Source organism: Ruditapes philippinarum, unplaced genomic scaffold (assembly GCF_026571515.1).
Source record: "Ruditapes philippinarum isolate M1 unplaced genomic scaffold, ASM2657151v2 ctg821_1_1_1_1, whole genome shotgun sequence".
Taxonomy (NCBI): domain Eukaryota; kingdom Metazoa; phylum Mollusca; class Bivalvia; order Venerida; family Veneridae; genus Ruditapes; species Ruditapes philippinarum.
In genome coordinates, this window is record NW_026852645.1 from 5333 (window position 1) to 77421 (window position 72089).

General features: G+C 31.4%; 4 protein-coding genes and 2 long non-coding RNA genes across 7 annotated transcripts in view; 4 read left to right on the forward strand and 2 right to left on the reverse strand.

The window, feature by feature from the left end:
* The first annotated feature begins 3259 nt into the window (after nt 1-3259).
* Nucleotides 3260-5946, forward strand: LOC132719694 (uncharacterized). Its single transcript, XR_009624264.1, has 3 exons — nt 3260-3402; nt 3638-3863; nt 5200-5946. It is a non-coding gene; the product is annotated as an uncharacterized LOC132719694 (long non-coding RNA).
* A 7002-nt stretch (nt 5947-12948) lies between these two features.
* On the forward strand, nt 12949-18455 carry LOC132719723 (uncharacterized). Its single transcript, XM_060703575.1, has 5 exons — nt 12949-12972; nt 13511-13636; nt 15468-15571; nt 15841-16060; nt 18290-18455. Exons 1-5 carry the CDS (start codon nt 12949-12951, stop codon nt 18419-18421), a joined length of 606 nt encoding a protein of 201 aa, XP_060559558.1. The 3' UTR covers nt 18422-18455.
* Nucleotides 18456-19041: 586 nt separating this feature from the next.
* Nucleotides 19042-42491, reverse strand: LOC132719705 (uncharacterized). Its single transcript, XR_009624267.1, has 2 exons — nt 42349-42491; nt 19042-19212 (listed from the first exon to the last, which is right to left on the reverse strand). It is a non-coding gene; the product is annotated as an uncharacterized LOC132719705 (long non-coding RNA).
* Nucleotides 42492-48546: 6055 nt separating this feature from the next.
* On the reverse strand, nt 48547-53908 carry LOC132719734 (uncharacterized). The gene is made up of 8 exons (XM_060703587.1): nt 53722-53908; nt 53199-53398; nt 52436-52513; nt 51170-51260; nt 50781-50862; nt 50375-50462; nt 49749-49835; nt 48547-48576 (listed from the first exon to the last, which is right to left on the reverse strand). The coding sequence occupies exons 1-8, from the start codon at nt 53801-53803 to the stop codon at nt 48547-48549; spliced, it is 738 nt and encodes a 245-aa protein (XP_060559570.1). The 5' UTR covers nt 53804-53908.
* Nucleotides 53909-56663: 2755 nt separating this feature from the next.
* LOC132719780 (uncharacterized) overlaps nt 56664-72089 on the forward strand; it is a 29893-nt gene continuing 14467 nt past the window's right edge. The window contains exons 1-2 of one of the 2 annotated variants that reach the window (XM_060703661.1): nt 56664-56865; nt 71028-71227. In XM_060703661.1, coding sequence (XP_060559644.1) covers nt 56763-56865; nt 71028-71227 — 303 coding nt within the window. In that variant the 5' untranslated portion in view covers nt 56664-56762. Of the gene's footprint in view, nt 56866-69382; nt 69600-71027; nt 71228-72089 lie in introns of those variants that run through there. The other variant, XM_060703671.1, reaches the window with a different exon arrangement.
* LOC132719790 (uncharacterized) lies at nt 61678-66715 on the forward strand. Its single transcript, XM_060703684.1, has 7 exons — nt 61678-61806; nt 62254-62370; nt 62799-62857; nt 63376-63480; nt 64095-64119; nt 64531-64607; nt 64999-66715. Exons 2-7 carry the CDS (start codon nt 62354-62356, stop codon nt 65082-65084), a joined length of 369 nt encoding a protein of 122 aa, XP_060559667.1. The 5' UTR covers nt 61678-61806; nt 62254-62353; the 3' UTR covers nt 65085-66715.

Below are 72089 nucleotides of genomic sequence, written 5' to 3' on the forward strand. Positions count from 1 at the left end.
GCGGCAAGATTCGTCATGAATAAACCATTCAATCGTAACAATCCATCTAGCGTAACATCAATGCTACACGACCTAAAATGGCCAACACTTGAACAACGTCGTCAGTGTGCGGACTTAATTCTTATGTATAAAGTGTTTAATAACCTAGTGGCTGTACCAGTTGAATACCACCCACAACTATCTACAAGATACACAAACTCGGTAAAGTTCGTCACTTATCACTGCAGACTTAATGCGTACAAACATTCATTCTTTCCAAGAACTGTACCTTATTGGAATAACTTACCAACTAACATCACAACTGTGGACAATCTGGACAGTTTTAAAACTGCTGTCCAGTCATACGTATATGTGTAAATTATTAAAATCGTGTATAGTGTACAAACATGTTGGATTTTACTTCACACTACGTTTTCACATTATTTTAACTCGAACGCCTGGTGCCGCACATGGGGGACAGGTGTTTAGCCCACGTTTTTAATGGAGCACATTTCACATCACCACTCGTCGCTGATGTCTGCACAGCGGATTTACAGACGAGATCAACATAGAAGTAGAAGTAGAAGACACTTCACCCCCCAGACACTTCATCCCTCAAATTTTGAAGACACTTCACTCCTTAAGACACTTCACCCCCCAAAATCAGTAAGACACTTCACCCCTCATCCAATTTTTTCTATAAAGTAAATAAGTCAAGTTAGTCAACAACATAATGCTTATAATTTTATATGTTTATATTAATTATTTTTAGTATTATTTGATAAAATATTTTGCTTAATACCTTTATTTTTACTAAGTTTATAAAGCTAATTTAGGTTAATTGGTTGTATTGCCAAATGATATATACAATGCACTTTCATCCATTAAGTGTTTATTGCATGTCACCTTGTTTATTCAACATTTTGATTGGTTGTTTGTTTATTCAACAGTTATCTCATAATTGATTAGATAATTGAATTAAAATGGTATTATTGTATGAAAATTAAATTTATTTATAATATTGAATAAATAAATAAATTAATAAAATGAATATTAATGAATATAAATGAATATGAATGAATGAATTGGTTGCTTTATAAAATATAGTAAAAATAAATTATTTATTAACATTATCAGACACAATTATCCTGCATTTCATACAAAGATCATTCATAATGTCATTTGTTAAACAAATAAATAGCACCAGTTATGTAAATTAAGCACTAAGTTAAAGTAGAAATTGTCTCCAAAACTTCAAGAATTAAATCAACTCAAATTTATAAGACAATGGGTTATACTTTAAATTACATGAAAGTCTTTGTACGAGTTTATATATATATATCAAAGGAAAATTCACACAAAGGTTCACACACTTCACTAGAAAGATTTTTCAATTAATTACATGTATATCACTTTTACTTGAATTGGAATTAGTATAAAATATGTAAAATATTTAATTTAATAATACCTTGTATTATTAACTAAATTGTGATATGAGCCTTTTTATAGGTATATCCATTGTCTTTGGTCAGTTACTTGATAAAATAATAATAAAATATGTTAAAACAATAAACATACTCAATCACTAATGAATGCATTTAACATTTTCTACATAAATAATTGTTAAACACAAAATGATAAAATGAGGGGTGAAGTGTCTCAATCAAATTTCTTAAAATGAGGGGTGAACTGTCTGAGGGGTGAAGTGTCTGCAAAAAAGGGCCTAGGGTGAAGTGTCTGGGAGGTGAAGTGTCTGTAAGCCGAATCAACATGGCTGACCTCAATGACCTGTCACGTGATTCAATCGCGCATTGATATTATTTCTGTACACAGCACAAATTTACTGTAATTTTCGATATCATGATACATTTTAAAATGTATGATAACCCTCCTGTAATGAATGAAGGTACGGATTTTCTAACTTGTTACCGACCATACGGAACTATTTACTACGTGCATGTATATATTTCAGCCGAAATTCGTTTGGCAATATGCCTCAGATGTAACTTATAACTTTGGGCCGCTTTGCGCAAGCGCAGCGACCCAAAAATACAGTAGGCAACATATCATTTAAAGTGACATTGTGCTACTTTTATCAAAATGCATATTTCTAAAGACTGACCATTATAATTGTGATCGACCAACAGTTTGATTTGGAAAATGTTAAAGATAAAATATAAAATTGCCTAAAATATGACAAATAGAACTTTACAGGATATTTACAGACATTTCCTTTGGTCTCGTGGTTTATTTATTGTTCGTGCAAAGAAATGATAAAGTTGAAAGGAATCGTGTGGCAAATTATAAACTTATTTTGACGTTCACCTGTTCAATCACTATAATATGTTCTGGAATGAGCAAAAATGTGACCCATTGATCAATTAACGTATTGCGCCGATGATTGTAGTGCTAGTTTGACACACATATTTCAGTCGGATTAGAATCCAGATCTTTATATCTTGTGACGACTATTTCTCCATTCCTGAACAAGTGCTTGCTCGAGTTCCTGTAAATTGTGGGATGATTTGAACAGGCGTGTGAGAAAAGCGACCAGTAGCCCTTCGCAATTTTCTGGAGCCGGGGAAATATTCCCCAAGTCTCCGTGTGAAACTACGTCATTTTCATGAGATATACATTATAGGTGTTTAAATGTTGTTTAAGGGGAGTGGTGGCATTGTGGTCAAGGTGTCTGACTCTCAACTTAGGAATCATGGCTTATAGGATCATGACCATGTTTCTTCATATGACTTCAGTTCTACTTGGTTACAGGAAGCGGACTCGAAAGTGATTAATATAATTGCAAGAACTTATTTGCAATCGAGCTTAAATAGACATGTTTAAACCAGAACACAGATTTAGTGCAATCCAGAGATTATTCATTTTGATACCATTTTAACAGCCATTCTGTGATTTTTTTATTTTACAGTAGCCTATTTGTATTGTTATTTTTTTCTTTTTTATTGTCAATGAATTGTGAATAAAATTAAAATATAAAAACTATAGTAAGTATGATATGTTGAATACTGTATGATCCAAATTTGAACAAAATCCGTCCATAAATAACCAGTTTTATAGATCTACTGAAAAATTAAAGTGTCGCGGTATAAGTGCCTCTGAGTGTATGCTCTCATCCAATACAGATATACTGCCGGCAACATAATCAAGTAAATTAATAATGCAATAAATACCATTACAAATTAGCGGTTTTAAACGAATATTATAAGTAATAATGATATAAATTAATCTTTATAATAAGATATACGTGTATCATTTTAGCTGCAATGACACTCATATAAAATTATAATGTTATATTTTGTAGAAAGATGTTTCAGATGTCTTTGATTGGTTGATTCCTGGAACATTTGGTGTTGGTGGAAGTTTAGAATTTTACATCACGACGCCAGAAGGTGGCACTTGGGAAGGGTAATATTGAATTTTCTTTTACATAATACACGTGCTTTACACGTAACAGTAATTATAAATACATCCGTGTCTACACTGTAAATGTTGGTCTTTTCACGTTTGGATGGATCATGGTATGGAGTTTACGCGGACTCAGTCATGTGGGATTTTGGGTATTAAAATATTCAGTTGGGTTGGGAAAGCTATTTTCGCCGTGATGAAAACCAAGTCAGTCATTTTGTATATATTAATATAGGTTCGCTATCAACTTACTGGATACTACAGATGTTAATTTCAACGTGTATGGGGGAGCCTCTGAGGCCGTTATGTTCCATATAATTGTTGTAAAACAAGATAACGAGCTAATGGTCAAAACATGGGCTCAAGCGTCTGGCTGGACGAACATATTAAGCATGGCAATTCCATTTCCTGAAGGAAGTGTTACCAAGTTTACTGTAGTACCATATACAGACGTCTTGCAAGTAAGATATGTTTCTAATGGTATTAATGTCATTTTTTTACCATATCCATGCATTAATGAGTTTGAAGATATGGTATGCTGAGTGAGCTTATCAGATTAATCCAATCTTAAAATATGTATAAGCCGGATATCCAAGGCGAAATTTGTAGCTATTAACCAATACATATATAAATGAAGAACAGAAACCAAGTACTGGATCTACAGTTATTTTACATAACTACTAAAGTATACTATGTACCGAATATTAAACAGTTTTTCCTAATTGCTATATTAAAGCTTGTTTTTTTTACTTTAGTCATGCAATTCAATGATGATACTGCGCGTAACCGTTACCATTAGCTCTTTCATTGTCATAACCATTATTAAGAAAGCTATTGTTTTCTGCAGAAAGCAGATTTTCTCCAGATTCAATAAACGAACTTAATACTTTAATGAACAATCAAGGAAAAATATTGTAATACATGTAGTTATGAAAAAAAAGTTTAATTAAATATAGATTGACGTGAAAAATTGTCTCTATAATTAATTCTAACGTAATTTCAAATTACTTATAGATAATTACAGAAGGTAAAATTAAGTTATATCAAGTATGATATATCCGCGTAGATGACATATTCGTCTGACGGTATATATAGGCCTAACAATTAATTTGATGTGTCGTAAAGTGTTTGGCTCAGTGTGGAACAATGCAAAGTAAGGGTTGTCTACATCGCCGTTTATGTCAGTTTTAGTTGAACACATGTTTTCATTTCAACCTACTTGGACCTATATTACAATTTTTCATACTTGCTTCTTGGAAAATCATTCATTCAGTTTTACATAACCACAAATAGAGTTAACATATGTAAAAAGTACTCATTTTTTAAACATTTCAATCTTTTCTTGTGACCAAAGTCATGGGTCCAAAGAGCAAAGATCATTGTACATGTTTACTTTGCTAAAGATAATGCATTTCTTTCACATCATTTGTAATCGTCTGTTCCTTCATTTCACTAGTAAGATGATAAAAAGCTGATGGTTAATACTGCAATAACGTACGGATGGAAAATAAGCTTATGACCAAAATAAAATAGGCTAATGGCTAAAAAGAATAGGCTTATGACCAAAACAGAATAGGCTTATGACCAAAAACAGAATAGGCTTATGACCAAAACAGAATAGGCTTATGACCAAAACAGAAAAGGCTTATGACCAAAACAGAATAGGCTTATGACCAAAACAGAATAGGCTTATGACAAGACAGAATCAAAGTGATTAAAACGTAGCGGTAAATTATAATCAATTGATGGAAGTATACAATTATGCAATAGTTATCGTTTATGTTGTTTCTTTTTCAGGTATTGATTGACGATGAACACTTAGTCCAGTACCCACACACTGTCGATCCTACCACTGCAAAATTGATCAACATTAATCCTTTTTCAAACACCTTAATTAAGCTTCACAATATTACCTTTATAGGTATATAGACCAAGATCGACTAATTGAAATTTGTCAAAGCTATTTTTTTCAAATTCTTACATATAATAAATTTCTATAAAAACAGTTCACCTGCCAGCGTTCGTAAGCGTCTAGGTAGACTTCCGCTGTTACCTCTGTGTCTGTGTTTTCCCATCCCCTCTTTTCCATTACTAATGTCCGTGGTCCTTGAACATAAGTCAGTTCACAGCCTGGAAATAGAATTTTATAACGTTTTAAAACACTGTCCAAATATGAATCACGCATATTGTTGATATATAATGAGAGAGACGTAATGATATTAAAAGCTTTCTAAACATATCGGTTTATGTTTGATAAATCAAGCTCAGTGATATAAGGACTATCCTGATGCTTGTGGTAATAATACATGATGACGTCATAAGAGCCTTGACCAATACAAACACGCGCAATTGCATGCGACTTTCTAACGTCATAGAGCATAGACCAAGATAAACACGCGCACTCGACTTGCTGACGTCATAGAGCATAGACCAAGACAAACACGCACACGCGTATAGTATGACCAATCTCTTTACGCAAGACACTCTTACTTTTCAAAGCATTCTAAGTAACCGAAAAAATAGTTCGTGCTAAATGATTTTATATCTTTGCATACTGGGCATTTGTTGTAAAACGAATCAAAGCAGCTGACCATGGCAACATCTAACTTCAGCATTTGCTTTCTGTTAGGTTTTATGCTTTGTTTTGTTGTTTTATTTTTGGAAGGAGGGGGTGATTTTTTTTCATAAAATGTTTAAACACACACATATATATATATGTGTGTGTTTAAATATTCTGCCTTTAATGTTTACCTGGTTGCATAAAAAAAGAAAAAATAATTTTGAGTACAGATTTGCTTAACAGAAAGTAAAACGATGCTTCTATTTTGATAGGAGATTAAATTTGTTATCCAAAAGGCCAGTCAAAATGTTTTATCTGATAATCTGAATATTAATTACACAAAATAAATCATTTTGATTATTGTGAAAATGATACTTTCAATGTTGTCATTTCAACTTTAGATCCAAAGTTATTGGCTTCTTTGGTGCATCTTTCACTTTGGTTATGTGCTGGAAGTCCAGGTTCACATTGTGAACACGTCTTTTTACAGCCACACCCTCCACAACAACCACAACCTTCAATAGTTAACTATCAGCGGCAATGAATGAAGGTAGTATAAAATTTCCTAGTACTAACTAGCAGCAATCAAAATTTCCAACTGAGATAGTTTGTTCGTTTAGTTAGGTTTTATTTAAACATAACTTTAAACGACACTGCTAAGTTCATATTGTGACTTTACAGCTTTGATGAAAGAAGTCTTCAACTTTCAAACCAGCTTCCTGTCATGGAAAATGCAACGTTACTCATGACATTCGAACAAACAACAATGAGGGACAAATGATTTGAATTAAGCAACCTTTACAACTCTGATAATAATGGAGGTCAATTCCGTCGGGATAGAGCTCATTGTTGTTTGTTCGAATGCCATGATGCATATCATTTTCTATATTTAGACTTAGTTTGTGGATTAGAATTAAAGATATATAATGCTCAAATTTGATGTTTAAGAGAACTGATAATTTTTGATCTGTAAAATAAATATACAGAGAAACCATGTTAAGTTTTAAACTGTACACACTACAGGTAATCACAGTATGAGAACATATATAGTGTCATTAAAAAAACTGGCAGTTTTTATAAGAACAGACCAGTAATAGAGAATGCAGGTTCCCAGATATATTTTATACACTCACTTATTCAAATTCAGGAGGAATTTACTAAATTTCAATAAATTTCTACAGAAAAAGTATCTTACCCAAAGAGAGCGTAGTTTATCTTTAAATAAAGCCATTTTGTATCGAACAATCTTGGTTATCATTTACTTACATCATTACTTTTATTACACGGTGTTTTTGGTTTGTTGTTGTTGTTTTTTTTTTGTTTTTTTTTTTTTTTTTGGGGGGGGGGTTCTTGTTGTGTTTTTTTGTTATTGTTGTTTTTTTTTTTGGGAGGGGGGGGGGGGACTTCAATGCTTTCACAAACACCAGACACATTACACACTTGGGAACCGCTGAAACAGTCGTTTGCACCAGTATCATAAAATACTTATACATGTATATCATTTTTCAGACTATTTTATTGTTTCTGATACTGATTTAACCAATTCCACTTGTACATTTCGGAATAAATAAATCTATATAAAAACAATACCTATGCATATTTTAGAATTACATAATCTCCATAGTCAGCTTTCAATATGATGAGTGTTTAAGTGTTTATAACATATTTAAACAACATACACATACAGTTGAGTTCCTCTGGAGGAGAAGTTGACAGACATCAGGCCAGTGATGGTTGGCGACACATTGCTGAATAAAACAATCATTTTTTACAATTAGCTTTGATTAGTTAAAGGTTTCCAATGGTTTTCAATGGTTGATACCTGGGACGTTTAGTGTTGGAGGACGGTTAGATATTTATATAGCTGTCCCGACAGGCAACGACTTGCAATGGTAATGTGTTTGTCTTTACTTTATAAATACAGCAAGTTCATATTATACTGGGCTCCTCTTAGTTCACGGTACTTAACGCTTTGAAACAAGAAAGAAAACAACAAATGAATCTAATGGTACAAAAATTGTCATAAGCTGTAACATATAGGTATTTTCTGCTGTATGACACAAGGAAACAAGAATATATTCTGTCAAAATTAGTTTTAATGGGCCAGACGTAGACCATATGTCGGCTATTTTGAATACAGTGTGTTATCATTAAAATCGCGGTAAATGGTGTTACACTTCAGTTTTTCATGTTCCATCTAAAATTTCTACATGTTATTTTGCTTATTTTTAAAAATTAAAACTTTTTTTACTTAGTTACTTAAAAATTATTTTTTCAACAGATAAAAACACTTAGAAAAATATGATTATTTCAGACATATGCACAAATTTTATGGACAATTGTTGCTTTTTGCAGAAATTTGTAAAATATTGTTCTGTTTTCGCAAAATTCAAGAGATTTTAAATATTTTGCACAAAATCTTTGTTGTTTATGTGTGTGAATAAAATATTTCATTTCTGACCAATTTTAGTACTGGTCACATAAAAATATGCCATTACCGTGAAATAAGTGATGACGCGGAATTAGTGATATTAAGTATAGTTACGTAGTATTTATGTTTTAATGCACCTCAGGTCCACATGATGATATTAATGGGGATTGTTCATGTTCCGATATGTCATTGAAACATGGCAATTACATTTAGTTTGGTGATATTAAAATCCGGGCAGATACATGCATTTTTATTCAAATGAAGTACTATAAAAATATCTGGTGTGGGTCAATTTCAAGCAAACGGATACATACATGTATAAGAATTGAAGTTATCGATCAGTGGCAGATTTGCCACTTCTTTATCTTTATGAAAAAGAATTTTGTATACAAACTTCATTCTTGAATAATAGTCAATAACTTATATATCTCAGCAAATATAAAAAAAATATATATACATATTTAAATAAACTTTTTTTACAACAAAATCAATATTATAGTTTTGTTATACCTTGATACAATTATCACTATTACATTTCTTCACAGTATTGAAATTAACGTCGCGAATACAACGGAGTACGGATCCGATGTTAATGATAACCAGCCCGAGACCATCATGCTTCACATTACAACAAATTATAATTCACTGACAGTCAAAACATATAGAGATTATACCTGGAACAACAAACATTCCATGCCAAATCCGTTTGTGGGAGGAATAGCTCATAAGATTTCAATTGTTCCAAGAGAGACCGCAATGGAGGTGAGGAATAATAATCATTCCTTCCCAGCAAACATTACATATAGGTCCGATGTCGGCCCGATATCATCTTCAATGTCGGCCCGATATCGGCATCCGAAGTCGGCTCGACATCGGATGTGCAACCCGGCTCAAAGTCGGGCCGATATAGGATGCCGATATCGGGTACCGACTTACAGCCGATTTTTTACCTTCATTCATAATAAGCTTTTTATTTCTTACAGCATATTGGTTTGCTTTCCTTAACATATAACAGAACATATATTTATTTTGCAATACCCTTTATTACATCAGCAAAATTAAAAATTCATATACATAATATATTTTATAATTTACACATACATATTTCAATGTTTAAAACCATGTATTTTTACCTTACGAATTTTTTCTTGCTAACACACATAAAAGTTTAAACATTAATCTTTACATGTTTCCTATATAGATCAGTCAAAATTTAACTGTTTTAACAAAAATACTTAAGTCATGTGACTGGCAAATACAACCTTGCTATATTCATACTACTTTTTGTTAAGATAAAATAAGCTCAATGGCTTGTGTCTTTGCTTTTTTATATCCTGTAGTCTTAAAATATGTCTAGAGAGTGTCAAGCTGTTATCTCTTATATATTTAGTAACTGTATTTTAGATTTTGCACATTGATTCATACTCCAGTTACGGTATTTCGAGTTTAAGTAAAACTTTAAAAGAATAGCTGACTTTTTTTACATTATCATGTTGAATAGTTAAACAGCATTTTGTAATTTGTACATGAGTTAATAATGTCAAGTGTCAATTGTGGTTCCTCCAGGAGTCCCAATATATATGAACTTCTTCAATTGTTTAGTTTTCTACAGTTCTTTATTGCCACCATAACTTGATCATTTGCAAGATGAGCTATTTCCTGCTATTGAATTTCAGCTCGATGACTGTTGCCCTCTTTTTCATCACTCATTCTGAAGCAAAAATTGAGAAGAAACCTTATAAGTATATGTGTGTGTGTATAGATACAAGTTACAAGCTACAAATATTGTCTTGATCTATATATATAAAAAGAATATATATTAATTAAACAGTTTTTTTAAACATTTATGTTAATAAATCAGTAAAAAAAAACAATGAAACTTTACATAATAACTCTAAAAGCTCAAGCTGAATAATTATTTTTTCGTTATCATAGAATTTTTTTGTCTACTTACTCATTCTAAGTGTTGCCTAGGACTCTGTATTGCATCAATTGGTCATCTTTAGCTTCTAAAATGACATTTTCTTTCTCCAAAACCAGCTATTTCAGTTGTCAGCACTCTGATTCAGATATGTTTGTCATGTCACAGACAGATGATTTACCTGCAATGAATCATTCATGTTTCAAACATTATACTATAAGAAAATATATCAACATAATAATATATTCACATTTTTATTACTAAAGGACTATGTTAAGAAAAGTGTCCTTTCAAAAGGCAAGCAGGCACTATCCATTTCTTTTAAAGTAATCAACATTTCATTATTTCTGATTAAAACTTTCATTTGACATCTCTATCATAATTATAACTTTAAATAAAAATAAATAGAAAATTATAATTTGATGTTTATTCTCTCTCAGCCGCTAAATTTCAGGCAACAATTTAAAAACAGTCGCGAAAATATATTACAAAATAATTTTCGGCGAGATAATTATGAAATTCCCAAACCTACGTTCAAAATATCAATGACGCCGAATACTACAACAATGAATTTATTCAAAATCATAAGTAATTTATAAATTTACCAGTAGTATTTGAGAAAAAATCCACTTTTCTTAGTTTTGGCGCAAACTCCTTCTGATGCCAGGTGTGCTAGAAAAATACCACGTTGTGCAAATCACTTATACACTAAATCGGCAACAGACATGGAGCCGATATAGCACCGAAGTATTTTTCATGAAAACGACTAAATTACTCTTTACAAAAGCATCGATTTCTTGCTGAAATGAATTTGAGAAGAATATGCTAAAAAACTCATTTAATTGAATAACAGGAAATAAATGTATATTGGACCTATATCGGACCGATATCATCCTGTCTTTAACAAGTTTGTCTATATCGGATATATATCGGTTCGATGGCGGAAAGCCGACTTCGATATTCCGACATTTAGCCGATATCGGCCCGATATAGGTATGTTTGCTGGGTTATAGTCATAGAATATTCTAAATACACACATAAACGTACACATGTAAATATCAACATTATGAAATCATAAGAATAATAATAAACTGTAAGGATTCTATAAACGTTATCATTAAAGTTCAAACAATAAGCGTAATGGTAGGAAATCTTCGTAAAGAAACCTTTTGTTTTCAAATTCGAAATTCGTCATATTCTTTAAAGACCTTTTTTATATTTGGGAGCTTCTTTTCTGTGAGAACTCAAGAACTCAACACCATAAAGGAAGAATTTGACAGGTAGAAGTTTACACATGCTTTATTATAACTATCAATATGTCTATAAATTCAATCATGTAGGTGGAAATATTTTCTTCATACTAGTAACTCAGAAACATTTATGATGTGTTCATGTATTATAGATACTTATGGGAAAACAAATAATTCAGAGTCAAACACTCTTTTGATAAAGCATACATATATTAAGTAACAACAACAACGTTTGTCTATCTTTTTCTGTATATTGTAATATTGATTGATATATTTCAGGTACTGTTTGATGATGAATTGGCTGTTCAGTATGAACATCTTGCTAACCCAAATACTGCAAAACAACTTGTGCTCTGGTCATATGGAAATACAATCATTGACGTTTATAATATAACTTACATAACCAATTAATTTTACAGCGTGTATATCATACGCAATATATTTGTATAGTATATGAACCTATACTGAGTGAACTCTTTAGACATTACCAAGTATTGGAAAAAGTATGTTGAAACTGTTTCGTCACAAACACGCTAAACGTTTTTTTTTTCATTACATGGCCTCTTCAATTTAAAAATCTTCTTTCAGTAAGTCTTTTCCTACTAAAAATTACTTTCATTACTTGCAACAAATAGATTAAAAATTCAATTTCATGATTCTTATTTTTTATTCTTTTGTTGTTGTTGTTTTTTGTTTTTTTTTGATAATTGGCTTACGCTAGAAAGTCATTTAGCAGTAATACAGATTTCAGTCTTCTGTTTGTTGGTAGTGGTGGTGGTGGTGGTGGTGGTGGTGGTGTCGGTGTGGAGGTTATAGTGACTGTTAATCCGTCGGTAATCTTAATTTAGCGCGGCAGTGAGATTACTTTGTTCAAACGGGACGGGATCGAAAGAAGAGAAAATGATGTCTGTTAACTTTCTAAAATTGGAAATGGAAATGAAACTTCGGCAATGAAACTCGAGCAAATATAAATTAAAATGACAATAATCTGAAGGTATTTGTCTGTATTCACTGTATTACTGTTATTTATTTTATTTTATTTATTTCTAAATCTATATTCTTCGGTGAACATTCAATTTATTATTCTTATAAAACTTTTTAATCTTTTTAGAAATAAAATCGTCTTTGGATTTGAATAAAGCAATCATTTTGATGTTGTTGTTTATTTTTCAGTTTAAATTTGTCATTTTTTTAGGTCATACACTGATCAATGTACCGTTCTTGTCCCCATGATAAGTAAACTATCTATATGTATTTCTATCTTCCCTTTTTATTTCATTTGTTTGAAATTATTTTACTCTGCATGTAACATGTAAGAGATAAAGTAAACTTGATAAGACTGAAAAAGGAAAGAATATGCAAAATAATTTAAATAACAATCAGAATGAATTTAAGGATGATCTGGACTGTAAACCACATCATTTAGACACAATTTCTAATCATTAAAACTTGGTATAAATTATAACTCTCGTGAAATGACCACTGACTAAATAGTCTAGGATCTTTTATTTGTCACTGCAATTTGTACTTAAACCAACTGAACTTCACTTTATGAATTTCCTTTCTCTATTATTTGCTATACAGACATTTCCTGTTGTAATGGACCAGCATGACAAACTATTTACCAATAACCATTGTAATTTAGATGATTTAAAAGTGTGTAAATCATAAGGTAAAGTAGGTGATGTATCTGCAATTACCAGTATTTATGTTTCACAATGAAAGCGGATGTCAGTGACTTAAAATGTTTCATGTCAAATATGTACAAAATGAGATTGACTGCAAAAATGTACCTGCGTACTGAACCCGAACAATAAAACAAACAAAAAGCAATTGGCATTATGCCTTAATATACCAATATCCATTCCCTTCGTTCCACTTATCCATTTCAAAAATGCGCTACCGTAATATCTTGTCAGTGTATATTATATTTTATTTTCGTGTAGTTTTTGTCGGATAGAAGGTTTGTTAACTACACGATACGTACAACAGACACAACCGCCCATTCAGGAAGACGGGCGTGTGCAGAAAAGTATGCCGACAATGAATACTTTGCCGCCAAAATCAATGACGTAAACTGGCGTTTGTAGTGGTTTAACATGGAGCTGGGGTAGTAACCAACAATATGACCCTGGATTTCCTATCTCATGAAAAAAACAATAGAAATTTACCAACCGGCGGGTAAGTCTATATCTCATTGCATCTTCATCGTTATGTTTGCTTGGCCCTTTTACCTTGTGTCAATTACAAGTTTAGATTATTACAAACACGGTACATTTTAATAGCTACCCTACAGAAATCGCAAAAAGTTGAGAAAATTGTTTCAGTTCACAATCGAATATATTTCAACGGATGAACAGCAAGTTTACATAATATTTTAATCAGTGGGGCGTAAACTAAGGTGAAATTGTTCACGGAGGATTTTTACCTTAACATTATAAAGAGAAGGCGAATATTAATAGTTTCATTTTTTAATTTGTTCGGAATATACCAGATGTATTAGCCTCGGATAAACATATCTCATTTCGAATACACACTCCTGGCCCATAATATACCATCGGCAACATTATCAAGTAACTTAATGATGCATCGAATACCATTACAAACAAGTAAAATGGTTCCCTGCGGTGGAACATTTTAAATATATAAAGATATTTCATTTAACTATTTTCAATATATTTGGGTAGGGGGATAAATAAACGTGTGTATCAAGGAATATAGTTGACAATTAAAAACGATCAATAATAGAAAAGAAGTCTTTGGAAACTGGTGACCGTTAAAGACCTGATAACCGGAGAAGGTCATCAAATTGTTTCTTTTAAGAAAATGATTAAATAGGCCTACCATTTTATTAATTATTCCGAGCAAAAAATAAATAAAGTAGACACAGAAGTTTACGCAGAAAATATCTCTATTTATTATGGCAGATGCCACTAAGATATTTTAATTTTGTAGATTTTTCAGTATAAAACAAATTATTTTGTAAAATTGAGATAGATAAATAAAACATTATAAATTTCAAAACACATCATTCAAGTTTTTTCCACCTTAAACGGTAAATAATTATAGAAAATTAGAAATATCCACACCAATAGTTTTTTTTCTTAATTAGGTGTAATTCGGACTAATATTAACCAATCATGTACGGTTTTAAGGCCTCAACAGACGGTAGGATTTAGTTGTACAGGCACTAATTAGAGATAGATGTACAATTTTTTCAAGCTTTACAACACTTGCATTCAGACGGTAATTCTACACTGTAAGAATCATCTGAGGTTTCCCCTAAAAAGGATCCCTTTACATTGATACTTTACATACTTTACTCACTAAATACTTTTTTCGCCATTAGTAATGATTGAAACACCTCCAGAAGAGTTTTTCAACATCATTTTTACCCCATCTTACTACTATGTTTACCTTTGAGCCCTAATTGTTCTGGAATTTCATTCATTACACCCATTATCAGGAGATAATTTGGTTATCTGTTACTTGTCATTGTTGGAGGTCTATAAAAATCGGTACGACAAGATTTTCAAAATAGAACATGTCCTATCCCTTACATCTAGACATAAGGTTTCCGAAATCAAGAAATAGTAGCCTTCACACATTAAGATTTGTCTGTACATCTAAGTTTTAATTGGTGTTGTACTTTAAAATCCTACCGTCTGTTGAGGCCTTTACAGATCACATGCTCCTCCATGTACCGAAAACAGGTCACGTGCTCCTCCATGCCTCAAAAGTTAAACGCATACCAATACCCTGCGGTCTCCAGACCGCAGGGAATAAGCAGTTTTAAGCGAATATTATAAATAAGTAATCATACGAAGTCATCTTAGAATAATGATATATACACATGTAAATTTTAGTTGCAATAACACTGATATATAATTTTATATTTTGTAGAAAGATGTTTCAGATGTCTTTAATTGGTTGATTCCTGGATCATTTGGTGCAGGTGGAAGCTTAGAATTTTACATCACAACGCCAGATGGTGGCGCTTGGGATGGGTAATGATGAATTTTCTTTTACATAATGCACGTGCTGTGCACACGTAACGGTACTTATACATCCGTTCCCTACACTGTGAATTTTAGTCTTCTCTAACATATGGTTTTGATATACTAGTATCACGTTCCTAGCAAACTCGTGGATTGACCATGATATGGGATTTACCCAGGTCCAGTCTGGTACGATGTTTGGTATAAGAGTATTCAGTTGGTTTTTGGAAAGCCATTGTCGCCGTTCTAAATTACTCATTTTGTATTTATTTATACAGGTTCGAAATCAACTTATTGGATACTACAGATGTTAATTACAACGTGTATGGGGGAGCCTCTGAGACCGTTATGCTACATATGATGGTTGTGAGACAGCATAACGAGCTCGTTTTCAAAACATGGGTAGGTGGCTGGACCAACATATTAAGCATGGCAATTCCGTTTTCTGAAGGAAGTGTTACTAAGTTTACTATAGTACCATATGCAGACGTCTTGCAAGTAAGATATGGTTTTATCGGTAGTAATGTCAATTTCTTTACTTTATCCATGTATTGTTTAAGCTGTAAGCCATGATAAGCTAACTGAGCTTATCAGTTTTATCCAATCAAAATTTGTACAAGCTGGATATCCAAGAGGGTAAATGGTGAAATTCGTGGCTATTAATAAACTAAAACATGTCTAATAAATTACAATCGCTAAGTACTGGATCTCAAGCTATTTTACATAACTACTAAACTAGTCTTTATACCAAAATTTGAATCAAGAAATTCTTACTGTTGCTCTTTATTGCTATATTATAGCCTGTGTTTTCACTTGAGTCAAGGAATTCGAGGATGATACTACCTGCAACCTTTACCGTTAGCTCTTTCATTGTCATAAGCATTGTCCAGAAATTTATTGTGCTGACCCTTAGATTTCTGCAGAAAGCAGATTATGTGCATATTAAATAAACGAACCTTATACCCAAATGAGCATTTAAGAAGATTATTATTGTAATACATGTAGTTATAAAAAAAGTTTAAAATTATAGATTGACTTGAAAACTTGTCTGTATATACTTAATTCTAACGTAAGTTCCAATTACTTATAGATTATTACAGAAGGTAACATTAAGTTTTATTACCCCTTACTTTTTTCGTAATGCTAATTTCCCATAGGCCTCCGGGAGTTATTCTTACTGTTAATGCAACTGTACCACGTGACTACGAATTTTGTACTGTTACATAGGTAACAGAATTTTTTAACAGTATAAAATCTGGTCACGTCGTCTATTTTCTAAATAAAATGAAATAAAATGGCCGCCATTTTTCTCTCGATTCATTCTTATTTTCGACGATAGGGCATCCCCGAAGTAACTATTACTCTGATAAAATTTAGTTCTTTGCAACCTAGAGTCCCTTTCGCGTATTAAATATCTTTTTGTTGAATAGTCAATAGGAAACATCCGTTTACAACGGAAGTAGTTGTAATGTAAATAATTTTTGTGTCAAACTGGAACATGCAGACAATTAAAGCAAGCAACAAAGGATAATTAAACAATTTTAACCAGTGAAACGTTACAGATATAGTTGGTGGACAGACATCTGTAGGATATCATCGTTATTTTCTAAATGCACTTTGTCAAAAACCATGAGAAGAATATTCTGGATGCAGAGGAATCCGATTTCACAGATCATAACCTTATAAATGGGTTAGTGTTTTGTTTTCTAAATAAAACACAGCTGATTTTATGTTTATGACTGGTAGATAACATCACTTAAAAAGAAAAACAGCTTCTCAAGTAGGCCTACGTATACAGTGCACTTAAAACTTGCAAGGTTAGGACAGTTTAGCAGTTTAGTTATTGCTTCTTTTGGCTTATTTTTGTTACAGTTAGATGTAGTTACCAAATTCAGATCATCACAGTATTTGTTCGGGGTAATAAAATAAATAACACATGGGTTTGTCGGTAACAGTAAAAATATCACCCCTCGTATAAATGCTACGCCTCGGGTAACAGTATTTTCCTCGGAATGATATTTTTACTGTTACCCACAAACCCATGTGTTATTTATATAATGTCAAGTATGATATATCCGCGTTGATGACGTATTCGTCTGACAGTGTATAAAGGCTTAACAATTACTTTGATGTGTCGCGTAATGTTTTTGGCAATTAAATGTCCCCCAGTGTGCAACAGTGCAAAGTTTGGGTTGTCTACATCGTCGTTTATATCAATTTTAGTTGAACACATGTTTTCATTTCAACCTACTTGGACCTTAATTACACTGATTAATATTTGCTACTGAAAAAAATATTCATTCGGTTTAACATAACCACAAATAGAGTTTACATATGTAAAAAGTACTCATTTTTTTAAGCATTTCAATCTTTTCTTGCTAGCAAAGTCATGGGTCCAAAGAGAAAAGATCATTGTAAAGGTTTTCTTTACTAAAGATGATGCATTTCTTTGACATCATTTGTATTCGTACTCTTTTTCATTTCACTAGTAAGATGGTAAAGCTGATACCGCAATTTCGCAATTTCAAACGGCCAGAAAATAGGTTTATGACCAAAATAGAATAGGCGTATGACCAAAACAGAGTAGCCTCATGACCAAAACAGAAAAGGCTTATGACCAAAACAGAATAGGCTTCACAGAGGCTTGAAACGCAGCAGTAAATTATAATCAATTGATGGAAGTATACAATTATGCAATAGTTATCGTTTATGTTGTTTCTTTTTCAGGTATTGATTGACGATGAACACTTAGTCCAGTACCCACACACTGTCGATCCTACCACTGCAAAATTGATCAACATCGATCCTTTTTCAAACACCTTAATTAAGCTTCACAATATAACCTTAATAGGTATATAGACCACGATCGACTTATTAAAATTTATCAAAGCTATCCTTTACAAATTCTTACATATTATAAATTTCTATAAAAAAACATAGATAAAATCGTCTTCTATATCTTTTAAATAAGCCTTAACTTTTCTTCCTTTTTGTTGTCTCAAACATGAAAAAAATACATATCTATAAAGTTTTGATGATTTTAGATATTACAGCAATTTAAAACAAACAATTCTATATCATAAATTCAAATAGTATTAATGTTCAAACTGATTATAAAATGCTGAATACAGCTTAAATTTATACACGTTTGAGTTTTTCAAGATAAGAAAAAAAAGACAGACTATTTCTTGCTATATATTTCTTAATTTTTAAAACTCAGGGTATAGGTTTTTCAGTTTATTGTAATAGTTTGCAGTGTTGATTATCAATAAAAAGTAATTATGTTTTGATAGATACTTTTTTATTTCACAGAAATACAAACACAAAAGGCTTTTGTTGTTGTTTATTAAACAATTGTCTGCTTTGAATACAGGATAACAGTAGAAGAAACATGTTTAAATAAAAAGTTATAAGATGTCTCATTATATAAACATATTGATTGCTTAGATGACAGAAATAACATAAATTAAGCCATTTGGTTTTTCTCCGGAAGTTACGACTTTGGCAACAAGTTCACCTGCCAGCGTTCGTAAGCGTCTTGGTAGACTTCCGCTGTTACCTCTGTGTCTGTGTTTTCCCATCCTCTCTTTTCCATTACTAATGTTCGCGGTCCTTGAACATAAGTCAGTTCACAGCCGTCAGGTACGAACCTAAAAATAGCATTTTATAACGTTTTAAAGCAATGTCCAAATATAAATCATGAATATTGTTGATATCTTTTGACACAGACATAATGATATAAGCACATTTCTGGACATACAGGTATATGTTTAATACAACAAGTTCAGTGATATAATGACTATCCTGATGCTTGTGTTGATAATGACTTGCTGACGTCATAGGGCATAGACCAAGACAAATACGCACGTGCGACTTGCTGACGTATAGTGCATACGCGAAGACAAACACGCACATGCGTGTAGTATGACCAGTCTATTTACGAAACACAATTTTACTTTTCGAACCATTTTTAGTAGTAGAAAAAAATAGTTCTTGTCAAGTTATTTTATACCTTTGTATACTGGACATTCTTTGGAAAACGAATCAAAGCAGCCGACCATGGCAATTAAAAGAACAAAATCTAACTGAAGCTTTTGGGGTTTTTTGTTTTTTTTCTTCATAAAATGTTATTTTTAAAATTATGAAAATCATGTGCAAGTATTTTAAAATGATAAACGTTATATATGTGTTTAAATATTCTGCATTTAATGCAATACTTATAATGTTTACTTGGTTGCATAAAAAAGAAAAATTAATTTTGAGTACAGATTTGCTTAACAAAAAATAAAACGAGGTTTATAATTTTGATAAAGATGTTAAAATTTTCATCAAAAGGGCCAGTAGAAATGTTTAATCTGATAACCTGAAAACTGCAATTCGACAATTGTGAAGAAGATACGTACAATGTTGTCATTCTAACATGAGATCCACAGCAGTTAGCTTCTTTGGTGCAGCTTTCACTTTGGTTATATGCCGGAAGTCCAGGTTCACATTTTCACAGCCACACCCTCCACAACAACCACACCATTCAATAGTAAACATTCAGTCATTATGAAGTCAGTAGGAACAAGTGTCATGTAAACTCTCAATGCTAAGTAGCAGCAATAAAAAATTCCTACTGATACAGTTTGCTTGTTTTGTTAGATTTTATTTAAAGCACACTTACACGGTAAAGGCCATAGAGTAACTTTACAGCTTTGGTAAAAGGAGACCTCAGATTTCACAATGAACACAAAATTCAGTACGCTGACTGGTCAGCTTCCTGTCATGGAAAAATGCAACGTAACTCACGGGATTTTCATTAAGGTCAATGAAGGACAAGTGATTAAGTGATTGTATCATTCTATTCTATATTTCATTGATACTTAAAATCATTATTATCTGCGGGGCATTTGTTTTCGTTGTTTTCGTGAGAAGGTCAATTCACGACTTTCAAATCCAACATATATCATTTTGCCAATGCAAGCTACGGTATTTTATCCCACCTAGGATACATAAAACTGCTTTAAAATCACACGAAACCTTAAAGCTTTGCTACTTGCGTCATTCAAATTTTCACTGCCTTCTTTAAAATTAACGCAGATCAGTGCTTACTTAAAGGCAAAAATATCTTTTAACCTGGAAGATCAAACTCTACGGAAGGACAGACAAAGCGGCCACTATATGCTAACCCTTCGGGGAGCATAAAAATGAAATTATTAGACATAGGCTTGCTTATCTTCTACATTATTGTTTTCAGTCAGTATTCCAGAACATCTCGTAGATATCAGCATATAATTAACCAGTACTTTACATATGAAATGAATCATAATAAATGTATATAGAGATCCGTAACTTAAGAATTGTAAAGCTTCTTTTATGCGTTTTGCAACAATATGTCGAGTTTACCAGTTTTATCCCAATAAGTCTACCCTGTTACTTATGAATGCAAGTTTTGACGTGATATCAGTTAAAAAGTTCATATAGCCTAGATCAAATATCAATAACTTAATTCGCTTCAATAGATTTAACTCATTAGAACATTGTTTAATGTATATCATTTTGTATGTTTAGACTTAGTTTGTGTGTTAAAATTAAAGATATATAATGCTCAAATTTGACATTTGGAAGAACTGATAATTTTTGATCTGTAAAATAAATATTTTTTGAATATATACAGAGAAAATATGTTAAGTTTTGAATTGTACACAGACACGTAATCTCAGTATGAAAACCTAGTGTCATTAAAAAAACTTGCAGTTTTTATAAAAATAGACCAGTAATACCCAAATATATTTAATATAATTTTATTCACTAAATGAAATTCAGGAAAGATTCACTAGATTTCAATAAATTTATACAATTAAAGTATCTTACTCCAATATGAACATAGTATTTATTTAAATAAAGCCATTTTCTATAGTAAAACATAGTTATCATTTACTTACATTATTTCCTTTATTACATGATGTATTTTAGGGAACGTCAATGCTTTAACAAACACCAGACACATTACAAGCCCGGAAACCGCTGATACTGATACTGATTTAACCGATATACACATGTAGACATCAGAATAATTAAATTTATGTAAAAACAATGCCTGTGCTTATTTTAGTATAACATAATCTATTTATGCAAACCTTAACTTGTATATTTGGTTTCCAAATGTTTTCCTCTTTTTGTTTTAAACAATTTGCATATGATTCACAGACAATGATATTTATATTTGGCTGCGAATTGAAGCGTCTTGATATATAAATGATGAGTGTTTATCACAGATTCAAATAACATACGCAGATAGTTGAGTTCTTCTGAAAGAAAAGTTATATAGAAGGGTATTCAGTAAAAATTCCATTCATGTTAATTGCTTAACACGAAAACATTGTAAATCACTTATTCTTACATCGTTAAGAGAAATCCATTCATGTAAATGACTTATTCTTGCATGTACATTACATGGCTACTGTGGCAAATTTATATAATAATATTCTTTGTCCTAGTTTCTTATTTCTATGTTCCTTTTACTTATATGTTTGTATGGATTTAGATAATCGATAGTGTAAGATATATCATTTTGTCACACAAATCCTGAAATAAAATTTATTTACGTAAAATGTATTATACATATTTTGTAAGTTTAAATTGTTAATGCTGAAGTTTTAATTTTCACGTAATGTCCTTATTTGCTAATTACTTAATGAGATTTTCTCAAAATACATGTACTTTGCAAATTTTATATTTAGTCTCGTTATTCGAATTTCTATATAGCATCAGTTATAAGTTATATAACATCATTTACAAGCTATAATAGGAATCTTGTCTCGTAAACATTTAAAAGTTAGAAATAAGAATTTAGAAGGGTATCCAGCTACATAGAAATTACAACTTTTTGAAAACAGAGAGCGCTTCAATCGTGACTTATGCACAATGGTTTTCCAAGTGCTATAAATAGCAACTCGACTCTTATCTGGAGGACAACTTCGTCAATTTTGTAGCAAATATGTATAAACATATTATTATATTGAAATACTGACTTGATTATATAAACTATGCTTCTGAACAATTGAATTGTGAGATTAGCACCATGTAGCACCTAATGAGTTAGGAACTATTATATATTTTATGTCTGAATCTGGAGTATTTATCACCCTTAAACCAAAGTTGAAGGGCCTGGTCCGACTTAGGATTCAAAAGATGAAACCATAAGCTAGACACCCAATGTATTTTTGAAAAAAGCATAATGTTTTCTATAATAATTCTTTCACTCATGATAAGTTTTATAGTGCTAAAAATAATGACTTCTCTTTCAACCCAAAGGATAATTATCTGATAGTTTTTGTTCATTAAGATATGATTCATTTCCCTCACCCATTAGGATAAATATAACACCTCTGTCAATCATTAGGATAATATATATTATAATTCTCTCACTGTGTTTTATAGTGCTTTGCTTTCACACATTAGGTAAAATTATGACTTCTCTAACAACCTATAGGATAATATATAATAGTTCTCTCGCGCATTAAGTGTTGTATGGTTAATAATTCTTACCCGGAAATCTCTCTTAACCTTAAAGTCCTCACACTGGTTGTGTATTTTATAGTGCTTTACTCTCGCCCAGAGAGAAAAATAATGACTTCTCTCAAAGTCCTCATGCAGTATATTTATCTGAAAACGTTCACATTTATTAAGTGTTACATAATTGCTCTCACCCATTAGGATGAATTAATATCCTTTGGATAATGTTTAATAGTTCTTTCACCCATAATATGTTTTAAAGTGTTATGCTCTCACCTATTAGGAAAAATAATGACCTCTTTCAACCTATAGACTAATATATACGAGTAATAGCTAGTTCTCTCGCGCATTAAGTGTTGTATGGTTAATTATTCTTACCCGTTAGGATAAATTATGACATCTCTCTTATCCCTAAGGATACTTTATGATAGTCCTCTTACTCACTGTGTGTTTTATAGTGCTTTGGTTTATATAAAATTTATTATAGATCGATTTTTGTAGAGAGCTTATAGGCACACTTTCGAATCTGTTCCTGAAACTAACCAGTACTGAGCAATGAGTGTACCAACCAGTACTGAGCAATGAGTGTTTCCTTGAGTTTTGCTCAAGGAAACAACGACTTGTCCCTGACGGGGTTTAAAGCCATGCAGCTAGCGCGATCATTAGATTACTAGTCCGACCATTCTGCCATGCCGCCACACAACATTATGTGTTTTATTATGCTTTGCTCTCGCCCATTAGGAAAAGAATAACTTCTCTCAACCCTTAGTATAATTATCTGAAAATGTTCGCACTCATTAAGTGTAATATGATTCATTGCTTCACCCATTGGGATAAATTATGACATCTATCTTAACCCTTTGGATAGTTCTCTCACCCACAATGTGTTTTACAGTGCTTTGCTCTCACCCATAAGGACAAAAAATGACCTCTTTCAACCTTCTCTCGTTCATTGAGTGTTGTATGATTCATTCCTCTCACCCATTACGATAAATAATGACATCTCTCTCTCTCAATTATTAGGATACTATATAACAATTAATTCTCTCGCTCATTGTGTGTTTTATAGTGCTTTGCTCTCACCCATTATGCAAAATATGCGAATATTCTCTCTTAACCTTTAGGATAATATAAAGTAGTTCTCTCACTTATTATGAGTGTTATAGTAGTAGCGCTAGCAGTCCCACCCATTAGGACCAATAATGGAATCTCCCTCAACCAATTACATAATAACATGAGCTCTTAGCGTTAAAATGATTTTGCACAACCATGCATTTATTTTGACGTGACGTCAATCATAGCGTAAAGACGAAACACTATAGGCGCGTCAATGAAAAATGTTACTTTTTTACTTCAAACAGTCTTTATCTTGGGTATATGATAAAACGAATATTATATCCGTGTAGGTTCACTATTGAATTTCTTGAAATTCTTGAATGAATAAATACTATGCTTGCCAGTGGTTCGCACATTATAATTCTAGTCAACTCGTTCAATATATTTAGTACTGAACTTACACTCACACAATCTCCTCTGTTATTCAAACATCACTTTTCTTCAAATTCGAGCCTTGAGATAACAGCCTACTCCTCAGCAGACTTACAATACAATATTAGGATGGATCGTTAAATTAAAAAGTCTAAACCGCGCCCACTATCAGAGAGGCGGTTCTCTCTCAACTATAAGGAAGTTACGCACATATAAACATTTAAGATTTAGACTGACCCTATGTGGTGTGCTACGCTAACCTTGTTGCAAATTCCGGACGATGCGTACTGTAAGGGGAGCCTCGTGATCTATTTATATCACATTGACGGAAAGTCCCATAGCATGCATAATTCTAATTTTAAAATTTTAAAATGTAATTTATACTCTTAAGTTCGAAATCTTTACTGTGAAATTTTGAAAAATTGACAGAAACATTGAATTATAATCAATGAATTTCATGAAAATGTATCTACGATTTGCAACAGAAATATAAATAAAATTGTGAAAATAACTCAAATTACAAAGTCTTACTTTTTCCATAAAAGGAATAAGAAGTTTTTACACGGACAATTGGAAGTTAAACAATTACTTTTTCAAGTTTAAAAGACATTTTGACAATATTTACGTTTTAATCAACAAGAGTGATTTTATTTGAACAATTTACAAACGTGAACAATTAGTAAAAAAAATTGGCACATAGAATAATTTATGCCGGGAATTCACAGCATGATTTACATATTAAGTGTAAATTTACATACAAACAAATTAGAAAATAGGACACAGAAATTAAAAATAGGGACAAAATAACAATGTATTTTACATGCAAGAAAAAGTAATTTACATGAATGGAATTTTTGCTTAAATACCCTTCCATAAGTTAACATTGTTCATTTAAGGACAACAAGTCAGTGATGGTTGGAGAATTAAACATTTTTTTTTTAAGCAATAAGATTTTTTTAGTTAAAGGTACCGTCCATGAACATGCACAAACAAACTGAGCCTGCAACATTTTCAATTTTGCCGTTTTGGACTTTCTTTAGGGATTCTTATTTTATCGCCGCATCAGCATTGTTTGTGCCGTGTGGAGGCTGTAAAATGTCGCCCCGTACATTCAATCAGAGATGTTATATTTCCGATCCTTAAAGATCGTTCGACAGACCATTATTGTTGTGTTTGTGGTATTTTTTAGTTTCTACTATTTGGCTTTTTCGATGTGGATGGTTCCAATATTCCTACTTGAATAATGTTGAATCACCCTTAAGATATGTTGCTTGCTTTTAACTTTGCAAGGCAAGGCAGAGTAACAGATCTTGTGCACAGCATATCTACCTATTGAGATCTATCTACCAACAAAGTTTCATGTTGATATATCTTATAATTTTAGATTTATGTTCCAGACAAGATTTTTCTAAGAGGGGGGGGGGGACAGAATAATGGTTCTTTCGCACTGCACTTCTACCCAATGAGATCTATCTACCTACAAAGTTTCATGTTGATATCTCTTATAATTTTATGTTCCGGACAAAGTTCAAAGTGTAAAAATGAATAATCGGCAATAACTCCAAAATTAGGTAAGACAGAGTTACTGTTCTTTGCACTGCATATCTACTTATTGAGATCTATTATATTTTTCTAAAATGAACAAAGGGCAATAACTCCGACATTAGGGAAGACATATAAACGGTTCTTGTGCACTGCAGTTCCACCCCTTAAGATTTATTTACCTACAAAGTTCCGTGTTGATATCTCATATTATTTTAGAGTTATCTTCCGAACAAAGTTCGAAGTGTAAAAATGAACAAAGGGCAATAACTGCAAAATTAGATTAGGCAGAGTGACAATTCTTATGCACTGCACATCTACCTATTAAGATCTATCAATCTACAAAGTTTCAAGTTTATATCTCTTATAGTTTTATAGTTAAGTCCCGGATAAAAATTTTATAAAAGGGAAAATAATTCATAAACGGGGCAAAACAGAGTTATGATTCTTTTGCCAAGCACCTCTACCCTATGAGATCCATCTACCTACAAAGTTTCATGTTGATATATACTTTTAGAGTTATGTCCCGGAAAAGGTCAAAGTGTAAAAAAGAATAATTGGCAATAACTCCAAAATAAGGTAGGGCAGAGTTACGGTTCTTATGAATTGCACACTTCTTATTGAAATCTATCTACCTACAAAGTTTCATGTTGATATATTTTATAATTTTAGAGTTATGTCCCAGACATGATTTTTCTAAAAGGGGAGATAATGAAAACACGGGACAAAACAGAGTGATGGTTATTTGACACTGCACTCTGTCTTAATGTCCTCTACTACTGTGTGAAGTTTAAAAAAATTATATCAAAGGATTTTTAAGTTATGCTCCGGACAAGACTACGGACGTACAGATAGACAGACGGACAAGGTGGCGACTGTATGCTTTCCCTGCATAAAACCAATAAATTGAGAGAAAAGATCTAAAGTATAAATACCCATGTACCTTCGGCGTATTATGCCTTCATCAGGGATGTATAACATGTATAATATGCACAAAATAGAGCACAAAGTCTCTATGCGTGTGTACTTAAAGTATGAAAAACTCGAACTGAAACACAGTTAAAATTGCATCAATTATGAAAAGACCGTTATTGAATAGTTATTGTGTTAAACTTTATAATAGAAACTATAGCCTGCAGACAATATGAACGATCTGTACTACTGCTATATTGCTTTCTAGCATTAGTCCATTATCAAAGTAAAAATAAAATAATAAAAGGTAAGAGACATGACATTAAACGTTTGATATATATGTAACAAGTTGATAAAAGTGATTTTTGAGTGGAAAAAAGACTAACTGAAAAAGTCGTCATGTAATGATAGAGCTGTTTACGTGTTTGTGAAGAAAATCTGCTTTTCAGAATACCTGGTTATGTATAGTAAAAAATTCAGTATTCAGTAAGTCAAGTCAATCGATTAAAATGGAAATATATTTAAAAATAATATAAAATGACAAAATTATTTTGAGAATGATCTTGACTGTCAACTATATCTTTTAAACTTGGTATATATTATTACTTTCGTGAAATGACCACTGACTACAGAGTAAATCAGCTTAGATTCTTTTCATGAACTTTCCTTCGTCTAATAGCTTTACCGAAATTTCCGGTTATATTGAAACAGCATGTCAACTATTTACCAATAATCATTGTCATTTAGATGATTTAAAACAGTTAAGTAGATAATGCATATTCAATCATCAGTATAACAAATGTATATGTTCACAATAAAAGCGGATGCCAGTGACTTTAAATGATTCAAATTAAATAGGTATAAAAAAGTATCGACTGCAAATGTACCCGCGTACTGAATATTTCAACGACATCCGATAAAACAATATATAACAAATAAAAAAGCAGCTCAACATTGTGTATTATATGTACAAAATCTATTCCCTTCGTTTCATTTACCCATTTCAAAATGCGCTTCCCTAATACCGTGTCAGTATATGTTATATTTTATTTTCGTGTGGTTTTGTCGGATAGAAGGTTTGTTAACTACACTATGCGTATAACAGGCACCTCTGCCCATCCAGGAAGACGGGCGTGTGCAGAGAAGTATGCCGATAATGAATACTTTGCCGCCAAAATCAATGATGTAACTGGCGTTTGTACTGGTTTAACATGGATCTGGGGGAGTAACCAACAATATGATCCCGGATTTTCCTATCTCATGAAGACAAAAACAATAGAAATCTTTCAACCGGCGGTAAGTTTTTTTTTTTAGCTCTTTTTTAACAAAATTATCTTTATCGTAATTTTTACTGGTTCTTTTATCTCATACCAGATACCAGCTTAGATTATTACAAACAGTGGATATTTTACCTGCTTTCCCATAGAAATCACAAAGGAAAATCTGTTTCAGTGCACGGAATAAATTTCATCGGATGAACAGCAAGTGTATAATATTTTTATCAGTGGGGTAAACTCGCGAAAAAAATATTCACGTGTTGTTTTTTTTTTCATCTGACGTTATAAAAGGGAGAATATTGATAATTTTCAGCTTTTTTTTTCAATTCGTCTCGAGAAGTATTTACCATTTCGAATATATACTTCCATCCCATATATACCGACGGCAACATCACAAGGAAATTAAGAATGCAATGAATACCATTACAAAATAGCAGCTGTAAACGAATATTATAAGTTACTATATAAATTAATCTTTTAATAGTAAGATATACATGCATAATGTTAGTTACAATAACACTGATATATAATGTCATATTTTGTAGAAAGATGTTTCAGATGGCTTTGATTGGTTGATTCCTGGGACATTTGGTGTTGGTGGAAGTTTAGAACTTTACATCACGACGCCAGAAGGTGGCGCTTGGGATGGGTAATATTGAATTTTCTTTAATGCACGTGCTGTACACGGAATGGTACTTATACATCCGTTTCTACACACTAAATTTTGGTTATTACACAGTTTTGATATTCTATTCCATATTCATAGAAAACACGTTGATGGATCATGATATGGGGTGTACCCGGATTCAGTCTGGCGGGAATTTGGGTATTCAAATATTTTGTTGGTTTGGGAAAGCCATTATCGCCGTTTCAAAAACCAAGTCAGTCATTTTGTATATATTAATACAGGTTCGAAATCAACTTACTGGATACTACAGATGTTAATTTCGACGTGTATGGGGGAGCCTCTGAGACCGTTATGTTACATATATTTGTTTTAAGACAAAATAACGAGCTAATATTCAAAACATGGGTATTTGGCTGGACCGACATATTAAGAATGGCAATTCCATTTTCTGAAGGAAGTGTTACAAAGGTCACTATAGTACCGTATGCAGACGTCTTTCAAGTAAGATATTTTTTAATGATGTAATTTATATCAATTTCTTTACTTTATCCATACATATTTTTTTAGTTTGAAGCCATGATATTCTAACTAAGCTAATTAGATTTATTCAATTCCAAAATAGGTAAGCATATATCTAAAAGCATAATTGATGAAATTCGTGGCTACTAGTTAACAAATATAAAAGAATAACCACCACTAAATACTAGTATTACAGCTGTTTTACAAAACTACTATATAAGTCTATATACCAAACTTGGAATGAATGTGTTGTTTTTTCTTTTAGGTATTGATGGACGATGAAAACTTAATTCAGTATCCACATACTGTCGACCCTACCACTGCAAAATTGTTCAACATCGATCCTTTTTCAAACACCGTAATGAAGCTTCACAACATTACATTTATCGGTATATAGAACACAAAAACTCTGAGGCAAAGCTATCTCTATTTCAAATTCTTACATTTAATAACTATCCTTAAAATAAGATACAGACGTTTATATCAAATCGTTGTCAATTTGTTTAAAAAAACCTTTACTTTTGTTATTATGCCCCAACAATGTGGGAGCATATAGCGTTGCACTTGTCCGTCCGTCCGTCTGTCTGTCCGTCCGTTCGTCCGTACGTACGTCCCGAAATCTTGTGAACGCAACTCCTCTTAAACCGGATGGCAGATTTTGCTTAAACTTACAGAGATGAACAACCCTAATCTGTAGATGGTAGTAAAGGAAGGAATTTTTGCTGCGAATAATTTTAACAGAATTATGGCCCTTTGTTGATTTTTTTCACTATATACTATGTAGAAATTTTGTGAACGCAACTCCTCTTAAACCGGATGGCAGATTTTGCTTAAACTTCTAGGAATTAACAACCTTAATGTGTAGATGGTAGTAAAGGAAGGAATTTTTGCAAATTTAACAGAATTATGGCCCTTTGTTGATTTTTAGTATTCAACCTGTGGCACATGTAGTCCAAAAAATATTTGACCTAGAGTCATAATATTGACAGAATAGTGGCGTGTGGGGGCATCCGTGTCCTATGGACACATTTCTAGTTTTTTCATATGTTTGTAAAGAATATAATAAAATGTGTTACTGTCAAGAGAATTAAAAAAGGTCGTACAGCAATTTAAAACAAAAAACTTATATCATGATATCAAAATAGAAAAAATAGTGTAACAACTGTGAAAATTGCTGGGCACAAACTTAATTAAACTAGACTAAACTGTTTGAGCTTTTCAATATATTAAAATAAATATGATTATTCTCGAAAATCGGGTTTAGGGCATGTCATCTGGGTGAGGGAATGATATGAAAATTTGCTCCAGACCTACATTAAACGGTCAAAAAATCTCGGGAAAATCTTTCCCCCATCGTGCCACAATACCTCAATGGAATCCCTTTAAGTTTGTGTGATGTTTTTGTAACATTATATTATTAACTATATATTCAATATTAATTCTTGTTAACATACAGAACCGAAGTGGCGTCGGATATTTATATGAGTGCTCAAATGTATTCATAATTGGCAGAATTGTACAAAGTTCCGTGTTGATATCTCATATTATTTTAGAGTTATCTTCCGGACAAAGTTCGAAGTGTAAAAATGAACAAAGGGCAATAACTGCAAAATTAGACTAGGCAGAGTGACAATTCTTATGCACTGCACATCTACCTATTAAGATCTATCAATCTACAAAGTTTCAAGTTTATATCTCTTATAGTTTTATAGTTATGTCCCGGATAAAAATTTTATAAAAGGGAAAATAATTCATAAACGGGGCAAAACAGAGTTATGATTCTTTTGCCAAGCACCTCTACCCTATGAGATCCATCTACCTACAAAGTTTCATGTTGATATATATTTATAGAGTTATGTCCCGGAAAAGGTCAAAGTGTAAAACAGAATAATTGGCAATAACTCCAAAATAAGGTAGGGCAGAGTTACGGTTCTTATGAATTGCACACTTCTTATTGAAATCTATCTACCTACAAAGTTTCATGTTGATATATTTTATAATTTTAGAGTTATGTCCCAGACATGATTTTTCTAAAAGGGGAGATAATGAAAACACGGGACAATACAGAGTGATGGTTATTTGACACTGCACTCTGTCTTAATGTCCTCTACTACTGTGTGAAGTTTAAACAAATTATATCAAAGGATTTTTAAGTTATGCTCCGGACAAGACTACGGACGTACAGATAGACAGACGGACAAGGTGGCGACTGTATGCTTTCCCTGCATAAAACCAATAAATTGAGAGAAAAGATCTAAAGTATAAATACCCATGTACCTTCGGCGTATTATGCCTTCATCAGGGATGTATAACATGTATAATATGCACAAAATAGAGCACAAAGTCTCTATGCGTGTGTACTTAAAGTATGAAAACTCGAACTGAAACACAGTTAAAATTGCATCAATTATGAAAAGACCGTTATTGAATAGTTATTGTGTTAAATTTTACAATAGAAACTATATCCTGCGGACAATATGAACAATCTGTACTACTTCTATATGGCTTTCTAGCGTTAGTCCATTATCAAAGTAAAAATAAAATAATAAAAGGTAAGAGACATGACATTAAACTTTTTATATATAAGTTGATAAAAGTGGTTTTTGAGTGGAAAAAAGACTAACTGAAAAAGTCGTCAAGGAATGACGTAGATGTTAACGTCTTTGTGAAGAAAATCTGCTTTTCAGTATACATGGTAATGTACCGTAAAAAGTTCAGTATTGAGTAAGTCAAGTCAATCGATTCACTATTTACAATTTGAGGATGATCTTGACTGTTAACTATATCTTTTAAACTTGGTATATATTATTACTTTCGTGAAATGACCACTGACTACAGAGTTAAGGATCTTTTGCTTGTCACTGCATTGTGTACATAAATCAGCTTAGATTCTCTTCATGAATTTTCCTTTGTCTAAAGCTTTACCGAAATTTCCGGTTGTACTGAAACAGCATGTCAAACTATTTACCAATAATCATTGTCATTTAGATGATTTTTAAACAGTTAAGTAGATAATGCATATTTAATCATCGGTATTATATGTTCACAATGAAAGCGGATGCCAGTGACTTTAAATGTTTCAAATTAAATAGATTAAAAAAAGATTATCGACTGCAAATGTACCCGCGTACTGAATATTTCAACGACATCCGATAAAACAATATAAAACAAATAAAAAAGCAGCTCAACATTGTGTATTATATGTACAAAATCTATTCCCTTCGTTTCATTTACCCATTTCAAAATGCGCTTCCCTAATACCGTTTCAGAATATGTTATATTTTACTTTCGTGTGGTTTTGTCGGATAGAAGGTTTGTTAACTACACTATGCGTATAACAGGCACCTCTGCCCATCCAGGAAGACGGGCGTGTGCAGAGAAGTATGCCGATAATGAATACTTTGCCGCCAAAATCAATGATGTAACTGGCGTTTGTACTGGTTTAACATGGATCTGGGGGAGTAACCAACAATATGATCCCGGATTTTCCTATCTCATGAAGACAAAAACAATAGAAATCTTTCAACCGGCGGTAAGTTTTTTTTTTTAGCTCTTTTTTAACAAAATCATCTTTATCGTAATTTTTACTGGTTCTTTTATCTCATACCAGATACCAGCTTAGATTATTACAAACAGTGGATATTTTACCTGCTATCCCATAGAAATCACAAAGGAAAATCTGTTTCAGTGCACGGAATAAATTTCATCGGATGAACAGCAAGTGTATAATATTTTTATCAGTGGGGTAAACTCGCGAAAAAATTATTCACGTGTTGTTGTTTTTTCATCTGACGTTATAAAAGGGAGAATATTGATAATTTTCAGCTTTTTTGTCAATTCGTCTCGAGAAGTATTTACCATTTCGAATATATACTTCCATCCCATATATACCGACGGCAACATTACAAGGAAATTAATAATGCAATGAATACCATTACAAAATAGCAGCTGTAAACGAATATTATAAGTTACTATATAAATTAATCTTTTAATAGTAAGATATACATGCATAATGTTAGTTACAATAACACTGATATATAATGTCATATTTTGTAGAAAGATGTTTCAGATGGCTTTGATTGGTTGATTCCTGGGACATTTGGTGTTGGTGGAAGTTTAGAATTTTACATCACGGCGCCAGAAGGTGGCGCTTGGGATGGGTAATACTGAATTTTCTTTAATGCACGTGCTGTACACGGAATGGTACTTATACATCCGTTTCTACACACTAAATTTTGGTTATTACACAGTTTTGATATTCTATTCCATATTCATAGAAAACACGTGGATGGATCATGATATGGGGTGTACCCGGATTGAGTCTGGCGGGAATTTGGGTATTCAAATATTTTGTTGGTTTGGGAAAGCCATTATCGCCGTTTCAAAAACCAAGTCAGTCATTTTGTATATATTAATACAGGTTCGCTATCAACTTACTGGATACAACAGATGTTAATTTCGACGTGTATGGGGGAGTCTCTGAGACAGTTATGCTACATATATTTGTTTTAAGACAAAATAACGAGCTAATGGTCAAAACATGGGTATTTGGCTGGACCGACATATTAAGAATGGCAATTCCATTTTCTGAAGGTAGCGTTACTAAGTTTACTTTAGTGCCATATGCAGACGTCTTGCAAGTAAGATATGTTTCTAATGGTTTTTCTGTCAATTTCCTTACTTTATCCATGTATTATTTAAGTTTTAAGCCATGATATGCTAACTGAGCACATCAGGTTTATACAATCTTAAAATATGTAAAAGCCGGATATCCCAGAGCGTAAATGGTAAAATTCCTGGCATTTTATTAACTATTACATGTATAAATGAATTACAGTCACTGGAGCTACATGTATTAGATATTTTGCATAACTACTAAACTTATGTACCAAAATTGGAATCAAGAAATTTTTAAACTGCTCTTCTACGTTATTGCTATATTATAGCCTGTTTTTTTTCACTTGAGTCAAGGAATTCAAGGATGATACTACCTGCAACCTTTCCCGTTAGGTCTATCAAAGGCATATGCAATGTCAAGAAATGTATTGTGCAGACTTAGATATCTGCACAAAAAGATTCTGTACATATTAAAAAAACGACCTGAATACCCAAATGAACAATCGGGAAGATTTTTGTACTAGTTGTAATTAGACTGACGTCAAAACGTGTCTCTATTCTTAATTCATAAGTAATTTCCGATTACTTATAAATAATTACAGAAGGAAAACTTTAGTGATATAAAGTATTATATATTCGCGTTTATTGGCGACGCCGGTGAACGGCGTTGTCTCTTATGGAATGCTTTTTATTTTGGCCTATGGAAGGAGCTGTTATTATAAGCAGTTAATGTCATGTTGTGTTAATTAGTTTTATTTTTGATTCGTAAAAATCAAGTAATTAATATGTTGTTATATTTGTATTTAATAACTTTATGTAAAAAGCATGTGCATTGTGATATTATTTTCACGAAATTGCAGGCTTAGTTTAACAGCTTGTCCCATAGCTTTATTGGCGATATTAAAACCCGGATTTCGAATATCGTTGTGGTCTACATTGATGCCGTATTCTTTTTCATTCATGTATATTTTTTCAACAAGAAGAACGTTTACCTGCAAATGAGTATTAAGATTGGTAATGGAGCTGTTTTAAACAATTATCCTATTGATTTTATCCATATTACGTTTATCTATTGCACAGAATTATTGTTTTTACAAAGTGTACCAGTATCCGGATGTTGAAAGCTATCCGATTTTCTGCAATTACTGCTGTCACATGGACATCTAACTTTTTATGAATACTTTACCATTACTTTGCATGGCTTAATAAAACTGAGCCTGCAACATTTCATAATTTTGCTGTTCATGGTGTTCTTTTGGGTTTCAGGTTTTTCTCTATTTTAAGGGGAAGTAACTCATGTTTACTAAATTATTTGTTCTTTTCTGTCTATCTTAGGTATTACTTACTTATTTTTGTTGTATAAAATTTACCAGTTGTAAGGTCATCAAAGGCACAGAGGCCCTGAGGAGTGAATATTAATAGATTTTTTTTTACTGGCTTTATATACCGTATAGACTGGATTTTTGTAGTTTGTTTAGTTAGTACATACCAACGGTATTCTGCTACAGGAATCTTCTAATCACTATGTGAAGCTAATTATTATTTTCTATGTGTTTGTATATAAATTGTTTATAAAATAACCTTTGGTTAAAATGAAAGTTGGAAAATTAAAGCTATGCATATAGGTGCTCATGTCCATATATTGAAACAGAGAAAGGATAACATCCCGAAGTTATCAATTTTTAACACTTTATGTACAATGTATATGCAGTTAGTTATATAGTGAAGTATAATAGAACAGTATTTGTTACTGCAAGAGATATGCATTTAATGTTTAGACACTCACACAACTCAATCTTTATTATATGATATAGACTACTTGAGATTTTTTTTACTTTTATACTATACATTATAGTTTTCTTTCTACAAGATTATGAATTTCCATTCAAGTACTAATGCTAATAGGATGTTATATTTATTTTTAATGGAAACCGGGAATTATTAATGTTATGTGCATATATGTATATCTTAGTATATGGATATAATGTGACTTACAATATTTCTATATTTAAAGACTTACAGTTATGATTGATGAGACTTGCATTTAAATTTATATAAAATGATTATAAAGGTTTTGATTGGTATACAGGTTATATGTGTTTATACCCAGTGTAAGCTGGCTAATAATAGTATCTATAATAGAGTTTATACATTATAGTTTTCTTTCTACTAGGTTTTGAATTCCATTCATTAGTACCAATGTTAATTTTAATGTTAGGATTTCATATTTATTTAATAGAAACTGGGAATTGTTAATGTTATGTGCATACATGTATATCTTAGTAAATGGATATGATGAGACTTTTAATATTTCTGTATTTAAAGGGTTACAGTTATGACATTATAATTAAAGTGACTGAGGACTTTCATTTAAAGTTATAAATGATAATACATGTATTGATTAGTGTTATGATATCAAGATCAGATAACTCTTTACATGTTTAGTTGTACAGTTAATGGGACTACTTCCCTTTACTTGATATTCATTAATGCTATGTTATATATATGATGATGCCTCTCTGATACCTGAATCATTCTCACTTGAGCTCTGGTCTTAACATGTATTAAATGGTTATAATAAATAGTAGAATAGTTTGAATCTTGTTATCATCCATACAACATAACAATTAGTATACAGGTTAAAGGTTAATAACAGTGATAGCTGGCTATTAATAATATCTATAATACAGTTAAAGGAATCTTAGCCTGCATGTTGTGGTTTATCTTCTGAACTTGTGAGATTTGGCAGGTTACATAATGACCTATCCAGAATTGAGGTTAATTTAGTGCCATTACTAGTGATGGCAGGGTCTATGGTGCAATTCAACCGGACAGTTGCATGGCAATATAGATATATATTTCACACTCTCTGTGCTAGAAGGTCAGTACTGGTCTTTTAAGGGTAGAAAATGTCCTTAAATTTGGATCAAGCAATATAATTTATAAAGTCTCAAAAAATCATATTCTGAATTGTAATTCTATTTTTTTATCTAACATGTGCATAGTTAGAAAAGGACAGCTTCTGTCTTATCTATTTGTAATGGAAGGACCCAGGTATCCAGAGTCAACCCAACTACAGACTTTTCATAGAGTAGATCGTTACTTGCACTTAAATTAATTTGTGCACTAAATTTTATAGTGGGTGATTTGTGCCACATGAAAACCAACAAAGTACAAAAAGTAACCAGGCGCCAGATGAAAACATGAAAATACAATCTACCACAAAATGATTCGTTTGTTGTATTTTCATCTTTTCGCCCGGTGCCCCCTGATGCAAAATACAAATCAGCCTCCATAAAATTTCTTATCAAAGAAAAAGGTAAGCTTTTTATCTACAAAAAATAGATATTGTACATGTATTAGTACAGTTATGTTCACTTTCAAATTGACCTGTTATAAATAATGGCACAACCAATAAATGTATAAGCCGTTTTTTAGTAAAAATAATTATACAATATATAAATTGTTATTTTGATTAAGGCTATGAGTATGTAAGTTTTTTTCTTATTTGTTTAATTAAGAATTAATCTACCTGTTAATTAAAAAATCTAAAAGTATCTGTCATGGTTAAAAACTGCTCATAATTTAGGGTAGAAAATGTGTAAGCGGCCAGAAAGCTCAATCGTACGGAATGCCGTTAGGGCCATTGCCTATGAATGCGTTGATCTGAAACGCGATAGTCGATAGTACGATGGTGAAAACGCGAAATCACGAAACTACGATGTTGAAAACGCGAAAGCACGATGATGAAAACGCGAAAGTACGATGATGAAAACGCGACAGTACGATACTACGATGATGAAAACGCGATAAACTATCGTGTTTTCAACATCGTACTGTCGCGTTTTCACCATCGTAGTTTCGTGATTTCGCGTTTTCATTATCGTACTGTCGTGTTTTCATCATCGTACTATCGTTTTCACCATCGTACTATCGCGTTTTCATCATCGTACTGTCGTGTTTTCATCATCGTACTATCGCGTTTTCACCATCGTACTGTCGCGTTTTCATCATCGTACTATCGCGTTTTCATCATCGTACTATCGCGTTTTCACCATCGCAGTTTCGTGATTTCGTGTTTTCACCATCGCACTATCGACTATCGCGTTTCAGATTAACATCTGGAATGCCGTTAGGGCCATCGCCTATGAATGGTTTGATCTGAAACGCGATACTCGACAGTACGATGATGAAAACGCGAAATCACGAAACTACGATGGTGAAAACGCGACAGTACGGTGGTGAAAACACGATAGTTTATCGCGTTTTCATCATCGTAGTATCGTACTGTCGTGTTTTCATCATCATACTATCGCGTTTTCATCATCGTGCTTTCGCGTTTTCACCATCGTCGTTTCGTGATTTCGCGTTTTCACCATCGTACTATCGACTATCGCGTTTTAGATCAACACATTCATAGGCGATGGCCCTTACGGAATTCCGTACAATCGCTACAGCCGCAGTACATTATTCTGTGGGTCACAGATTCGAGTTCAGGTCAAGCTGAAAGTTTTTCTCATCCTGTGACTGCAAATAACTTTGTGACTGCAAATAAGTTTAATTCACTTTACTCTGTAAACATCAGAAATTCAAGGACACAAATCAATATAATGGGGAAATATGCTGTGGTTTAGAACTGTCCATTATGAAAGAGGAAATGTGTAGCCGGCCGGATAACTCAGTTGATCTTCTGACAGTCATGGGTTCGAGTCATGGTCAAGCAGTTTCAGTCAGGGTTTAGAAGTGGTTTTTCAACTGACATATGTTTGATTCTTTTAACAGATTGTATTTAATTTGAAATGGACAATTGCAGTATTGTATGCATGATACTTTTAGATCTACAAAAGGCATTTGATACAGTTGATCACACTATACTGCACATGAAGAAGTTCTTCTTTTTCTTCTTCTTCTTCTTCTTCTTCTTCTTCTTCATGAAACTTCTAGCATCTGCGATAGGTAATGACATTCTTACATGGTTCAAGTCTTATTTCTGATGAACAGTAGCTGGTGGATATGGCTGGTACTCATTCTACTACTGCTCGAGTACCTATGTTGTTCCCCTGAGGTTCATTCTAGGTCCTCTTTTATGTGTAATATATGTCAATGACATGTCGGCAACCCTAAGAGCAATAAGCTTTTATCATATGCTGATGACTCGGGTATCCTTGTACTTGGTAAAATAAATCTGAAGAAATTCTCTCTAAATGGCATGACTCTTATTAGTGATTTGTTTATTGTCTAAAAATTGTCTTTGCATCTTAGCAAGGAAAGGCGGCGTTCAAAGTATTAAGGTGCAAAACTTGATCAATTTTTTTTGGCGTCGCCTTTGATGCTTTGCATCAATGCTTTTCTTGTGACATTTTTGATAATGACATAGTCTGACGGTGTATAAAGGCTTAACAATTACTTTGATGTGTCACGTAATGTTTTTGGCTATTGAATATCCTCCAGTGTGCAACAATGCAAAGTTACGGTTGTCTACATCGCCGTTTATGTCAGTTTTAATTGAACATATGTTTTCTTTTCAACCTACTTGGACCTATATTCCCTTAATTAAATAAATGAGTCCGCAGCGAAAAGTTTATTTACTTGCTACTTACTACATAACAACAAATGTAGTTTACATATGTAAGAAGACCTCATTTTCCGAACATTTCAATATTTTCTTGTAACCAAAGTCATGGGTTCAAAGAGCAAAGAGCATTGTACATGTTTACTTTGCTAAAAAGGATGTATTTCTTAGACATCATTTGTAATCGTATTTTCTTTCATTTCACAATTTACATGGTAAAAACCCAATGGTTAATACCGCAATTTCGTTAGGCTGAAAATTAGGCTTTTAGGAAAATTGGCAGCTTTAAAAAGTTGCCCCGTACTTCACTTCAGTGTTGTTCTATTTTTCTGGTCCTTCGGGATCATTGATGCCAGCACTATTAAGTGTTGAGAATTGAGTACCGCTCAAGTCGGTGCTAGGGGCGTGAGGGATGTTGCACTTATTCATTGTCCCCCATGTACAGACTCAATCAGACCGAGTCTTCAATTCTTATGTAATTTTGTTGTGATTTATGCTTCTGAGGGATCACTTTGTTTCCAGATTTTTAAACTTCACAACAGCAGGTGTTAAGTGCCGTGTGGCAGTTGTAAGTTGGGAGTTCCGAGGGATCACTTTGTTTCCAAATTTTAATATGACCAAAACAGAATAGGCTTATGACCAAAAACAGAATAGGCTTATGACCAAAACAGAATAGGCTTATGACCAAAACAGAAAAGGCTTATGACGAAAACAGAATAGGCTTATGACCAAAACAGAATAGGCTTATGACAAGACAGAATCAAAGTGATTAAAACGTAGCGGTAATTATAATTAATTGATGGAAGTATACAATTATGCAATAGTTATCGTTTATGTTGTTTCTTTTTCAGGTATTGATTGACGATGAACACTTAGTCCAGTACCTACACACTGTCGATCCTAACACTTCAAAATTGATTAACATCAATCCTTTTTCAAACACCATAATTAAGCTTCACAATATAACCTTAATATGGTATATAGACCACGATCGACTTATTAAAATTTATCAAAGCTATCCTTTACAAATTCCTACATATAACAAATTTAGATGATTTTACATATTGCAGCAATTTAAAACCATGAATTTAAAATAGTATTAGTGTAAAAACTGATAATAAAATGCTGAACACTGCTTAATTGTATACTCTCGTTTGAGTTTTTCAAGAAATGAAAAAAGACAAACTATTTCTTGCTTCATATTTCTTTTAATTTTTGAAACCCAGGGCATAAGTTTTTTAGTTTATTTTAATAGTTTACAGTGTTGATTATCAATATGAGCAAACATGTTTTGATAGATACCTTTTTATTTCATAGAAATACAAGCACAAAATGCTTTTGAGGTTGTTTATTAAATAATCGTCTTTTCTGAATACAGGATAACAGTAGAAGAAACATGTTTAAATAAAAAGTTATAAGATGTCTCATTATATAAACATAATTGATTTGCTTAGATGACAGAAAATAACATAAAGTTAAGCCATTTGGTTTATTATCCGGAAGTTACGACTTTTTTGGCAACAAGTTCACCTGCCACGTTCGTAAGCGTTTTGGTAGACTTTCCGCTGTTTTACCTCTGTTGGTGTTTTCCCATCCCTCTTTTTCCATCACTTAATTTTTCGAGCGTCCTTGAACATATGTAGTTCACAGCCGTCAGTGTATACGAACCTTAAAAAATAGCAATTTTTTAATTTTTAAACAATTGTCCAAATACTAAAACAATTGTTTGATATCTTTTGGGACCACAGAATAATGATATAATGCCATTTCTGGACATTACGGTAATAGTTAAAACAACAATTTCAATGATTTAGTGTCCAGCTTTTTTCATCCAATGAAAACGCTGTATTTCTTCAAAATTCTGTCCGCGTTAATTTTTCATAGAAGAAAAATGTCGAACTTTATTAAAATCCGTTCTTTAGTCTCCCTTCTTTTTTTCAAGTACCGCGTTTGACGAATTAAAGGGGCCCAAATAAAGCTTGACCCAAAATTTCAAAAAGTTTCCAAATTTCCCTTTGAAGAACCAGAGGAAATCATAACATATACAAAATTTGGATTCCTGGATGCTTTGGTTGGACGTCATAAGAGCATAGTTCAAGATAAACACGCACGCCGACTTGCTGACGTCATAGTTCATACGCCAAGACAAACACGCACATGCGTGTAGTATGGCCAGTCTCTTTACGAAACACACTCTTACGTTTCAAAGCATTCTAAATAACAGTAGAAATAGTTCGTGCTAAGCTATTTTGTACTTTTGCATACTAGGCATTAGTTTGGAAAACGAATCGAAGTAGCCGGCCATGGAAATTAAAAGAACAAAAATCTAACTGAAGTTTTTGTTTGTGCGTGTGTGTGTGTGTGTGTGTGTGTGTGCGCGCGCGCGCCCGCGTGCGTGCGTGCGCGTTTGTGTGTTTCTTTTATGGGGGTGTTATGGTTGTTGTTGTTTTTTTTCATAAAATGTTATTTTCAAATAATGAAAATCATATACAAGCACTTTAAAGGATAAACGGTATACATGTGTTTAAATAGTCTACCTTTTATAGTCTACAATACGTTATGTTTACCTGGTTGCATTAAAAAAAGGAATTTTGAGTACAGATTTGCTTAACAAAAAATAAAATGAGGCTTAAAATTTTGATAAAGATGTTAAAATTTTTCATCAAAATAGTAGAAATTGTATCTGATAATATGAAAATTGCATTTTGACAATTTTGAAGAGAATACGTACAATGTTCTCATTCTAACTTTAGATCCACAACAGTTAGCTTCCTTGGTGCAGCTTTCACTTTGGTTATATGCCGGAAGTCCAGGTTCACATTGTGAACACGTCTTTTCACAGCCACACCCTCCACAACAACCACACCCTTCAATAGTAAAACATCCAGCCATTATATTGCCAGTATAAAAAAGTTTTATGTAAACTCTCAATGCTTACTAGCAGCAATCACAATTTCCCACTGATACAGTTTGTTTGTTTTGTTAGATTTTATTTAAAGCACACCGACACTGTTAAGACCATATTGTTACTTTACAGCTTTGGTAAAAGAAAACCTCAGATTTCACACTGAACTAAAATTCAGTAAGTTTACTGACCAGCTTTCTGTCACGGAAAAATGTAACGTGACTCACGAGATTCGAACTAAAGTCATTGAGGGTCAAGTGATTTGAATTGAGCAACCTTTACAATTCTGATATGTAGGTCCATTCCATCCCTGGTCTGAAAATCGGTTCAACCAGACCTAACATTACACTGATGGTCACTTGTAATTTCATAAGTACTGTAAAATCATTTTTATTTGTGGGGGCACTAATGTTCGTCGTTTTTGGAAGGTCAAATCTTTTAACTTTAAACCCAAACCCAAATTTCTTTTATGTTGCCAGAAATTTGTTTTTGGAAAAAAAAAGGCCCAATCCCAAATTTTAAAAAGTTTTAAATTTTTTTTTATGAAAATCATTTGGCTTCAGAAAATCAAAAATGCAAGTACGATCTTACCCCCGTTTAGGATCTTAAAACTTTTTTTAAAATCACATAAAACCCTTTTAAAAGCTTTCCCTACTTGTTTTGTTTCAAATTTGCTTTGGATTATTTTTTTATTTATGCAGAACATGCTTTTAAAGACAACAATTTTTCTTTACCGGGAAAAATCAAACTCTACAAAACCCAGCCCTCTACAACAAAATCGCCCCTTGGTTTTTTTTTGGGGGGGTTCCAGTTGATAAAAGGTGAAAATGTTGTCGTCTCCCCAAACCCTGTTGATGTGCTGGAGCAAAGGGTTTTGGTCGAGGTTCCCTCACACAAAACCCATACTCACACACATACTGAAACAAAAAAAATTACCACAAATTTTATCAAAACTAATTGTTACAACAACAAGAATGAAAGTTATAGACATAGGCCTTGCTTATCTTCCACAGAATTGTTTTCAGTCACTGTTCCAGAACATTTTCTTAGATGTCAGCATATTAATTAACCAGTACTTAATATATGAAATGAATATTAACAAATTAATATCTGAAACTTATGAAATGTTAAGCTACTTTTATGTGTTTTTGCACCAATATGTCGAGTTTACCAGTCTGATCCAATAAGTCTATCCTGTTACTTATGAATGCAAGTTTTGACGTGATATCAGTTAAACATTTCATATAGCTTAGATCAAATTCGCTTCAATAGATTTAACTCATTAGAAAATTGTTAATGCATGTCATTTTCTATATTAAGACTTAGTTTGTGGGTTAGAAATAAAAAGATATGTAATGCTCAAATTTGTTATTTGGAAGACCTAATGATTCGTTATTGTAAAATAAATATTTTTAATACATATAGAGAAAATATGTTTAAGTTTTTTAAATTGTACACACGACAGGTAAATCTCAGTATGAAAACCCTAGTCTCATTAAAAAACCTTGCAGTTTTTAAAAGAATAGACCAGTAATAGGAAATGCAGCTTCCCAAATATATTTTATATTTTTCACTTATTCAAATTAGGAAAGATTTACTAGATTTCAATAAATTTATACAATAAAAGTATCATACTCAAAATATGAGCAAAGTTTCTTCTTTAAATAAAGCCATTTTCTAATAGAAAACCATAGTTATCATTTACTTACATTATTTCCTGTATTACACGGTGTATTTTGGGGAACGTCAATGCTTTCACAAAACACCAACAAATTCCCAGTTTGGGAAAACCGTGTAAAAATCGATTGGCCTGTATCCAAAAATTTTTAAAGATATCTTTTTACAGACAATGTCTTTTTTCTGAATTTGATTTAACCGTTTTTTAAACACTTAGACATAAAGAATAGATATATTTAAAATAAAAAAAATCCTGTCCCATATTTTAAAAAATAATCTATAAACAGCATTAAACTTGTATATTTTTTAAAAATTAATTTTAAAAAATTTTTGGATTTGATTTGACAATACTTTTTAATCTGGCTGTTAAATTGAAGCCAGTTTAAAAATTTTACTGATGAGGTGTTTTAAACAAAACTTCAAAAAACAACAAAAATATTTTGATTTTCCTCTGGAAGAAAAGGGTTGACATTTTCTTTTAAGGACAACAGGGCCCATAGGGGTTGGGCAAAAGATTTCGAATTTAAAAATTTAATAAAATTGTTTTCCCCTTGGTTTTTAAAGGCAATAGAAGCCAAGCTACTAAACCCGAAAAAATACAAAGGCAAAAAAATTTAAACAATTTTTTGGCAAAGAAAGAAAAATTTAAAAAAAGCACTCCCAGAGAAAAAATGATCATAAACAGGCCATATATATTCAACATCTAATTGTTTCTCTTAAACAAAATTTTAAACACAAAATTGCAAAATCTTTAAATTTTTAAATTATTTTTTTTTGTTTTTAAATTTTTTCCTTTGTTTGTCATAGAAATACTTCTCTTCTTTTGTACAAACTACTTACAAAAATTTATTTTAGTTTTTAATTTATGTTTTTCAACACATGTAAAATTATTAAGCCAAATTTTAAATTTTGTAAAAAGTTCAGGTTTGCAAAATTTTTTAATTTATACAGTTTTTTAAAAAATTTCAAATGCAAATTTTCCACTTTTTTTTGCAAAAATTTGAAATTAAAAATCTATGAAAAAATATGTTTTAATTGAAAAAAAAGGGGGAAAGGCCAAAATTTAAATATTTGGAATTTTTTTTTTTTTTTTTTTTTTTTATTTTTTTTTTTTAATTGCACCATAAAAGTCATACTGTGTTTTCCCTACAGGGAAAGGGAAATTAAAACCCTCCCCATATTTTCTCTGTGTACATGTATACCTAAAGCTTTTAAACGTTTTTTTAAATAAAAAAAAAAAGGACTGAAATAACAAGTTTAAAGGGTATTTTTCAAATATCATTTTTTGACAGAATATAGCTTAAAAAGAATAAAGCAAAAAAAAAAAATAAAACCCACAGAAGGCCCCGCTAAATTTTTTTTTGGGCCCTCAGAATGTCAAAAAGGTAAATGTTGTGAAATTAAAAACCAAAATTTTTTTGTATAGTGCCCCCAATGCTTTCCACCCGTTTTAATTGTAGAATTACCCAAATTTTGGGGAATTATTTTCCCTTTGAAAATTAATGCGCCTGTATTTGACCATTTAAACGTATTTTTCCCTAAATTTTTCGCTAAGTGTACTTTAAAAAGGGAATTTAACCGCTTCAAAAAAGCGGACTTTTTCCGACATTTCCCAACTAACGGGCATTGGGAGTCTGAAATTTTCGCTACCATTTTTTGTTTGGGCCTACAAAAAAACAAAAAAAAACCCCGAATCAGCAATTTTTGGAAAAAAAGATAATGAAAAAGTTTTGCAATAAAAAACGTTATCTTGCTAACCGATTTCAAAACAGAACTAAAACTAAAGATTTTTATAAAATTTTTTTTAGGAAAAAAGAAAAAAAAAAAATTTCGATGCTTTAAATTTTTTTCTATCTCATTGGAAAAATTTTTCCTTTGGGTTTGCCTTGGGTTTTTATTTGGAACGACTTTGTTACAGTCGCCCGGGCTGCCCCTTTAATGTACGGTTTCCGGGGGATCAAAACCTTTACCTCCCCATCTAGATTCCATTCCAAATTAAAAATAAGTGTATTTTTTTAAATTTTCTAAATGTTTGTATTTCCCTTTTGAAAATTTGTGTAATTCAAAAAATTTCTTTCCAGTTTTGGTAAAACAATACACAAAGATATATTTATTAAATATTATTCGAAACCCCCCCCGTCAAAATTTTAAAATTAAATGAAATTTAAAAAACATACGTTCTATTCTTATTTGGGTATAACTAATCACTAAGATATATTTTTTAAATATTATTCGAATTCACGTGTAAATATGTAATTAAAGGGAAATATTAAAAAACTACGTTCTTTTTCTTTTGTTTGGTTTAAATTTAAAGTTTTTTCTTATTTCAGTATTTTTTTTTTTGTCGACCTCCCTCAAAAATTTGTACTTTTTTTAAAATTTTGTTTTTAAAGTCTGTTATTTTAAAAAAAAACAAACCAAACGTGTAAAAACCCACTTTTCGTTTTAATAAGCTTCATTATTTGGGTATTTTAAATAACACAAAAAAATTTTAAATCCCAGTAAAATACTTTTTTTAAAATTAATGAGGGCATTTTTTGCTTTTTTTTCTTTATTTTAACTTTTTTATTTGTTCTTGTCGTTTTTAAATTGAAATTTAAAAATTTACTGTTGGGGGGTAACATTACAAATTGCTTTTTTTTAAAATTCACAGGGAATATATGATTTTTTAAATATATTGCTATTAAAGGGGATGGAAGTTTTTATAATTTTCTTTTTTAAACCGTTTTAAATTATTCGGATAATTGAAATCATAAAAAATAAATTTTTAAAAAAATTATTTTTAACAAACCCCCTTAGGGAAGACGCTTTTCCCTTTTGGAAATTGACACGGGGTTAATTTGTCGAATGAGAAAAAAAATTAGGTATAGCATTTTAAACTAGATAAAATCAGATGTCACTGCAAAAACTTGGAATAAAAACCCAAATTTCCCGTTAAACATTTTGTCTATATTTTAATATCATGGTATTTTATCCTTAATTAAAATTAACTCTTTTAGTTTATAACCGACGGAAATTATAGGTCATTTCTTTAATTTGAGAGTTTTTTAACACACTTTTTGGGTTTGTCTCTATAATTGCGGAATAAACCCTCTTATTATAAAAAAATAAAACGCTTAATTTGGGTTTTATTTTTTAAGGGGGGTTTTTTCCCCGTGGCCCCAGAGGGTCAAAAAAAAAAAAATTTGGAACAAACTAAAAAACTTCAAAGAACTAAAAAGATTTAAGATAGTGAAATTTTCATGGGATTTAACCCTATTTTTCCCGATTTTTGGGAAAGCAAAATGTTGACTTGAAAAATATTTTTTTTTTAATTTAAATGGTTTTTTGCCCTTTGAAAAAATTTGTTTGAAGCTGGGGGTATCCCGTTTAAAGGTTTATATAGAAATAGTCGGGATTAAATGGGGCTTGGTTTTGGAAAAGCTTTTTTTTATTTTTTATCGCCACGAAGTACGACATGAAAATAGAATAAAAATAAAAATATCAAAACACAGTGCGACAACGCGGTATTGTAATTTTACCAAAAACAGCCCCCAAGGGTTTAAAAATTTAAAAAAGATTTAAGTAATATAGAATTTAAATGCAGTGCGTCTTAACTCGTTTTAATCAGTTAAACTAAAATGGGGTTTTTTAAAAAAAATTTAATTTAAGTTTTTATTTTTAGTATTTCTGAAAAAAATTTTTGAAAAATGAAAAACCTTTTTTCCCTTGGAAAACGGTTTAAAGTTTTTGTTTAATTACATGATATTGGTAAAAAACAAATTGAAACTAACCCATAGAAATTTTTAACTTCTTGAATGAAAATTTTCAAACTGAATTTTAACAACTTTTGGGGGTAAAAAGGTTAAAATTTGAAGCTGAAAAACTTTCTTTTAGAGCCTGGGAAGATGCACGAAGGGGCAAGCTGCTGGGTTTTTTTCTAAATTGGAATCCCGCAGGGCATTATTTCCAGTTTAGTCAAATTTAAAAACCCGTGAAAAAGATAGCCCTAAGGGATTTTGAGAATTGTAAAGAATCCCCTATGAATTTTTTTTATCATGTTTTTTCGTTTTTACTTTTTTGTATTTGGGGGAGTAAAATTAAATAAATTTTAATTTATTGTGTTTCTATTTTTTTATTATTTTTACTAATTTTATTATTGTGGGGGTTTGGGGGTGGGGGTGGTGTTGTTGTTGTTGTGGTTTGGGTGGTGGGGTTTTCTGATCATGGTCTGTTTGGGCCTTTATTCATTAGTAATATTTTTTTGGGAATTTTCCCAAAAACGATTTAAGATTAAAAATTCAAATTTTATAAATTTAAACCCTTTTTTTTAAGATTTTAAGCGTGGGGAAAGTTTATTTAAAGGGGTTACAATCCCTGTGTGGCGATTTGGCCCTTCTGAAAAAAAAAACAAAAATATATAAAATTATTAAAAAATATATAAAATATAGCTTTTCATTTTAAAAAAGAAAAAAAGCTGGTTTGAGATTGGAGTTTGAATGCGTGGTTTTTTTTTTTGTTTTCAGGGTTATTTTAAAGTAAAAAAGGGTCCTTTGTAATATTTTCCGTTTTAAAGCATGTCAAATTTGTTCAGGGGATTTTTTTAAAGTCAGTGATATCAATTTAATTAGTTACCCGGGATATTCGAGGTTCCAAATTTACAAAAAATCGAGCTCTATTTTATTAGGGAAAACCCCGATATCTTAACTGCGGATTATCACATCTGAGGGATATATTTTTAATGAAAATTATTATTGAAAATCAAAAAAAGTTTGCCTTTTTTTCATTATTCCTTTCCCTTTAATTTTTCTTCGGGGGTAACAACAAAACCTACGTTTAGCTTTAAATTTTCCCCAGAATTTACCTGTAACGTTCAATTTTTTTAAAAAGGGCGGGCATTTTTTTTTTAATTTTGGGAGCTTAATATTTTTAAGCAAACGGTTTTAATGTCACTTGGTTGGTCAATCAGCTTAAAAACTGGTTTGTGAATTAGCTCCCCTTCACAATTAGAAAAAGGCATAATGTCATTTTTTAAAAAAGTAATTTAAAGATAAGCGGGGAGCAAAATTAGCATACAAAAATAATGTTTTCCCAAAGAACTATAATTATCAATATATAAACAAGTATTTAAGTAAAAAAGGAAATATGTTCAAACTGGTCTTTCCTTTTTCAGATGTACTAATTATCAAGGGTCGGGAAAAGCAAATTTGTTATTTAAAAGTACCCTAAATGTTTTTACTGAGAAAGGGGGAGTGGTCGGGAAAAACGCCAAGAGCCCGTGTTACCCCTTACCCATTTCTGTTGTGAAGCACCTGTAAAAAAATTTTTTTTTCCCTTTAGTGACCAAAGATGAATGTTTTTGGGTTTCACAAAAAAATATTCTACCTAATTTTGAAAAATGAATAAAAAACAAACAAAAACACACAAACAAAAAAATGGGGTTTGGCCCAAAAATTTTTTTAATTTAAAACTTAAGCAATATGTTTGGGACTCAAAAAAACGTAAACTAGAGGGCATTTCAAACCGAAATTTCATTTTTGATTATCGTAAAGTAATTGAAATAAACCTACTGTGATTATCTGATATTGTTGAAAATAAACTCTGAACGTGTTGTTAGTGCCATAGTCCTCACCCATCTTTTTAAAAATAAAGTCCACCTGAAATATAAAAGATTAGATACTAGTATTTAGAAAAATGTTTCATATACGGGATGATGGCGTAAGACCCGTAGATCCTTTTTCATTTTTTTTTTTTCTTTTTTTCTTTTTTTTTTTTTTTTTTTTTTTGGCAAGTTAAAGTTACGATGACTTGATACTTCTTTCCCAGGAGGACTTCCTCATTTTTTTCTTTTACATGTATTATGAACTATAGTTCAAAAAATTTAATTGGTATTGTTGTGATTAAATCACTGTTTCATTTTGCCAGATAATAAATGTCAATTGAAAGAAAATTCGTGACTCGATTTAAGCAGAACCTTAAAATAATAAACTTAACTAGCCTTACTGAATGGTTTGCATGCTGTACTATATAAGATAAGAAAAAAACATATTGTTTATTATAGTTACATGAGCACAGGAGTAACATAATGTAAGAAAAACAGACATATTTACCCTTTATTACACGAGTATAATGAAAAGAAGTCGTTCGCAAAATATTTAAAAATGTTTTGAATTAACGTTACATGAAAGATACTCACCTCTTTTGCAATACCGTTCAGGTAGGATTTAAGGAATGTCTTGGTTTCTTTAACAGTTGCATTTGGCGCCATAAATTCATCTCTTACGCTGAAACATTAGAGCATAGCATACAATTCAAATGAAACATTTTCAATTTTCTATTTCAAATTAAATATTTACATGCCACTGTAAAATGTAAAATATATAAATCGATTTACACAAAGTTATTCAAACTTATAAGTAAGGTGAAAAGATTTTAAAATCCAGCCTAAGTATGCCATCAAGTGAGAACTTTCGAAACGTAAGATCATAATACATTTTTACATCATTTTTGTACTAAAATGTAACGAAATTGTAACAGAGTATAATCAATCAACATCTACATGGACTGCTGTTTCTGTCTAGTCTTTATAAAAAACAACTTACTGTGTGTATACTGAGAGATCGGCAAACACGAATAATTCGAGCACGTTACCATCATCGGAGGCCCGGCGTACACGTGTGTGTTCTACAATACAAAAAAAATCACGCACGTAGCTTTAATAGTGATATATTTTGTTGGGTCATACAAAACAAAACTCATCGATATCATGAAGATGAAAGGAAAATCGAATTATTATTGCAGCCTTGGTTGTAAAAAATTAAGTGTGCTTTACTGGTCAATTACAGAGTAATGTTGATATTGTGTACACATTAAATGACTTTAGAATTACTCAAGCGTGACCTAAACTTAGTTTAGTATCTTCTGTATTTCATTTCGCTCCAATACGATAAGTTTAGTACTATAACTTTTTGTTATCACAAAGTAACTATACCATTATTTTCCCGCCTTACACGGTGATGTACGTAACTTCCGCCATCAGGTTGTATCACCATTTTTTCACCCTCGTTAGTAAACCTTCCATACTGCAATTGTAAACATATTTTAATCCTCATGTTAAAACAAACATTGAATGTGTAGTTATAATTTGCAAAAAATAATGCAAAATGACATCTCATCGTGTGACAGTTTACTATGTAAAAATGTTGAACTTTCGTGTTAATCGAATATGTATATTTTGAAAATAATTGTTTAAATCATGTCTGAATTTTTTCTGCCATTGAGTGTTCCTATCATGACTGTTAATATTTGATGTACAGCTTGAATAATTTTTTTTATATGATTTATAAATAATCAGAAATGTTGTCTAAATTGGATCTAAGAAGTTTTTCTAAAAGTTTTAACTGTCATTTACATACTTATAGAAACAGTTAATATGATATGAATGCTTTTTTATTTCTTATAATACAATATTGAATGATATTGTATTTTATAAAATGAATTGGCTTTTTTTATGATGCAATACAATGGTGAGACATTTATAAATGAAATGAAACGATACAAAACAAGACGAAATGAAATGGAGTGGTATGAAATGTAATTAAGTCAGATTAAATTGAATTAAAACATATGATTGTTGAGATTTCAATCCCTGTATTAGTTGTTATTAGAAACCGCTGAAGGATAACCTTATTACTGTAGTCAACAAACATGTTTTATTACATTATACATGTTTTATGTATGTAATATAAATGCTTAAAATATACATGTACAACAGATGACGATATGCTATGACAATGAAACAAAACAAAAATTGATGCATCTAGTTCTGTGATTTTTGTTTTGTATTTGTTTTCGCATGCTTGTTTGAGTTTATACGAAATTATTTTAGTTTCATTGTGTTAGAACTATAAGCTTATTGATACACTCTCGAATCCGTTTCTGGAACCAACCAGTACTAAACAATGAGTGTTAAGTTTCTTGCTCAAGGAAACAACGCTTGCCCCTGACGGGGTCTGAACCCACGCGGGGATTTTACTTGTTTTGATTTATGCGAGGCCGTTCGAATTTCTAGTAAAGTAGGGGAAAATTAATTTAGACAATGGTCACAATCTTAAATGAAATAATAATAATCTTTCATCAAATGTGTTTTCCTTTTACATTGTAGATTTGATAAGATGTTGCTGCAATTTGAACAAGGAAATATGTCGGTTAACGTATTCTGATATGTTGTTGAAATCAAATAAATAAATGAACTTACAAGTTTTGGTTTGTCATCGATGGATTGTCTGTGAATTACTATCAGATCAGAAGGTCCTGCGGTATAAGCGGCAAATTTCTGAAATTAATGCATACAGATATTCATGTTGTACCGGTTAATATAATTGTTTGGTTCTACCATTTTAAAACCGTGAGCGAGCTGGATATATATCTAAAACAATATCAATCAAACAGGTCTGTGAAATAATTTTGTGATATTTACTCGTTTGAAATCATGCGAAATGTTATAAACGATTAACCGGGGCATAACTTTCTTCATCATTAAACTTATAAAGACAGTATATTATATTTATAATTGCAATTCATATTATTCAAGACAAGTTTGAAGTTTTATCATTCACGGAACATACGCCTGCGTCCCTTTATAATAATAATAATAATAATAATAATAATAATAATAATAATAATAATAATAATAATAATAATAATAATAATAATAATAATAATAATAATAATAATAACAATAATAATAATAATAATAATAATAATAATAATAATAATAATAATAATGATAATAATAATAATAATAATAATAATAATAAAAACATGAAAATGCAATGAAAATACAACGAGGTTATCAATTTTTCATAAAATTATACATTGTATAAACCTTACTTAGAATATTTTATAGAATTTTTCAGATACGTATTATATTTGATTTTATTAAGATAGTAGAATAAAATGATCTTCTAATTAATCAAGATGTCTTCCTCTTATATGCAAAGACAGATATATTTACTTACATCTTTATCATTTTCACTGAACACTCCAGAAGGAAGAATTTTTGATGTTTCAAAAATTTCTTCACTAAGAATATTGGTTGCGTCGTCATCGCGCGCTAATTTCAGGTAAACATTATTTCCCTGATTTCCCAAAACTACATCAACGTTTTCAGGAAAACGTCCGTTTCCGTTAAATTCTACATGTTCTACTGTTACTAAGTCTGTGAAATAAAAGGAAAAACGAATTACAATTTATAATAGAGAAACGTATATTTTTTCAAGTTATCAAAACGATTGAATAAGAGGTTGTACCTTAAGATGATGAGATGTAAAAATACAATATAATTTTGATATTGGTATTATTACTAAAATCATGTGGCAATATTAATAGAAACACTGATTGTTTGCAAAGGATTGCATTTGAGAAACCTAAATTAGTTTATATGATTTATTTCATTAGATACATTTATATAACGCCTTAAATTTGATAACCTATAACAGAATGAAATAATAAAATATCAATGAAGCAAAAATGAAAACTTACAGCCGTCCAAATTTGAAGAATCAACGAAACTTTGCCAGTACAGTAACGTACACAGCACAAAAATTGTTAATATTTTTCCCATTATAATACCATACAAACGCTTCAATCCTAACTGAACACCTTGTTTTCAAGTAACTCTATGCGTTATTTTGCCCGTTAAAATGGCGGTGTGGACACATTTGCCTTTAAGGTATTGGCTGTTATCACTATAGACATTATTAAAGATATGATCTTCTATTTATAATATTTATGCAACAACTTTTTCAAACATCAGATAAAAAACAATTACAATTAACTTGAATCACTTGAAAGAAATAAAATTGTATTGATAAAATCTTAACTACACAATTTCAAATTGTTTACTAATTAATAAATTACGACTGTACATACGTGTATTCAGTCCCAATTTATTGGTTTCATAAAACCGTGCGTAACAACATTAATATAACCTATGACCGATTAATACGTCAACAATTCTAAAATTGCGTTTTACTTTTAAGTTAAATGTACTTTTCATTTTAAGAAACAGAAATACCAGTCTAGGAAATATTTTTCAAATCAAGTTAGACACTCAGACAGACAGACAAACAGTTAGAATCAGTCAAGCAATGATATAGTAAAGTAGTGATATCAAATCAACATATATTAAACTACCTTTTTACCTTTTTTATCGGAAGGTTTAGAAGTCTTATAGTTATGCCTTTTCTACTATGACATATGTATATAAATCAAATGATTCATAAAAGAATTATAGTTCGTTGTTTGAAAAAGAAAATGAATTTTAATCTTTTGAAAGTAATAATTAAATTACTGTTTCAGTCAGATATTGATAATTGGACACTTTTCAAGTTATACCTTCGAGGTTAATACATGACTAGTATATGACATATTTATTTATATATGTGTGTACTTTTCCTAAGTAAATGTATTATCTATTTGAGCCGCGTCATGACAAAACCAACATAATGGGTTTGCGACCAGCATGGATCCAGACCAGCCTGCGCATCCGTGCAGTCTGGTCAGGATCCACGCTGTTCGCTTACAAACTCTTTTACAAGTAGAGAAACTGATAGCGAACAGCATGGATCCTGATCAGACTGCGCGGATGCGCAGCCTGTTCTGGATCCATGCTGGTTGCAAATCCATTATGTTGGTTTTGTCATGACGCGGCTCAAATGCTGTACGCATGAAGGCAACACGCATGCACGCTCACACACGCACGCACACACATACACACACACACACACACACACACGCACACACACACACACACACACACACACACACACACACTAAATATCTTCAATTTACATTGACTGTTAAATTGTTTGTTCAGTAATAGTTTAAGAATAGAATAGCATCAATCGACTTACAGAACTAATGCACAGTACTTCTCATTATATTAGCAAATTATTTATATGTTTTTAACCAAGTTTCAAATTTGCTCAAGTTTGCCCAGTGGCAATTGTATGATTTAAAGCATTTTCCTATGTTGTAATTAAGGTTGTAACCACAATTTACTGAAATTTTATATATGTATATAATTATGCTTTTAAAACAATTTTCAAACATCGAAGATATGTAAAATATGTAGTGCAAATATTTGTTAAAATTATATGTAATCATTGAAATATATGACTTCATTTCTTATTGAAAAAAAATGACTCAAACTTTACAGAAAATAAATTTCTTTTTACCTCCCTTTAATAGCATGAAATGTAAATTCGGTAATATCTTAAATAATAATGCTTTTTGGAACTTGCAATATTGATGATTCTTCATTTGAGCATTATATTTATGATATAAAACAAAACAAAAATGTGTTACAAGATCTTTAACTCCTTACATCGGGCAAATCTTAAAGAAGTGATATTCTGTTTCAACTCTACAATTGATGAGATGAGACCTTTGCATATTACATATCCAATAAATGTAGCAAGTTTTATAGATATGCGTATAGCAATGATAATGTGAAAGAAGAATGCCGAGCAGAATGTTAGAGACATTGTTAACATTTTGTGGTCATTTTCAATAGTAACAAAATGTCATTTCATTTTTAATTTGCATATGCAGTTACACACGAGTTCATCATTTATCGAGGATGAGGCAGGTCAACTCTAAAAAAATTATATTTCAATGAATGAAATGATATGATGGAATAAGATCCAATGTTTTACAGAAATCTGCGCTTGTAAGCAAATCTGAAGACGCTCTCCCTACGTCACTTGTACAGGGTAACGCCAGGCTTTACATCAATGCTAATCTTTACCCCAAAAACATTTTAATCTTATCTTGAAGTCATATCTAGAAACTTTCATTTCACCCAGTATAATACAATTAATTATGTTAGTAAATTATCACCGCAACTTGAAACAATTCATTTACCTATGTAATGTTTTCTTTATATCTTGTATCTTTGTATATACCTATAGAATTATTTACTGACCCATTTGATTATAGATGGCACATCAGTTGGATTAACGGTGGCATTTCAGTTACATTATGAATAATTATGAATAATACAATTTACTTTGAGGAAAAATAAATTAATAAATAACGAAAATGTAAGAACAGAACGAAAGAAAGTAAATGCCTGTTGTAATGTTATTGTATGTATATTTTTTGGCAATTAATTTAGATATTACACAACAGAGACTCATCATTGACATGTAAACAAACTCGCTTCGGGCACTTGTTTTTTAGACTCGCTTCGGGCACTTGTTTTTTAGAAGATAACTGTTATTCGTGATATCGTCCCATCTTTTTTATAGCCTTTGGTTGTAGTCTTTTTTATGCTAGACCACCAAAAATCTAAGGATTGATTTTTAATTTATTTGTTATACATTTCCGACATAAAATTATGATATCATTACATAATATAATTAAGCTTATGACGTTTCAATTTTCAGCAAGCCTACTTTAGCCCCATCAACCTCGGTTGTTTGTTCATTTTAATTTGGACTTTCTTCGGTCCAACTTATCAAGTCAACGATTCAAGGGTGCATTTAAATATAGAAAGAAAACTTCGGAAAAACGCAAAAATGGAAAATCGATTTATATTATCATTAATAGCTGGCATATTACATGTGTGCATGTGCAATGGACAAAACGAGTTCCATCCTCTTGTCGGAAACTCCAAGTCAGGTAAGAACCATTTTTGTTTTATCAAATGTATAGTTTTTTACATCGTGTCTGATATTATTATTGTACGATGTTTCACTCAATATTGATAAATTTGAAATTTGAAAAAGCATTTTTTATCCATTTGAAATATAACTAATGCAATGTAATGTTTCTTTCAAGATTTCAAAGTCATTTTTTGTTTATTTTACCAGAGACAAATAGTTTTCATCGTTACTTTATGAGAAGCGAAAAAAGAGATAAAGAATTAGGTTTATTGCTTACATTTCGAATTAAATTTTTAATTCTTTGGCAGAATTTCTTGGTCCGTCCGCTTTGAATTTGTTAAAAGTGATTTTCACGTTTTTCCTTGAACTATAGTTTATGAATGCATCTTTTAATTGCCAGAGTTTGATCCTCTCCCAAATCCTATAAAGTAAATTAAATAAAATGAAATGATTCAAACTACATGTATTTTATTCAAAATATATGTGTAATCAAAATAATTAAAACACTAATTTAAATTTGCCGTAGCTTTCGGCCTTGATGCCGTCTTCAGCATCACTTATTTTACATACAACTTTATCAAAATAAAACAATTGAAGTCAAAATATATATGTAATGTCGTTTCATAAACTAGCATAAAATCATTAATTTCTGCCTCTCTCTTTTAAAACTAAACGATTATTTTTTTCATGCTATATTGAATTCAACAAATGAAATTATTTTTAAGGAATTGTCTTTATGTATATGTTACCTTTAAACATATTTGTATTAGTGTTTATAAATTTTACCATTATCCAACTAAATAATTTTCACAAGAGCAATAAAATAAACATTTTGCTGGAGGTAAACACACTTTAATTTATACAAAGTATATCTAAAACAGACTGTTTGAGATAATTATGTGCATGATTTAAATAGAATAATCATTCTTATGAGATTCCCGTGTTTATTTGAAATATTGAAAGTTTTGCATTGTTGAAAATGAATGTTTATAATTTTATAGTTGAACATCGTGCGAAAAGAGCACCTACTGAATATATTGTTGAAGTTGTTGTTTGGATCGCACCTGATCTCTTTCAATAGTAAGTATTAGTTTTTCACAGCATGTGTTTAGTACAACAATAACATGATGGCGCTAGTTGTGTTTTTGTTTTTTCATGAATGAAATAAAAATACAAAGCAAATCATGATTTTCGTTATCCAATGAAATCATGCAGCTGTAATATACATTCACCAAGAAAAAGAAATTTTTGTGCGAATCTCTATACTTGTTTCCTTATGCTTTTACAATTTGACAAAACTATTTACTGCAGATATTATAACAAAAATATCACTAAAGCTTATTTGTATTACATAACAATACTGTCAATTGTTCATACACATCTGATTTTATTTTTTTTACTCTACTGACTTTGCAAACATGTTAACTACTTTATACTTGTATATTGTAATCTGTGTCATTCTAAGTATAGTAAATGTTATGTTTTTATTTGTAACATAATTATAATAAGCATCGTTTTCGGTATTCCATATAACGTAAAAAACTGTTTTCAGCCAAAAGACGCGGCTTGGAGCAACAAACTCAGAAACCTCGGCCTGGTTTGAAACATATAGAGAAGCTTTGATCAGAGATGTACGTTCATATTTTTTGTTGTTGTTGTTGTTTTGATGTTGTCTTAAGATCTGTTAATGCTTTACATTTTAAATTGAACTCTGTGTTTGTTTACATTACTTAACATTTCAATCCACAAATGAGTCTCTTCAAACGAGAATATAATGTCTATGTGGTAGTTTTTAGATGTTATTCATAGATATCAATAGATATAAGCCGTGTCATGACAAAACCAACGTAATGCGTTTGCGACCAGCATGGATCTCGACCAGCCTGCGCATCTGCGCAGTCTTATCAGGATCCATGCTGTTCGCTTACAAAACCTTTAACAAGTAGAAAAACTGAAAGCCCTGGTCAGACTGCGCGGATGCGCAGGCTGGTCTGGATCAATGCTGGTCGCAAACACATTACGTAGGTTTTCATGGCACGGCTCATATTATTGTGGATCTATTAAGACAGGTGTGTTTATTTTCACGAATGATAATAGAATAAAGTCAACGACTTGATTAAAAACTATGCTTTATTTGACTAGTTTCTCTAAGTTTGTACTTGTATTCACATCATCGTTTATACATACAATGTATTATTGTCCATTCAATATGATTGATTTCACACTTTTTTCATCAATACAAATACTTACTAGATAATGTATACCTAAAATGTATAAATATATTAATTTTAATGCTTTTGTCATTTTAACTAACAGATTGATTTGACGTTTCAAAAAGTATCAACAATCAATCTTCGTATACAATACGTTGGAGGTGGAGTTACTCAGGTAAATTTCTTTTGAGTTTTATACAGGAGTATCTGTTCGTAAATTGAAATCTGTATTATCGGGGGCATTGTTGGGGGCATATTGATGGGGTATTTGTGCGGGCATATTGGTGGGGGCATGGTTATATAGGACATATTCAACATTTGTAGCATGAAGCATAACTAGCGGGATTGGTATATATTGTTGTTATTCAAATAAAAAGTGTTTTGTATAAGCTGTAATATCATTAAATCTATGAAATACAGTCAGTAGAACAGGGCATTTGTGTATGTATACACTCGAGTTTAACCCTAAACCTGCTGAATTTCTTAAATGGACTTTTCCAATTTACATACTGAAACAGTCCATTGTGAATTTATGGGACATCAAGGTGGTGGCAAAGACTAATCACTATCGCCTTCAGCAGGGTAATGTTTCATTGTCAAATGACACCAGACTAGCATGTGAAAAGCATGATGAAAGACGAAAAAACTTTTTAAAAAATTACATGTGGAATTATATCATGCGTGTGTTCCCTTTTTGTGCAATCATCGATTTAGTTCCTTTCAAGCTTCCAGTGACCTTATTCAATATATTTCAAAAAAGTCATATCAATGTTTAACAGTTTTAAACGACTTTATATTGCGGTGTAAATTCGTTAATTTTCGGATGAACTACTTCTTAGTTTCATCAAACATTATTCACGTTAATTTCATGAACACAAAAATGCTATATGTAACTATTTCGTTTAACGGAAATGTATTTGTTCTGATTTACAGTCAGAGTCCACGTCGTGGTTTGCCGATAATTACAAAGATCCATATTTAGCTGATCAAAATACACTTAGTGACGTCACAACATTCTTGCAGAATAAAATTGGAGGTGCCATTCCAAGTTATGATCATGCCATTGTGATAACAAGGTATCTTTACAAACTATTCTATAAGGAGAAACAAATTTGGTTATTAAAAGTCATCGATGGGTGAAATGTGTAGATTTACTAAATGTAACGATAAACATGAAGAATGTTAAAGAAACTAAAGCACGTTTCACTTAAAAGAGAGCCATTTTAAGAAGATACATATAATATTGATTAAAGACAAATGAATTGCTTCTTTTTTTATTTTAGGGCAGACCTTGCTAAAAACACCAATGGCGATAAAAGTGAAAGGCAGGGTAAGTTCTCAAACATACACCTTAAGGTTTTGGCTTCGACCTGCACATGTGTTATTTCTCCTTCCATGACAATATTGATACAAGTTAACTTTGAAATGTATTCATGGCAACAACATATTTGAATGGAAAAAATAAGAATGAATGATACGTCATTTACCAACGCAATCAAAGTACTGGAAGCACGCGTGTGTTTTATCATTCACTCATACTTTTTATTCACTCTCACAGGAATGACAATTGTTCAGTTGTCTTATTGATTTTTATTAGATATATATACTGACATTGAATGTTTATATATTGTCTCATTTACTATTTCAGCCGCTGCTACCGGATCTATTTGTGCTGACAAGTCCGGAAGCTCCGTTTCTATAGCCGAAGTATCTGGACCATTTTACAGAAAGCTTGTCGCGCAGGCTATTGGCTTAGGGTTCGTTATTTTCTTATTTAAATTGATAAATATGACAAGGGTAAATTACTGAATAAAACTTAAAACAAAAACAAAATTTAAAACAACATTTATGTATATAAACATTACACAGTGAATTATATAATATGCCTAATTTCAATGAAGGACCCTCAAAATAGCCAAATAACATTTTAAGCCAGTTGTTATTTTATAAAAAATTTCCTTTCTTTGACGGAAAAGTCAACAACGCGTGATTTTAGATAATTTATCACTTCAAGATTTCGACTTGCGTATTCATCAGAATTGAAATTCCATAGAAAACAAAATGTTTTAAGTGTTCCGAAATGAACTTGTCAAAATGTGAAGAAAAAAAACAATAAAATAAAAAAAAGTGGAGAAATAATAATAATAATTATATTTCAGTTTTTTTTGTTGTAATTATTTCCTCATTCTATTGTTGCATATTTTTGTTCAGTTTTGGTTTGAAGTACGAGTTTGGCTCAGATGTATACCGAGTTATGGCAAGAGATAACCCTCCTTTCCCTGTACCAGATATCAGTAAAGATGAAATATTTTCCTTTGGAAGTTCAAGAGAAACTTTACTTTCGGATACCATAACTAGTTTGTAAGTAAAACAATACATTTTTATTTGCATCCTTAACTTATTATTATTTCTATTTTTCAAAAAAAAAAATTATTTCTAATGACTACAGGTGTAATGTCTGAATATAAAAAAAAAACGTAAAATAGTAAATAATGTGCATTGTTGAAAACTTTTATTTTAACAGTTATAAAAAAATGTATGGTCTTTTAATATTTTTTCTTTAAAAAATAACCGATAACTTTGAATTGTAATATTTGTTTAATTAAAGTGGAACACAGTGTTTGACGTCTAATGACTCAGGACAGGATTTCAACACTTTCATTAATGGTGACAAAATCGGCACAACCTACACTAACGACGAACAATGTGCTATATTATATGGAGCTGGGTCAACAGTTTGTTCGGTGAGTGTGAATTATTTTTAGGTTTCTTACGCTAGCTTAAGTATGATCTACATATGTATGCTGATAACAACTTGCTATTTTATTGTTTACACTTAGAGTAGACTTAAATGTTTGGGAAACATGCATCTGTGTATTTATATATGTACTTATTAAAAAAACAGGCTCTTTTGGACAATTTTAATATTATCATGCTGATATTTAAGTTTTTCTTTGCAACATGTTAGTGAAAGTTGATTATAAAAACTTTCTGTTCTCATTTTGAGCAAATCCATTCTAACCCTAACCTGTTGAATGTCTTAAATTAACTTGTGTAGTTTCAATTCAGAACTTAACATTATGAGTTTTGTATATTTCATGATAAAAATGTAAAGTGCGCCGGCTAATAGGGCATGGTGATAAAACATGGATTTATTGAAGGTATTTGATAAATAAAACGTTCTATTACAGGGAGATACAGAACCTTCAGAAACATGTTACAGTGAAGTTAAATGTGAAGTAAGCGGTTCATGCTCATCAAACATCATCCTTGGACAAGAAAGTGTATGTGATGCAGCTAAATCCCTGGTAAGTTAATGTTTATTTTAGATATAAAAATATTTGAGTGGTCGTTTAAGTTATTTGTTTTAAAATTTTATTAAAGCGCCAGAATCTTTAGACATATAATATAAATATTAATACGTTTTCACACGTGTGCACGATCTATACGAATGAACAATAATATTACCTTTGTTAACTGTTTCCATCTCATTTACTTAATCTATTTTAATGCATAATATATAAATTCTGAATTGCAAATATATCACTTAAATACATGTTTTGAAACTATTAAATGGAAACGAATTGAATATCTGCCGGTTTGTAAATGGTATTTAAGAATTGCATAACACCTTTTTATAAAGAGAAAATCCATAAAATTGAAATGATTTTGAGTCAACCTTCGTGTACTGAATTGTTCAAGTTTAAATGGATTTATTAATTTTTATTTGTGACAGGGTTGTTTCTATTCTGCATGTACGTACAATAGAGGCGGCTCAAGCAGTTCGTCATCATCGTAAGTTGTACCTATATTTCATATACATATCTAACTTAGTGTTTTTGAACAAGGGGTGAAACTGGAAAAGGGGTGGTTTCTTCAGAAGCAATGAAAACAACAATATTATGAGCCACGTCATGACAAAACCAACATAATGGGTTTGCGACCAGCATGGATCCAGACCAGCCTGCGCATCCGCGCAGTCTGATCAGGACCCATGCTGTTCGCTTACCAAGTCTATTACAAGTAGAGAAACTGATAGCGAACAGCATGGATCCTGACACGGCTCATATGATATTTCAGACTTGGTTTGATTAAATCTATTCATGATGGATTATGGTATAGGGCAACATCACTCACGCCCCCTCCCCATCACCGTCTTTAGCACTTTATGTGCTCGAAGTTTTGAAAATCAAGTTCTTCTGAAAATCACAATGAAAACACAATACGAAATTTACTGTTATCCAGCATTTTTACGTTGTCTATATATAACATATTATGGTCTCTTATAACTACAATTATTCTAAATAATACAGGAGCTCGTCATCAACCAGCAGCACAGCTGCAACTACAACTAGCACTAAAGCCGCCACCAGTACAACAACAAGCAGTACAACCAGTATTTCTACCAGCACTACAGTGTAAGTAGATGAAATATTTTTTATATCTTTCATACTATATGATTAATTTTACGAGAACCTTTTTGCTCGAGGAACGAATGGTGGTTGAATGGCAATCATTACTAGTACAAGTTAACTTTTCTGCCTTTTCATACATTTTATTTATAACTTATTTCTAATGTAATTATTTGCATGAAGTTATTTGAATTATATTTACAGCATGAACTGTTATCGTATTGTATTATCGTAGATTTAGTTTAGTATGGTTTCTATGAGTAAAGCAAAACCTTAAAAAAAATCAAAATTAAAGCATAAAGAATAAACATATAAGAACAAAACAAACTGTGTTTTAGTCAAGTACTTTTAAAGAGCAGAATATCAAGAAAAAAAAACAGGACTTCATATGATTCTTTTAATCTGGGTTTGTAGATAAGAATGTTTTGGTACAAAATTTAAATGTATGAAAATTAGCAGTTAGCTAAAGTTCTTTTATTTGTAATGGCTAAAATCAATGACACTGAGACGTAAATTGATAACTTACAGTTAATGTTCCAAACAGACGACCAATTGTTTTATATTGTATCTTCTATACAATTATGTCCATATTTATTTCATAAACATTTCACATTCTTCAGGTCGACCTCAACACAGTCTTCATCTGTAAGTTTATGAACAACTTTTTTTCCTTTCATCATTCACGTTATTTGAGTCAATGTCTATAGAAATATTTCATGTTAGACTAAACCAAAAAAAAAAACAAGGAGATTATTATCTTATTGCTAAGTAGCGATTTCAAAACATGATAGAAAATTATTATGTTTACTTTATGTTTGCTTTATCCATATGTATAATGTTGAATATACATTGTGTTCCTGTATTTACTATCACAGTTAAAAGAGAGAGAAAAGTTTGTATCTAACTGTACGTCACATTTAAAACAATATCTTCTATAACACAAACGTATCTTAGTGTAAATCACATGTAAATGGCAACATATCATTTGATCTTAAACAATTCAAAGTATTTATGGTTTCATGAATCAGTTATTTTAATTTAATTCTTGTCCTTCAGATGTTACCAAGCAGCTCACCAAGCCCCGATTGTTGCTGTGAGAGAAGACCATTGGGAGAAGTCAAAATCAACATTGAGTAAGTATTTGGGGTTTTTTTTATAAGTTACATCTTATTTGAAAACAAATGTTGCTGCTTTACAAGTTTGAATCCAAAAAAAAATGTAAGTCGGAACATTTTAAGTGTTCAACTATTCATACAGACAATGTAAAGAAAAAGAAAGTTAAAATAGATTAACATCTTGTTAAAAGAGATTTATGCAAAGGCCACTTGAAAAATTTAGTTGATTGAACCATTTGATAATAAAATGACATATGATCACATTAAGAAATGCCAGGAGACTGAACATTTTAGTTTAACATGTAGCTATTGATCGTGATTAAAATAATGAGATCAAATTGTTTAAATAGACAAAGAAAAAATGTTTGTTTATGTTTTGCTGATTTTTGTCTCTCTCTCTCTCTTTCAGATACATCCCGTGTCCAAATGGAAATCCTGACAATAAATTCATCGTTGATTAGAAATCTAGTTAGTGAGACATCTCTTTCAACATGAATGAGAAATATAATTATGGAATTTTTGTATTTTGATATTTTAAATCTATCACTTCTTCTGTTAAAGATGTTTGTTTTAATACAATTATAATTCCCAATATTTGTCATCATTCCATCGACCCACAAAAACATTTTATTTAATCTTTCATTGTTTTTTCCTTCACTTATTTGGTAATTCAATTTTTTTTTATTTTTTTTTTTGCAAAATACAGAGCAAAATATCTTATTTATATGTTTCATTCCATTGCATATGGCCTTGGGTTGTTTGGAAACTCTGTTACAGTCATTTTTTAACATTCTTTTATAAGTTGGAGATTTGTTTCGTTTGTAGTTTAATCTTAGTTATCTAATTGTTAATCATTAATGTTGCAAAAATTTAATACAACAGTTTATGAAACCAGCATTTTATTTGGTGGATAACAGCTGTTCAAATATTTGGTTTGCTTTGAAATAATAATAAAGAAAACTTAGATAAAAGCCCACGAAAAAATAGTGATATATTGATTTGCTTCAAAATCATAATCTAAAATTGTTTGAAAACTTACAAGAATAAAGGCATTAGAATTGGTGTTTTGCAAAAAATAAATCGAATCGCTTATGTTTCAACCATTGTCTAATGCTTGTTAACATAACTTTTGTTGAAATGTTTTGTTTAGCTTTGAAATGATAACTCCTACTTGTTTTAAAGCTTTACATTGCAGCTTATGAAACCAGCTAAAGCTGGTGGACATTTTGGTTTTCATTACACCTAGGAATAGAATTGTATAGAAATGTTGATCATATGATAAATCGATTAACGGAAGTTCAAACGATACTCATAAAAAGCTCCTTAAGTGTCAGAAAAAATTCGGACGTCGTGTTGCATTTTCAAGGGAATATTCATATTGCTTAAAACAACCAATACATATTTCACTTAATTATTTTCTAGTTAAAGATGTTTAAGGTAAGATGAAGGTGACTATAATTCTATACGTTACCCAATACTTTTAGAACTATAGCGAATGGTTTTATTTATTACCTTTTCTTTATTGTGACAAAATATTATATTGTGTATCTAATTAAGTTGTAAATACCTGTGTTTTTCTAATTGCGTACTTTCTTATTGTGTACGGTACGGCCCTAGCGGCAAAATAATTTACCTTTTTATTGGATATTTTTCGTAATCTTGTTAAGTACAACAACATACGAAGTTAGCTACATATCTTGAAAATAAAGAAACAAATAAGAGTCCTTTTTGTAAGAGTACTTTTTGTAAGGTCGGTTAAACTTTTAACATGGTTATTACGTCGCTGTTTAAACGGTTAGTTTCTTTGCTAACTATGACACTCCTATGTAATTTACATACATGTTTATTGCCACCGGCCCATACACAAACATTAGCTATAAAATTATATGTTTTAGGTATATGTTTACCCCAGTGGTCATATTTTAATTATTTATATTTAACTTATTTGTTTTGTTTATTATGAAAATTGTTAATAGACACATACATGTTTTTAAAAACTGTTTGATGAACAATTTGAAAGAATATTCATACATGGATCCGATGTTTAAAGTATCAGCAAAATCATAGAAATTCAGTTTGCAATTAGATATGATTGTAGAAGAGTAATAAAACTTTCGATCAACTTATGATATTGTTTTGTTATTTAATGGTTGTTTAAACATGATGAATCGTATACAAATACGTATCTTGACTTTGTTTTCACTACGTTGGCGCTGTTTACTGGTTCTGCTTTGAAAAGTCAGATTATCAGCAAGATACTTGCAAGTGTTTTGGCCTGAAAGTACATATCCAAAGACTTTCCACATTTTGACGTCCGCTTGTTTAATGTATATATATTTCATGTATATACATTTTAAGAAAACAGTACCAATTAAATTAAGGTATTACTACCGTTGCATTTGCTTATAGGGTGAATAAAATTGAATTGGTAACAAATGCTTGTCATAATAAAAATTAACAAAAGAAATGACCACAAAGAAATGAAAATATTTAGACAAGTGTCTCAAATAGAATAACTTCTTTTGAAGACCTAAAGTGCATGTCTCTGAAGCCCATCTCGTACAGAACACACGGCTTATACGGTTGGTCACCCGTGTAAACCGTACATACAATCAAACTAACCGTGAGTTTAACCGAGTTACAAAGCCGTGTATGATTTTTAACTTTTAAAAAACTGGTACGGATGAAATGTCTCTGTATGATCGTATACACGACCGTACAAGACCGAAAGAGACCGTGTGAGACCGTATGAGACCGTATATACAACCGTATTTGAAGTCCACTCCACGAGTGAGCCCAACCGTGCCAAGATCGTATATAAACCGTATGAAATCGTTCGAGACCGTCCCCAAGTCCTACATCCAACACCCGATTATCATCCGAATGTCACACGATCACGGTACGATTCAATCGAGTGCACAAACGGTTTCATACGAACGCCATACGACCAATACGGTTCAAGTACGAATCATGCATGACATACACGGTATGGTACGGGTATTTACGGTTTCGCACGGCTCGTATACGGTTAAACATGGCCTCTACATTATCATTACCTGTACAACGAAAACCACGACTAGCTTTTTCCACCCTAGATTGCTATATCTACCCGGAGTACTTGCTATATCATACTAGAATGTATCCAAAGAAGAAGGTTCCCACGCACACAATTAAGGATTGCAAAAAGGGCCACCCAGGCCTGCCGACCACTCCAACTTTCAACCACTGCTGAGCCTAATGAGCAGGGGTACCAACCAATGTCTGTCAGGCTTATCATGATTTCTAATTCCCTTATCCTGTCATCTGTTGCATCCGGCACCAAAGTTCGCATATATAGGTGTTCTTCGTAGAAGTTCGAAAATTTATAAGCAAAGCAGAATGTGTCGATTTATATTATAAAATACACAAAAAGGTGACAATCTGAGCATAACTCGAAAAAAAGTCGGCGGGACCCTATGTAAACCCTGTGAAAGTCGAGTAAATCGAGTAAAAGTCGTGTTAAATCGTACCAGGTCGAACTAGACCGTACTTGGAACCGTGTAACAATCGTATGTATTCGTATGCAAATCGTGTTCAAATCTTGCTTGAACGAGTATTTCCGTCCTTCATTCGTACATGCTCGTGCTACATTCTAACTCGTGCCAACAAATACCCAGACACGGTTTGAGCTAAATACTCGTACCAATCAATCCGTGTATAACCGAGTATACCGTATGGGAACCGTGTGCCCAACCGTGTTTTGTGTTAGACAGGCTTAAAATACCCGCGAAACAATTTCGTCCGAAACGCCGAGTTACAGTTGTATGTTACAGTGCCAATCTTTGACATCATTAGTCTGTTCTTTTAAGTGCAAAAACTTAAGATAATATATTTTACGAAAGTATGTACAATTATGTATAATTGATATAAAAAAAAATATCGAAGTACATTTTAAGTGCATTCATTGGTACTTTTCTGTCTTTGGCATTTTAACGACCTTCAATGAGAACATTTCGGTTTTTGACATTGCATGTGTTATATTTCGCAAGGGAAGAGGATTGCAAAACACCCAATCAATGCAATTTAAAATGAGCCTGGTCACGACAAAACCAACATAATGGGTCTGCGACCAGCGTGGATCCAGACCAGCCTGCACATCCGCGCAATCTGATCAGGATCCATGTTGTTAGCTATCAGTTTCTCTACGTGCTATAGGGTTTGTAAGCGAACAGCATGGATCCTGATCAGACTTTGCGGATGCGCAGGCTGGTCTGGATCCATGCTGGTCGCAAACCCATTATGTTGGTTTTGTCATGACGCGGCTCAAATGCTTTATACCATCAGCGGTTGAATCACAGTTTAATGTTTACTTGATAATCTAAATGACGCATTCCATTTATTTTATTTATTTACAAATAAAGTACTTAATGTAAATTAAACTCAATTGAATAACAAACGTAATAAATTTATCAATTTATTAATTTATTATTGTAACACTATTCTTATCTTATCAGTTTTTCATTTGTCAATTAATTTAGCATATTTGATGTACAAATTAATAGCGTGTAAAATATGTGCTTAAGGCTTTTGTTTGTAATAATAATTGCTTTTTTGTAGATAAAAGTAATCATAATATCTCTTACTCTGTAGCCTTTGGTTTTACATAAGTAAAATAATATTTAATAGATTGGTTAATTCTTAATTTATTTCATATCGTTGCGTGCCATAGAAATATAAAATACTTATAATTACGTCATGTTAATTGACTGATGACGTTTTCAGGAAAAGCACGCCTATTTTAACAACCTCGTTTACATTAAAATTTTCACTTACAACTAGACTTACTAAAGTGTAGTTTCAGGTTCTGCAATTTCAAGAGCGCAGTGAAATAACTTGAATCTTTAACTTTGGGAGAAAAGTCAACAGACATGGAAAAACTTTTCATAAAATTATTACTAGTTGGCATCATACATGTGTATACATGTAATGGACAAAATCATTTCAATCCCCTCGTTGGAAATCCAAAATCAGGTATTAATTTTTATTATAAAATTGTTATTCTTTACCATTTGTGGTATAATATATATTAATTTGATAATTTAGATAAAAAAGATTTCGAGTACTTATTGCAAATATTATACATATTATGTGATGGAAATGCACAAACTTATGTGATGTGCTCGAAATAATGTGATGGAAATGCACGAAAATATTATTTTGCTTGCAGATATCATTTTATTATTACGAACACGCGACAAACAAAATCATAATCTGCCTAATGAAATACATCAATGCAAAAGAAAGATTTAATCTATGTCAAATATTTTAAGGATATATGGTAGTAATGTACATATTATACAACATAAACAGGGCAGAAAACTTACTCCTTCTTGGCTTCAAATTCCCTGAACCTTTAGTTGTTGTCGCAATGTGTTGTTTTATAAAAAATACAATTTATTATAAAGTTTTACTTTTGGAAGAATACATTTTGTTGTTTTTTTTTTTGTTAAAGTTTCCCAGTATTTTTTTTAACCTTTAAACATGTGGTTATTGCACGTTCCCCGTGTAATAACGTCTGCAGAGTCTCGATGGACGGTTGGTTAACGGGGGGGTGGCTCCAACGGTTACGAGGGACTCTGTAGACTTTATAACACGAAAAACGTGCATTGATGATATTATAGCATAAAATTTTAAACCAGATTCATGATGTTAATTTAAAAAAAAAAATCTAATGAAACCCTAGTGGAAACGGTTTGGCCCTGTACTCAACATGTTTTATGTATGTGTTTTATTTATCCGGGGCCAACAATTTGTGTAAAAGCGTTGTTAACTTGTGTTAAAACATGGGGAAAAGAGGGGGAATTGCCGATGTTATGCTATTATTACGAAATATTGATTAACAAAACGTAATGCTTTTTATATTTTGGTAGTCAGTAGCTTCTCGCCAACTGGTCAGTATGAGGATGCATTCATATAAAAAAATAAAATGGACAAATTATTTTATAGGGCATAAGTTTTATAAGTCAACAAATATTTTGTTCTCAGAAATAAGTTCTAAAATATGAAACGTACCTATACATAAATGAATGTATCTATGTATAATTGATAAGTCTTTGAAAACGAGATTTTAAAAGACAATTCCCTAAAAGTTTGCTTAAAGTTCAGAATATTGAGGAGCACAGTCTCTTTTATAGCAAATCCGAGTTTTTAAAACCACTCTAGAAGATTTTTTCCTACTCTTTTGACAAATATGAAGCTGCAATAAATCAAAGTCATGAGATTATTATATTTTCTTGAAAGTATATGAATTTATTTATTTATTTATTTATTTATTTATTTATTTATTTATTTATTTATCATGATTTTTATTCATTGATTTTCTATTTTTTTTATATTTTTCAGGCATAGTTCCTGTTGATTGACTTTGCTTATTTTCAATCTGTTTTTATTAAAATTCAGATATAGTTCTTGTTGAGCAGTCGCCTGGAAATGACCGTGAGTTGTTCCCAGATACATATTCTATATGGTTTTACCACGAGAATGAACCAATTTACATCGACTTGTCACGTGATGATTCTATGACGGAATCGCTGAATCCTTCTTTGTTTCAAGCTTCAAAATTCCTGCCAAATGAGCTGATGACCGAGAAAAATATAAACGTATGTATAAAATACAGTTTTTTATTTAATTTTAACCATGAAATATGGTGCTATATCGGGAAAATATATTTCATATTTTTTAAAAATAAATATGAAATATAGATATGAAAGTGGGCAGAGTCAAAACTCATATTTATTTTAAGGGACTTCTTTCGCCGTTTTGTTTGAAAAATCTGATAAATACAAAACAACTTTTTCTTGAATTTTGTTTTGAAAACTATTTAGCATGATAGAAATTTGTCTAACTAAGAAAATTAATCCGTACACCAATATCTTTAATTCAGTAATTAACGCTGTACAGACGTTTAAAGAGTTGTCTACATGACGTCACAATGAAGCGCCAAACAGCGCGTGCTAGCTTACGCATAAATTACTGCGCGCTGTACAATTGCAGTTGATAGCAAGCAAGGGGATTCGTTATCATTTTCTTTGATAATGAAATAAAATAAAAAGGTTATTTTTCGATTTGCGTGGTATATGGTATATGGTACGTACCGGCTCGTGAAAATATGTGGCATTTAATCATGTTTCGCGAAAATATATTCCATATTTCACGCAACCAAAAAAATATCCTCTGATTATTTACTGCAATCACTACGATAGTGTTAGGAATTACATTAACATCAGATTAACGTTCTCAACGTCACAATATCAACATCTTTCGTATAAATCAAAATAAAACATTCACGAATACAATTAATTTTAAAGCTGCATGCCTCAGATTTAGTCAATTTTTTTTTAAAAATCTAAAGTTGAAAAATGTTTACTTATATATTTTTAGAAAAGTAAAATCATTCAAGATTCATGTATTATGTTACATGTTATGTGCGATTTATGACTGATTTTGCTGTACATGTATCTT

Excerpts from the sequence above, each read along its gene's own strand:
- LOC132719723 (XM_060703575.1), top strand. The coding sequence starts at position 12,949 with ATGAATTTAAGGATGATCTGGACT. Across the intron at positions 12,973-13,510 it reads ATTTAAGGATGATCTGGACT|TTTTTGTCGGATAGAAGGTT; the intron begins GTAAACCACATC and ends ATTTTCGTGTAG. Across the intron at positions 16,061-18,289 it reads CATATGCAGACGTCTTGCAA|GTATTGATTGACGATGAACA; the intron begins GTAAGATATGGT and ends TTTCTTTTTCAG.
- LOC132719790 (XM_060703684.1), top strand. Across the intron at positions 63,481-64,094 it reads ATTTCTACCAGCACTACAGT|GTCGACCTCAACACAGTCTT; the intron begins GTAAGTAGATGA and ends CACATTCTTCAG. Across the intron at positions 64,120-64,530 it reads CCTCAACACAGTCTTCATCT|ATGTTACCAAGCAGCTCACC; the intron begins GTAAGTTTATGA and ends CTTGTCCTTCAG.
- LOC132719734 (XM_060703587.1), bottom strand. The coding sequence starts at position 53,803 with ATGGGAAAAATATTAACAATTTTTGTGCTGTGTACGTTACTGTACTGG. Across the intron at positions 51,261-52,435 it reads TCGATGACAAACCAAAACTT|TATGGAAGGTTTACTAACGA; the intron begins GTAAGTTCATTT and ends TTACAATTGCAG. Across the intron at positions 50,863-51,169 it reads TGTAAGGCGGGAAAATAATG|AACACACACGTGTACGCCGG; the intron begins GTATAGTTACTT and ends TTTGTATTGTAG.